The 72,089-nt window shown below is 38.1% G+C and overlaps 4 protein-coding genes and 1 pseudogene across 8 annotated transcripts in view; 3 read left to right on the plus strand and 2 right to left on the minus strand.

The window, feature by feature from the left end:
* On the plus strand, positions 1,975 to 2,386 carry LOC109226405 (annotated as a pseudogene).
* On the plus strand, positions 11,961 to 20,555 carry LOC109225583 (serine/threonine-protein kinase STY17-like). 2 transcript variants are annotated; one of them, XM_019390295.1, is made up of 12 exons: positions 11,961 to 12,661; positions 13,700 to 13,774; positions 13,850 to 13,954; positions 14,668 to 14,753; positions 16,666 to 16,786; positions 17,005 to 17,084; positions 17,235 to 17,297; positions 17,406 to 17,524; positions 17,717 to 17,802; positions 18,116 to 18,237; positions 19,511 to 19,642; positions 20,197 to 20,555. In XM_019390295.1, the coding sequence occupies exons 1-12, from the start codon at positions 12,233 to 12,235 to the stop codon at positions 20,201 to 20,203; spliced, it is 1,425 nt and encodes a 474-aa protein (XP_019245840.1). In that variant the 5' UTR covers positions 11,961 to 12,232; the 3' UTR covers positions 20,204 to 20,555. The 2 variants fall into 2 exon arrangements, with proteins under 2 accessions (XP_019245840.1, XP_019245841.1); XM_019390296.1 differs by lacking the exon at positions 20,197 to 20,555 and having other exon boundaries at positions 19,511 to 19,646.
* Positions 35,473 to 40,274, plus strand: LOC109225584 (BTB/POZ and TAZ domain-containing protein 3). 4 transcript variants are annotated; one of them, XM_019390299.1, is made up of 8 exons: positions 35,473 to 35,617; positions 35,721 to 35,808; positions 36,395 to 36,477; positions 36,957 to 37,310; positions 37,401 to 37,531; positions 38,048 to 38,354; positions 39,104 to 39,417; positions 39,826 to 40,129. In XM_019390299.1, exons 4-8 carry the CDS (start codon positions 36,963 to 36,965, stop codon positions 39,950 to 39,952), a joined length of 1,227 nt encoding a protein of 408 aa, XP_019245844.1. In that variant the 5' UTR covers positions 35,473 to 35,617; positions 35,721 to 35,808; positions 36,395 to 36,477; positions 36,957 to 36,962; the 3' UTR covers positions 39,953 to 40,129. The 4 variants fall into 4 exon arrangements, with proteins under 4 accessions (XP_019245844.1, XP_019245842.1, XP_019245843.1 ...); XM_019390297.1 differs by lacking the exon at positions 36,395 to 36,477 and having other exon boundaries at positions 39,826 to 40,274; XM_019390298.1 differs by lacking the exon at positions 36,395 to 36,477 and having other exon boundaries at positions 36,916 to 37,310.
* LOC109226091 lies at positions 47,343 to 48,972 on the minus strand. Its single transcript, XM_019390895.1, has 6 exons — positions 48,713 to 48,972; positions 48,362 to 48,610; positions 48,280 to 48,307; positions 47,852 to 48,214; positions 47,646 to 47,791; positions 47,343 to 47,529 (listed from the first exon to the last, which is right to left on the minus strand). Exons 1-6 carry the CDS (start codon positions 48,970 to 48,972, stop codon positions 47,343 to 47,345), a joined length of 1,233 nt encoding a protein of 410 aa, XP_019246440.1.
* LOC109226341 overlaps positions 71,976 to 72,089 on the minus strand; it is a 945-nt gene continuing 831 nt past the window's right edge. The window contains exon 1 of the mRNA XM_019391128.1: positions 71,976 to 72,089. This exon is cut by the window's right edge and continues 831 nt beyond it. The gene's annotated coding sequence lies outside the window, so the exon portion shown is untranslated.

Below are 72,089 nucleotides of genomic sequence, written 5' to 3' on the forward strand. Positions count from 1 at the left end.
AATAGATGATATACAGACAACACAGGATTATACACATATTATATATGGATTATACACATCATTCAATTTTTTAATTTAAGTGGTCGGGTGAGCACCTATTAGGCTGATTAGATAAAGCCAAAAGAAAAATATGGGATAATTTCAACCAAAGACTAAAAATATAATTAAAGTTCATATGTAGATAATTTTTATTAAAACTCATCCTTTTATAGTGAAATAAATTAATTTTTATAAAAATAAGATAAAAGAAAATAAATATTGAAAAAAATGTTAGAAAGATCTAAAAACGAGAAATAAAAGACGACAACAAATTTCTTCTTATGTTTCAACTTTGTTGAGTATAAAAAATTTGAAAGTTAATCTCATCGATTTCAAATATTTTTTTTCAACTCAAATACATAGATTATAAGATAAGGATATCTTAGATTTTGTTTTTTAAATTTGTATTATGTGTCGTTTTAAAAAATTCACTATTACTACAAACTGATATGATATTCGAATTTGAATTGGAATGCAATTTGAGTAGTTTGCATTGAGGTTAAGCCAAGTATGGTGTCGAAAAATAAACTACTTGACAATATTAAGACAATATATGCAATGTTTTATAATAATAATGAACTAATTTAACATTTAATGATTCAAAGAACAAAATTTTTGTATATATAGGGAAAAATTCAAATTTTGGGGCTAGAGATATCGATAAACTTAAAGTGGAGTCATAATGAAATAAATCCGGCCAAAGAATCATTTTAATTATTAGATAGCCGATTAAAGTGAATTTTAAATTAAGGATAATATCTTCACTTGCATCAATAAAGATAATCATTATTATAATATATATAAATTTTAGAAATTAAAATTTCAAAATAGAAATATTTTTTGAAAGATAAAATCATACCAAATAAGAGTTCAAGTCGTAGTATAAAAAGTCAATGTCGTAAATCNATTGTCAGGTATTGCCCTCGAGCTTCGAACAGCTCTCAGCAGCAGGGTCCTCGTCCCATGATTCAAGCACCAGGTGATCCACAGGCTGCCTAGCCAGCAAGAGGCGGGGGTAGAGGTCATAGAGGTGGAGGTAGAGATCATAGAGGTGGAGCTCGGACCGCCAGAGGTAGAGGCCAGCCAGCAGCCGATCGTCCCAGGGATATGATTCAGGGAGGTGGGGCCCAGCCCCGGTGTTATGCTCTTCCAGCCAGGCCAGAGGCTGAGTCTTCAGATGCAGTTATTACAGGTACTATTCTGGTCTGTGATAGGGATGCTTCAGTGCTATTTGACCCTGGGTCTACGTATTCGTGTGTGTCATCCTATTTTGCACCGTACTTGGTTATGCCTAGTGATGCCTTGGGTATTCCTGTATATGTATCTACACTGGTGGGTGATTCTATAGTGGTCGACCGAGTTCATCGTTCCTGTGTGGTAGTGTTTGAGGGTCTTGAGACCCGTGTTGATTTATTGCTCTTAGACATGGTGGATTTCGACGTCATATTAGGGATGGATTGGTTGTCCCCGTATCATGCCATCTTGGATTGCCACGCCAAGACCGTGACCTTGGCTTTACCAGATTTGCCCCGTTTGGAGTGGAGAGGGACCATAGGTCATGACATTCGCAGTGTTATCTCATATGTGAAGGCTCGACGCATGGTCGAGAAGGGGTGTTTAGCTTATCTGGCGTATGTTCGTGATTCCAGTGCAGAGGTCCCTTCTGTTGATTCTGTTCCTATTGTTCGGGAGTTCCCCGAGGTTTTCCCTTCAGACCTGCCGGGTATGCCGCCCGACAGGGATATCGATCTTTGTATTGATCTGGCTCCGGGCACGCAGCCCATTTCCATCCCGCCGTATCGCATGGCCCCGCCAGAGTTGAAAGAGTTAAAGGATCAGTTGCAGGATTTTCTTGAGAAGGGTTTCATTAGACCCAGCGTTTCGCCTTGGGGTGCGCCGGTGTTATTTGTGAAGAAAAAGGATGGTACGATGAGAATGTGCATTGATTACCGGCAATTGAACAAAGTGACGATAGTATCCACTGCCGAGGATTGATGATTTGTTCGACCAGCTTCAGGGTGCCAGGGTATTCTCAAAGATTGACTTGCGATCTGGCTACCATCAGTTGAGGATTAGGGCATCCGATGTCCCTAAGACAGCATTCTGCACTCGGTACGGGCATTATGAGTTCCTGGTCATGTCGTTTGGGTTGACCAATGCCCCAGCAGCATTCATGGAATTGATGAACCGAGTGTTCAAGCCATATTTGGACATGTTCGTGATAGTCTTTATTGATGATATTTTGGTGTACTCCCGCAGCCAGGAGGAGCACGAGCAGCACCTCAGAGTGGTTCTTCAGACTCTGAGGGATAGTCAGTTATATGCCAAGTTCTCCAAGTGTGAGTTCTGGCTGAGTTCAGTAGCATTCCTGGGTCACGTTGTATCAGCAGAGGGTATTCAGGTGGACCCGAAGAAGATAGAGGCAGTCAAGAACTGGCCTCGACCAGCATCAGCCATAGAGATTCGGAGTTTCTTGGGGTTAGCAGGCTACTATCGTCGGTTCGTGGAGGGGTTTTCATCTATTGCAGCCCCGATGACTAGATTGACCCAGAAGGGTGCCCAGTTCAGATGGTCAGATGAGTGTGAGGCGAGCTTTCAGAAGCTCAAGTCAGCTCTGACTACGGCACCGGTATTGGTTTTGCCCACAGGTTCAGGGCCTTATACAGTCTATTGTGATGCTTTCCGTATTGGGCTTGGTGAAGTATTGATGCAGGATGGCAGAGTCATAGCCTATGCTTCGAGGCAGCTGAAGATCCACGAGAATAATTATCTAGTTCATGATCTAGAATTGGCAGCCATTGTTCATGCTTTGAAGATTTGGAGGCATTATCTATATGGTGTGAAGTGTGAGGTGTACACTGATCATAAGAGTCTTCACTACTTGTTCAAGCAAAAGGAGTTGAATTTGAGGTAGAGGAGGTGGTTGGAGTTATTGAAAGATTATGATGTCACCATTTTATACCACCCCGGGAGGGCCAATGTGGTGGCCGATGCATTGAGTACGAAGTCTCCAGCATGGGTAGTCTTGCTTATATTCCGGCCAGCCAGAGGCCGCTTGCTTTGGATATTCATGCCTTGGCCAATCGATTTGTGAGGTTGGATATTTCTGAGCCCAGCAGAGTGTTAGCTTGCACGGTTGCTCGTTCTTCGTTATTGGAGCGTATCCGTGATCGCCAGTTTGATGATCCCCATTTGTGTGTCCTGAGAGACACAGTGCAGCGTGGAGGTGCCAAGAAGGTGACCTTAGATGTTGATGGTGTCTTGAGACCTTGGTTATTGGGCACAGATTTAGTTCAGGAGGCCTTGGATAAGGTCAAGATCATTCAGGATAGGCTTCGTTCGGCTCAGTCGCGGCAAAAGAGTTATGCAGATCGTAAGGCTCAAGATGTAGCTTTCATGGTTGGTGAGCGGGTATTGCTCCGAGTGTCGCCTATGAAGGGCGTGATGAGATTTGGGAAGAAGGGAAAGCTTAGCCCTAGGTTCATTGGTCCATTTGAGATTCTCGATCGTGTGGGAGAGGTGGCTTATAGACTTGCCTTACCGCCTAACTTGTCAGCCGTGCATCCAGTGTTTCATGTGTCCATGCTTCGGAGGTATCACGGCAATCCAGCCCACGTGTTAGATTTCAGCACTGTCCAGTTGGACAAGGATCTGTCTTATGAGGAGGAGCCGGTGGCAATTCTAGACCGGTAAGTTCGACAGTTGAGATCGAAGAGTTTTCCTTCAGTACGAGTTCAGAGGAGGGGTCAGCCCCCTGAGGCATCGACCTGGGAGTCCGAGTCCGATATGCGGAGCCGTTATCCTCATCTATTTCCCGACTCAGGTACTTCTTTCTTTTGTCCGTACGAGGACGAACGGTTGTTCTAGAGGTGGAGAATGTGACGACCCAAAGGGTCATCACCTATTTTCTCACTCATTCTGTATCCCCGAGGCCTTGAAAACCTCATTTAGGCTTGCCTCAATTTGCATGCGCAGTCCGAGCGCGTAGCCGGAAAGCTTAAATATGAATTCTATGTAAAAATTGATGAATTTTGCTATTAATATGATTAAAGTTGACTTTGGTCAACATTTTGGGTAAACGGACCCGGAACCGTGATTGGACGGTCCCGGAGGGTCCGTAGAAAAATATGAGACTCGGGCATATGCCCGGAGTCGAATTCCGAGGTCTAGAGCCTGAGAAATGAATTTTTCTGTGAAATTATTTTTTAGAAATTAATATGGAAACTTGAAAAGAAAATGGTTTGGAAAGTGTTGGTATCGGGCCCGTATTTTGGTTTCGGCGCCCGGTACATGTCTTATATGTAGTTTAAGCGCTTCCTGTGAAATTTGGTTGGAATCGGACGTCATTTGACGTGTTTCGGACCTAAATATCTAAAAATGAAAGTTTATGAAGTTTTGATGAAAAAGTGATGATTTTGAGGTTTGATTCCTCGTTTTTGATGTTATTTTGGCGATTTGATCGCACGGTTAAGTTCGTACGATGTGGTTGAGTTAGTGTGTGTGTTTGGTTAGGAGCCCCGAGGGCTCGGGAGTATTTTCGGAGGTGTTCGGGATGGTTTTGAAACTTAGAAAAATGCAGAAAAGTTGCAGCAGGTGAACAGTACTTTTCTCCTTCGCGTTCGCGGAACAGTCCCCGCGTTTGCATAGTCTTAGCCCATCCTTCATCGCGTTCGCGTATATACCCACGCGTTCGCGTAGAGTAAGTTCCTGGACCCCATCCCTCCTCTTCTACGCGTTCGCGATTAGACTCCCCGCGTTTGCGATGCCTTATCCTATTTACCCTTCGCGAACGCGATTCCTTTTTCGCGAACGCGAAGGGCAATTTTGCCCAGTGATTTTAAATACCCAAAACAGAACAGTGACGGGATTTTTTACCCAAAAACACACGAACTCATCTTCTCCACAGCCCATAGGCGATTTCTAGAGCTCTTCTTCACCAAAGCTTCTTGGGTAAGTATTATTTAACTTGTTTCCTTCATTTTCCTTCATCATTTATCAAATTCTTAAGCTCAATTCTCAAATCATGTAATCTAGGGTTGAAATTGGGGGGAAAATGGGTAGAGTTAGGTCTTTTCAATCTTATTTGATTTAGACCTCGTTTTGGGGTCGAATTTGAAAACAAATTGTATATTCGGGCTCGTGGGGAAATGGGGGATATGAATTTGTGTCCGAACCTCGGGTTTTGACCAAGCAGGCCCGGGGTCATTTTGGAATTTTTGGAAGAAAGGTTGGGAATCTATATTTAGGCATTGGGTTTGATTTGTTTAGCTATTATTGATATTATAAAGTCGTTATTTCATAGATTTGGTTGAGTTGGAGCCGAATTCGAGAGGGAAAGCGGTCGTTGTGGATTGATTTAGTCGTGGAAGTTGAGGTAAGTGTTTGTTCTAACTTTGGGTTGAGGGAATAGGAGTAGAGTCTTATTTGTTAATTGCTATTTGTCGAGTACGGTGTATAGGCATGGTGACGAGTATCTATACACTGGTGTCGAGCATGACCGTGAGTCCTAATTTGCTAAATTATCAAATTTGTAATTGTTATTTATGAGGAATTGGTTGAAAATCTTTAACACTGAGCCAGTAATTGTTGAGACTAAGTGTGGATTTAATTGTGTTAAGTAGAGATTGAATGAGTTTGGTTATAGCTGGATCTCCCTCGCCGGGATAGTTTATTATATTACATTGCTCCCTTGCAGGGATAGTTTATTATATTACATTGCTCCCTTGCCGGGATAGTTATTATAACATCTTTCTCCCTTGCCGGGATTATGTTGTGTATTGTGTTGAAAGGAATGGGATCGTGTGGCACGCCGACCACGAGATATTATGAAATGGGATCGTGTGGCACGCCGACCACGAGATATTATGAAATGGGATCGTGTGGCACGCCGACCACGAGTTATTATGAAATGGGAACGTGTTGCACGCCGACCTTGTGATATTATTGTAACGGGAGCGTGTGGTACGCCTACCACGTGATGTAAGGAAATGGGATCGTGTTGGACGCCTGCAATGAGAGGAAATTGGAATAAGTGAAAGTGGTTTGTTTTCCTTTATTCGGTGTTAGAAGAAATCAGATGTAGTTTCTCTTGTTGATCTCTCTGACTATTACCGTTTATTCTGCTTCCCCATAAGCATGTTTCCCCCCTCCCAGCTTTTAATTGCTTACTTTCCGCTTATTATTTTTGTGTACTTGTATATATATATCTGCACAGGTTTATCTGGTAGTCTGGTCTCAGCTCCGTCACTACTTCGCGAGGTTAGGCTAGGCACTTACCAGCACATGGGGTCGGTTGTGCTGATGCTACACTCTGTGCATCTTTTTGCACAGATCACAGCGCAGGGAGCCTATCGCCCTATGTCTTTTTTGGTATACTTAGCATTATGAGGATTCAGAGGAGTCTTGTACTTCTATGTCCACGCGGAGCTATGCAGAGAAGTATTTATGTTTCATTTCCGAACCTTTGTAAATTTTAAGTTTCTCACCGTCCTCTCTTGCACCTTGCTGATCGTAGTCACCAGGCCCGGAGTCCCTTTCTATGTTTAGTTTCAGTTATATAATTGTTTCATCATTTGTATTCTCTCTGGATTAGACATAAGACATTTTTATTGTTTTCATTCGAAGCACTTTGTAATTCCTAGTTTGCTTATAATTTCTTATTAGACGTTAAGTAGTTATTGTACTTGTTGTACAACCAGTATTCGTCTAAGAATGTGTTGACGTGTTTGTCTAAACTTTCCGCTTTTTAATACTATGATTGCTTAGTTTTTAGAATATATATTTGGTTGGAGGCACTTTTGCCTGCTTATGGTATTCTCATATAAATTGCTATTCAGACGTAGTTGCATATCCCTAAGAATCACTTCCGGAACGGGTTGTAGATTCTCGGGAATTCTGAAAAGGGTAGAAATCTGAAATATCTTGAGCTGTGCCTAGAATTCCGCTACCTCTGTTTAGAGGTATGCCATTTACTCTTAGTAAACTCAGCCCTCAGAAGGTTACGCTTTGGAACTACCGTGATCGTGACATATATGTAAAATCGTCCTTATACGTAGCTATATTACTTATGGAGCGTAGAATTACTGCAGTGGCAACACTCTTATAACTAGCCTTATCCTAAAATGGGCCTCCATTTCAAACTTTTCGACACGACTCTACTATCTGTATTTTGGCTGATTATTGATATCATATGTTTTTGTTATTCAAAAAATTACTACTAAGAGTTTATCATGCAATAGTTGATGTATTTAAACCACTTTTACCTCTTGCTCTAGGTCAAAAAATTATTTTGAAAAATCAAAGTTTTTTTCTCCAAGAATAGCTCTCAAAATGATAGAAATTATATTACAGAGTCTTTTTCCATTAAGGAAGGCACCTCGTTTGGTAAATATTTAGGGTTTCCTATGTTCACTACTCGACCTAAGAATGAGGACTTTCAATTTCTTTTAGATAACTTTAAGAATCGATTAGCGGGATGGAAAACAAGTTTTTTAACTATGACAGGTCGATCTACTCTTATTAATTCTACCCTGAATAACCTTCCCAATCATATTATGCAGTATATACTGATTCCTAAACAAATTATCAAAAAAATGGAACAGTACCAACGAAATTTTCTTTGGGGTACCACCTCAGTCAAAAAGAAAATGCATCTTCTTAATTGAAACTTGGTAACGGCCTCGAAAGCTATGGGTGGCCTGGGTATTCAAAAATTGGGAAAAAAATAATGCTTTATTAGCGGGCCTTGCTTGGAGAATTTTTCAATCCCCTCAAGCAATGTGGTCAAGAATTCTTATTAATAAATACATCCATAAAAGAACTGTTTTAAATAATTCAAAAACATGGGATAACATCCTCAGAGGGTGGAACTTTTGCCAAAGGCGTATCCAATGAAGAATAGGTGATGGCAAGCATATTAATATATGGCATGACCCCTGGCTAAGGCCAGGCACAACGATGCGTTCCATGATACAAGGCCCTTTAACTTTAGAACAAACTAAGTTAACAATCTCTCAAATTCTTAAACCCATGGGATGGATTAAAGAGAAGATTACTTTTGACCTAGGGGATAATATAAATCACTTAATCAATGCTACTTATGTATCCCTTTTTACCAATAAACCTGATCTCATTTACTGGGGTCTAACTCAAACTAGCAAATTTACAATTAGGTCTATATATGACAATTTGGAAGAAAATATTCCTTCACCTTTAAGTCAGTCCCATAACTTCACTTGGATTTGGGAACTCCCTATCCATCCAAAACTTAAAAGCTTTATTTGGCTTCTTTGCCATAATAGGTTGCCAACCAGGCTCTACTTAAAACACACTAATATTATTGAGGATGCAACTTGCCGTTTTTGTCAATCACAAGATGAATCCACTAAACACATTTTTCTGGAATGTGTGAATGCTGGGAAATATTGGCAACACTTAGGACTCACTTATTTAATTAGTTCTATTGCAAATCTGTCACATACACATACTTGGGTAAGAGAACTCATTTTTATTAAACACACCAACCTTCCTCTTCACATTAACCCTCAAACATACTTACCATATAGTTTATGAAATATTTGGCTTACACGAAATGACAACCCGTTCCACAACACTAAAAGTAATATTACCTATACCAATATTACCAAACAAGCTGCGGAATTCACTTACTTAGCTTCTTTCCATCAAATGAATAACCACAAAATTCAATTAGCCAAGAACATTAAATGGAATCCTCCAAATAATCACTGTTATAAGCTCAATACTGACGGTGCTTTTTCAGCTAACACGGCAGGCATATGAGGACTAATTAGGAACTCCAACGCGGAATGGATTCTAGGTTTTTCTGGTTCGGCGCCACATGAGTCATCCATTTTGGCTGAACTATATGCTTTAACTCAAGGCTTGAAACTTGCATATGATCATAATATTACACCTCTGGAGGTGGAGGAGGATGCAAAGGGACTTTTACTATTATTCGATCTGAAAATTTTGCTTTCTCTAACTTAATTGCTGATTGCAGGTACTATCTGGACCAACTAGGTAAACCTGTCGTCAAACATGCGTACAGAGAGCAAAATATGGTGGCAGATCGACTAGCTAAAGCGGGCCACAATTTTGGAAAGGAATACTTGCCAAGAATTTTTGAAAATGTTCCTACTTTTGCTGAGCTGACTTTTGCAAAGGATATGGCTGGGTTGCAAGGAACTCACTCAGACCAAGACACTACTTGGCAAAATCAATGTGGCAATATTACTAGTAGTTCCTCGTGTGTAATTAATTGTCGTGATGATAATTCCAATAGGATGACCATGACAACAGTAAATACTACTACTACTTTAGGACTTTGTAATACAACAATAGTTTGTGACAAGGTGCCAGTTAGGCACCACTCATCTGTACGCAGTTGCTAAATGCTAATATATATATATATATATATATATATATATATATATATATATATATATATACTTTTCTGACCAAAAAAAAAAAATCCACAAACTTATGGTGTTACATATATAATAGAAAAAGACTAAAAATGCCCTTAACCTATTAAATTTATCTTTAAAATATCCTCCTTTCACCTTTTGGACCATAAACGCCCTCAAAGTTATCGTTTGTCTTAAAATGCCCCTAACATTAACCGTTGACTAGTTGACTAAGTGGGCCTTCGTAAAGAGTCATATGGTAATCTTCTATTGGTCCACGTAGGATTTATGGTTTCAACTATCCAACATGTTTGTAATATGTTGACTTCCAGAATCTAAAATATCTTTTACAGATAATGAAGGTTTCCATGCAATCCTTGGTAGGGAGCGCTTCCCCTCGAAAGGGGTCCTACGTGGTGCGAATCCGAATATAATCGGGTTCCAATGCGAATACCGGACATCGGGTGAGAAACAAAAAAATAAAAAAAGGTTTCCATGCGTTTCTGCAACAATGAAGAAGGAGCTAAATCAGAGGAAAATTAAATCCAACTATTGATCAAACAAAAGAAAGAGAAAATAAAGGTCACCATCATTATATATAATTATTATATATATAGACAATGAAAACCTTCATTATTAGTCTGTAAAAGATATTTTAGATTCTGGAAGTCAACATCTTATAAAAATGTTGGACAGTTGCAACATACAAGTTGACTGCATCAACATCTTAGCTGTGGGATACATCTAGGCAGCTTTTATCATCTACAATTAAGTAGTTGTAGAGCAATTCAATGAGATTTATTGTTCTTATACTTTTATTTTTAAATAATAATAAAAATTAGTAACGAAAATGGCTACAACAACAACAACAACAACAACAACAACAATAACAATAATAATAATAATAATAATAATAATAATAGCAATAATAAAGTATAACATTATTTAAAAATTATACTTTTTATTTCTACTCCAAGAAAATAAATAAATAAAACATCGATCAATCTTATTCAAATAATATTAAAAGTTAATATGTAAGCTTGAAATTGTACCCTTATGAATTGGGAAAATGTAAAGAAAAAACTTTATTTTTGGAAGTGGAGGAGGAGGAGTGAATATTCTTTTCTTTTTTAAAGTTCGGAAGGTATGCGATGATAAATTCATATATCCGTTTATAACGATTATTTGAATTATTCTATTACGAAGCAACAAATTGTTATTCTTGAGTTATTCTATATATTTAAGAAATCAACTTTAATTTGCATTTGAGAACGTTATATAAGATGCACTGAGCACACTATCTTTTGCCTAGGAAAACTATCTAGCAATATATGATTGTGAGGGTGTTTGGCTAAGGTATAAGCTGGTCCAATTGCCTTATAAATATTTTCTTTTGGTTTATTTACATATTTGATAATCACCTAAAGTGCTTATAAGCTAAACTTCGTCAAAAGTCATAAGTTGGTTACCCTCAACTTATGATTTTTCAGCTTATACGCACTTTTAGTTTGATTAAGACTCCTACTATTTTATCCTTAGTTATATTTTTTAATTCATAAAATTTGCACCCAACTTATGATTTTTTCACTTTAGTCAGAACTCCTACTATTTTATTCTTAATAGTTATTTTTTAATTCATAAAATTCTATTTCTATAATAGAACTTCTAACTTCTCTTCATTCCGTATTCCTGATTCGTTCTTCTCTTCACGAAGATAATTTTAATTTAGAATCTTTTAATTTGAGTATATTTAATAAAAGATATTTATTAATATCTTTTTTACCAAACACATCAATTATTTTAGCACTTATATCTAAACACATAACTGCTTATTTTATAAAATCACTTTCAACACTTAAAAAATCTTTTTGCAATACTTCAAGCTCATCAACAATTTACAATCTGCGAAACTCAAATGGCCTCTATATATGATACACTTATAACTCGTGTGCAGGGGCGGAAGAGTGTTCACCCGAACACCCTTCACCGAAAAATTACACTGTATATATAAGGCGAAATCTATTTTTTTTACCTCTATGTATTACGTTTGAATCCCCTTGACACAGCCCAAAAGCATAATTTAGTGGTTAAAGGGGTTCAAAACCTCTGTAAGATCATTGGTTCTCGTGTGGAAAAAAAACATAGTTGCAGATTCAATAACATTTATTATGTAATGGTACCGGTAAATATCTCTCACACAATGAGACATTGATTATGGCTCTTTACGAATATTTTTATAATTATTTTCATACATAGAAAATTACTTTTTTCTGCATGTGAGTTCAAGTTTCATTGTTCATGTACTAGAAAAACTAATAATTTTTTTTTTGTCTGGCTAAAAAGTTACTGTTGACTCACATGATATCGACTTAATTTTTATAAATAAAAAACAAACAAAACAAAAAGAAATAAAAAAAAAAAGGAAAAAAAGTGGACCCTTGTCACAAATTCACATTAGAGGTGACATATCAACAGCAGTAACGCATTTTCCGGGAAGCTTTGTGATGTACCTGAAAATGTCCAACCCCTTCCCTCCTTCCTTCCATTGTAACACACCTCTCTTTCTCTTTCTCTCTCTCTCTCTCTCTCTCTAAATTTCATTCTCAATTCTGCACATTCAACTACCAAAATTTCAATTCTTTCAGAACAAATATTCGCCATCAAATGCTTTCCCGTTTCTCGTTAATGAAATGATCATTCACGAGCTCACTGATATAAAAAGAATAATTATAGGTTTTGCTTCTTTTATTTAGGTGAAATTATTGAAAATGGATGTAAAAGCGCAATTGAAACGAGGAATATCGAGGCAATTCTCAACAGGATCATTGAGAATGAGCGGAAAATTCAGTTTCAAGAGACAAAATTCATTGGATCCAAAGAGCAAGAACATAAGGTTCAGTTTCGGGAGGCAATCGTCACTCGATCCAATACGGAGGATTCCATCGTTAGAAAATGAGACGACTAATGCCGTGCCGGAGAATTTGGATTCGACGATGCAACTGTTGTTTTTGGCGTGTAAAGGAGACGTGAAGGGCGTGAAGGATTTGTTGGATGAAGATGATGCTGATGTGAATAGCATTGATTTAGATGGAAGGACTGCTCTGCATATTGCTGCGTGTGAAGGACATGTTGAGGTTGTTAAGCTTTTGTTGAGTCGGAAGGCTAATCTTGATGCTCGTGATCGTTGGGGAAGCACGGTAGACTTTTGTTTCTTAATTACTCTCCCTGTGGCAAATTATCTGTGGTATTTCTCTATTTATTTTGCAAGAACAATTACTGTCAAGGGTACAATTAAAAAAATATAATTAATTTTGTCTTGAATTTCTAAAATGACAAATAATTTGAGACAACTATTTTTAGAAATCACTACTAGTAATTTGAGATGGAGGGAGTACTATTTTTACCATTTTTTGGATCATAAACTTCTAAATGTTTGATTTATTGTCTTTGGTATTAATACGTCCTTTACTCCATTTTATGTGATAGTGTTTGACTGAATGCATAGTTTAAGAGAACAAAGAAAAAAAATTAGAACTTGTTGTCTAAGACAAGACATACATTTGTGTTGCTATAAGTACGGAAATGTACTATTCGTTTTAGGACAGACTAAAAAGGAAATACCATCGCATAAATTGGGATGGAGGGATATTGGATCTTACCTTAAATTATGTAAAATGTAACGTGAAATATCTTTCTCACTTAGGGGTGTAAGTCATTTTTACTGCTGTTACTCTTATCACTTGTTTCAATCAACATTTGCACGACAATGAACCCGAAATGTGATAATATTTTATTTATTTATTGTTGTTTGCTATTCTCCTTGATATATTGTCCCTGATAATTGATGAAATCTAGGTTCAAGTAAATATGGGAAATTGTAACTTTAGATTTATATTGAGGAAATATGAATAAGGGGTGTGGAATAAAGTTTCAATTCTTCAGAAACTTTAGCAACTGTGAATCTATGGGGAACAAAAGTTGGTTTGCCTGGAAAACTATTCTGTTGCTAGTTTCTTCCCTGATCTGTGAATAATCATGAGAAGGATTAGAGGAACAAGAAAATTATGTTGACATAAGATGAGAAAGGACTTACTAGGTCTTATAGAATAAAAAAGGGTTCAAGCGGCTTCAGCAAATCTTACTTGAGAGGGAAAATGCAAACCTGTGACATTTACAGACTATATATCTCTTTATTTTTCAAATACTATTTATAAGGATTCAAATGCATAATGCAGGCTGCAGCTGATGCGAAATACTATGGAAATGTTGAAGTTTACAATATCTTAAAGGCCCGGGGGGCCAAAATCCCGGTAAGTGGGAAGATAATTTTCTGGTTAGAGTGAGTTTTATTGTAATATGGCACTGAGTATAAGTCATGTTGCTAGAAAACCAGAAACACACCAATGACTGTAGCAAATCCTCGAGAAGTTCCAGAATATGAACTCAATCCACTGGAGCTTCAAATCCGGAAAAGGGATGGAATCTCGAAGGTAAGGTGTATCTAAGATTTCAAAATAAGCCGTGGGACGTTTTAATTTTGATAAATGATAAAAGCATTAAAATGCCATGTGTGCAGTATGCGTAGTATAAGAAAATTTCAGAAGTTGTAATGGTAAGCTGTTTGATTTTCACTAGAAGAACTGTATACTTTGTAGTAAGTAGTAACCTATGTTCGAAGATGCAGCCTTCTGGTCGTGAACTAAAACTGAAATGGATGGTGCTGCGATTTTTCTACAGAAGAGATTGACTATTGCTGCTATGCCTTGGTCCATACATAACCAGGAGATCATCTTACTACATGTTTATCTGAAATCAGAAATAGTTTATCCTCTTTAACTTCTGATGGTTGCAGTGAGCACTTTGTCGTAACTCTGAAATTTTAGGTCTACCTTTAAATATTCAGCTTGTGAATTGGTGAAACGTCTTAATCCAATTAGGTCATCAAACATACCTCATTTGCAGCGAGTTAAAATTCAAACTATCGTAGGAGGCCTCACCTCAAATTTCTAACTTTTTGCAAACTTTTGAACATTTATTTCCTGCTTTGCTTCCTGAAGAAAGCTATGAAATATATGTGGTCACTTGCCTCTCCTCTTGTGTTATGTGACATAGCCTCTTCACGGATTTCGTGCTTGATTTTGCACAGCTAATTTTCAGTCTTTTCTTAACAACTTCGCTGCAACTTTCTTTTGACTTTTGACAGGGTTCATATCAAGTTGCTAAATGGAATGGGACAAAAGTTTCTGTCAAGATACTTGACAAGGATAGCTATTCAGACCCCGAAACCATGTATGTTGTCAACGTATTTTCAGTTAATCTTCTATTTCATGCCCATAGGCCACTCTGTTCTCGGATTGGGAAATATTCTACTATTTTGGACTTCAGCTAGTAACCATGTTGCCTGATTCTCTGTAACTAGCAAGCTTTGACATGATACATTGATCTGGTTATTAAATTTTGCGGTGCAGATTTGGTAGATGTTTTATCCAGCTTAGGTTGGCTTGTCACATGTTGAAACCGTTGTTTTCTTCACTTTCACTCGGGGGACATTTCATGTATCCCGTTTGGACTTATTTTCTTGCGTCTATAGGCGAAGCCCAGACTGCTAATATTAACTTTGAGGCTTATCGTTTGAAGGAATCTGGCTAAGAAAACTAGGAAAAGTTTCCTAGTGTTAGCCAACAAGCAATTGTCCAACAAAAGAAATCAAGACATCTTGGAGTACTTTCATGTTTGATTAAGCAGGCTGTTCCTCTAAGTTGCATTCTGTTATAAAACAGTCTTGTGGGCGAGTTGATGACATCATTATGTGCTCTTAAATCTAACACTGACCTTTATTTACCTATATTGCTGGTACTCTCCAAAAATGCTGCCTACTTTTGGAGGATTCGACATGAACACCGAGTCATTTTTGAAGAGTCCGAGCAACATAGTTATTTACGGTTAATAGGTGGTTCTTTGCTCTTTTATGCTTGGTAGATTGTGAACACGGTATTGGATGGCTTGTAGGTGCCTTTATGAAATTTTCATAAGAAAACCAAAATCCCTGAAGAAGCTGGAAATACATCTGTCAAAAATATAGCGGTGCATTTCCTTCTGATCATCCGGTCATAGAGTTTCATTTAGGTGAATCCCAATGTATAGCATACTTCAAGGTCTTTATCCATGAATCTGATCTATTGAGCATCTAAAGTGATAGAAAGACGAAATTGTGCATCGCAAAAGGAAATCCAGCCTAGTAGATAAATACTCTTTATATTCATATGTTTCTGTAATGCTGGCAGATTGAGCTCATGGATGCATCTTGGATTTGCAGTAATATGTAATAAGTTGAGGAATGAGGATCACACCCGGTACTTTTGGTGGCCTTCTTGTTAGGCATTTCCCCAATTTCATCCTAACATTTCCCTAAAACCAGAAATCTGGAATGCATAATTCTATAAGCTTCTTTGCATTTTCTGCACCCTAGTTATGTAGGCTGGGGTTACTCGAACTTGGGTTGTAGCATAATAGTATAATACGTAATAAGTCGATGCTCACATATGTTGTTTGTGACAGCCTCCTTGTGTAGTTTACCTTATTCATCCTAACATTTCTCTGAATTCCAAATTTTGGATGCATACATACCAAGCTTCTTTGATTTTATTTTACTGCCACTAGCTATGATCGTCAGTTCGTCGAAAATGAAACTGCGTACACTATCCTTTTTCTGGTGCCTGTCTAATTTAAGAAAAACTTATTATTTTGATTCATGTGTGATTGCCACAAAGTTGCACCCAGACATTGAAGTGATTCAGGGGAGATGCATTATATCCAAGTGCCTTGATTCATGAGAGCGGACAGAACCGCTACTTTAGTTTTACTATATTATAAAAAGATCATTTAGACTATCTTCTGAAATATATCTTGGTCTAACGATTGATGAGAACTTTTTGTAATTGGGGAGAATTTTTTGGTGTTGAGATCGGACTTCTTAAAGCTGCAGTCTTGTACATAATTCACATTTTTCTCCTTGCAGAACCAATTTTTTAATTATTAGGCCGTGTAGCTTCTCAATTCTTTTTTGATGTGTTCTTTTGGCTTCACATTTGGACAAACCACTTTTTGAGTTGTTATTTAGGATTTGTCAATTCTTGTTGTTCAGTAAACTGCTTTTTCCCTTGCTGTTAATATGCCTTAATTCCTTGTCCTTCTTCTGCAGAAATGCTTTCAAACATGAATTAACTTTGTTGGAAAAAGTACGGCATCCTAATGTTGTTCAGTTTGTTGGAGCCGTTACACAAAATATTCCAATGATGATCGTATTAGAGTACCATCCAAGTGTAAGCTCTCTCTATCTCACTTGTTCCCCACAAAATCCCTTCTTCACTCTATCCGCCTACACACCAAATATTGTATATTATTATGCATGCATAATATTGAGAAAAATATTTTGATCTGCTCTTACATCAATAGTACATTCAATTTTATGCGCTTTATTTATTGTTGCTTCGCTGAACTTTCCAATGGTTGTAGCATTCATTTATTGTTGATTTTTCAGGGTGACTTGGGTAGCTATCTTCAGAAGAAGGGACGTCTATCTGCTTCTAAGGTTCTAAGATATGCACTTGATATTGCCAGGCAAGTCTGTTCTCTTTCATGTGAAAAAAGGCTCTATTAGTGCACTCGAGAATTCTTTTGTTATTTTTAATTTTTAATTTTTTATGCTGATAAGATGATCTACTTTCTTTGGTTGCAATCCTGGTTATGACATATGATCTTGATTTTCAGGGGCATGAATTATCTTCATGAATGTAAACCGGACCCAATTATCCATTGTCTTTTAATGCCAAAGTAAGAAAACTAAATGCTTTATGATTCTCAGATGTTAAATGATCTTTTTCAGTGCACTCATTGAGGTATCTACTTCTTTTAATGTTTGTAATTTTTGTAAGGTGCCAGAAATATTTTGCTGGACAATGGAGGTCTATTGAAAATTGCAGGATTTGGTTTAACTAGATTGTCAAACATTTCACCTGACAAAGCAAAGTTGGTGCAGCCTCAAGGCATTGACCGTGCAAGTAAATATTTAAACTTGAGCACACATAATTTAATCACAATAATAGGCAGAAAAAGAGGCTTCTAGTTTGATATTAGTGTCCACTGTAAAAACTTCAGGTGATGGACTTAAATGTATTCTTATTTCATGACAGGAGGAATTGTAATTGCAACGCAATTGTTGACTGTTACATTTTCTTTCTTGTTACTTGTAGGTCCCTATACAGCACCTGAGATTTATAAAGATGAAATATTTGATAGAAGTGTGGATGTATATGCTTTTGGAGTATTACTTTATGAGGTACCAATTCAATTTCAGATCATTTAACATAATTATTTTAGCTAATTGGAACATCACTGTTATGAAGTAGAATTCAAACATTCTTCTTTTGCTTAAATGTCTTTTCTATTTTATTTTCAGAAAACTCTAGTCAATTTTGCTGACCTAATACAAACTAGTTTAGATTCCTTGTTTTTGGCATACTTTGTGACATGAATGATCTTGTTGTGTTTAATGTTTTTTTTCAGTCTTCCTGGAATTTCTAGAGCTCTTATCTTGTGCTGCTATATGATTTAGTTTACTCTGAGTTTTAATTAAACTTTGTTGGGTATAGATGATGGAGGGAACACCGCCTTTTCATCCCAAATCACCTGAGGAGGCTGCTAGATTGATGTGCAAAGAGGGTAAAAGACCATCATTCAAGTCAAAATCTAAGTATCCGCCGGACCTTAAAGAGTAAGCCCAGCTGTTAATTTTTCTTTTAAATACTCGGATGCATCTGGTCTTTTGCAGTTTGTCCGCAGTTATAGAGTAGCAACATCATGTACTAATATAGCAGATGTTCCCTGCCATGCTCCTAGTACTTCTAATCCGTGGCATAGGCCACACTTTGCCAAGGGTGGTAGCAACCCCCTTCGCCGAATAAAAATACTGTGTATATATGTCAAATATTACTTTATAGGGTTGTATATTATATTTTGAGCCACCTTAACACAGTTGAGTGAGGTAATCCAGCGGTCCAGGATGTTCAAAGTAAGGTGTTGTTCACGGGTTTGAATCCCTGTCCAAACATTTTTGTCGGCTCATTTTGTTTGCCAAAACAAAATGGAGACCACAATGTGTGGTCCATTTGACTCTTTTTCAATCTAAAAGAATTCCTAATAAATAACTCTTAAAACTTAAAGTCTGTATAAATACAAACAACTAATCTTAAAAGTTGTTTCTTAAACAAATTTTATAATTTAGAAGTCAAGCTCTACAAAAGTTTCTTCTACAAAAGTCCTTAACATACTGCAGACTCTCTTTCCTCTGTTCTATGCTTACTTTTTCTTTTGTTGTCTTGTTTTATGTTAGGTTTGATTTATAATTATTGTTCTATTACAAGTGTTTTAATTGTTTAACTAAATGTTGCGTGGTTTGATTTAAAAATTTCGGTGCACCCATTCATCGAAAAAAAAGATTGTCGGACTTCCTTAAAGTTTGAACACCCTTGGTGAGATTCCTGGATACGCCGCTGCTTCTAAAGCATATGACTTTTGGCGAAAGAATTCAGAAAAGGATTGTTCTTTGCTGTTTTGTTTTACGGAAGAAATGTGTACGTTGTTTTTTGGCTTCTGGGGTGGGTGCTATCTGATTGCTTAGTCCAGTATTATGTGATGTCCGCTTGTCTTTAAACTCGCATTCTCCGGTTTGATGTACTTTTCCTACCAGAGCTTTTTGAAGTTCTTGGGCATTTCATTCTGGATGACGATTCATTTTCCCGTGTTCATCTATCTGATGATAAAATGTCCAGCTTTCTATTGTGCATTGCCTTATTTTATATTTCCTTATATTTTATCAATCATAAAGAGTATAACAACAAGATTTTGCACAATCTGGCCATCTTCTCCCACCATCATCTGACACTAACAAGGCTCTTGTATCTCATTGCTTTTGTTGATCTTATTACTTTAGCAAAAGTTCAGTGGTGATTTTTGTGTTTCTCTTACTCACCTTACTGGATGTCTAGGTTGATTGAAGAATGTTGGCATCTAGATTCTTTTGTTCGGCCAACATTTTCAGAGATAATTGTGCGCATGGATAAAATTGTTGCAAACTGCTCGAAACATGGATGGTTGAAAGATACTTTAAAGCTTCCCTGGTAATGCTTCCAATACACTACTTTGCATATTCTGGATCTTTATCTTTTCAGTTGTTTACGTTATGTAAAGGTCCTCTGATCTAGAAGAAAAATTCAGCACCATAGATAAACTTGTGCAAAAATTGAAATTGCTTTCTTTTATGGTGTTACAACCGTTAGATTTTTAACATTCACTCTCTCTCTCTCTTTCCCTCAGTCTGTTTTTAAATTAGTTGTAACAACGTAATGGGCAAACTTATCCATGCAAAACACATTACTGACTTGAGTGCCGATAGGGAATTATAAGTAGTTTGATGAAGCTGTATATTCGAGTAGTCTTTTACGTAACTTTTAAAAATATCATATGATATAAAGTCTGTTTTTCTAAATGGACTTGCATTATCAAGCGCGTCACCGTTCTAATGTCAAGTTCTCTGCAGAAGTTGTGTCAATGTTAAACTTGGCCTAAATATGCATGTTTATTTTTCTTTTTCCAATTCTGAGTGCAATATTTTGTGACAACACAATAGAGGTAGATAACAGGGAACATGTCATATATGAATTTCTTGGTGCAGGTTATAGAGTGCAAATAATTGAGAGGCAGTGATGAAGAATATTAACCAAGATTCTTGTGGTATAATGTGGATGTATGGCAAATTATGGTATCATACTAAGCCCTCTGCTCTCTTTGCAAGAATCCTTGCATTGCCAACTTCATCTTGGGTGAGTGATTGGAACAAGAATTAAAACTTCAGGCACAATGCTTCTCTAGTTTTGAGTAACTGGACTTGTGATTAAGTTGGAACTCTGATTGTATCACTTCTTCCACGAGCCACCGATAACACTGTGTTTTTCATTCTCAATTTTTTAAATCTATATAGTATGATGTATAATATTGTAATTATTATACTATAAACAATATATTTGCTCTGTATATCTTTGAATTATAATTCATGGAAAATAAATAAAAATGGTGACAAACGCTAATTCTAGAGGAATAAGGAACCAACATAAAAGAGAGGGTCATTTCAACAAGCACGTATTGGCTCAAATAAGAACAAGACTGAACGTAAATGAACAAATTACAAGCAAGATAAATCAAATCAACGCACGATGGCTTCTAAGATATACAATTTTGGGAAAATTAAAACCGTATAGAAAGGCTGACAGAGGCCTCAATCAAAATAACCAAAAATGTAAATAAATAAATAATCCAGATTCAACACCTTGTTCAACTATCTACCATTAAGTCATTTAAGAGAAATGCTCTTAAGTGGCAGGATTTAGCCAAACGATCAATATCTGAAGGTGGAAGTTCTCGTTAGAATATTAAAGAATTCAGTTCCAAAGGCACATCAAACATTCATTAGGCTTAGACATGGTCTGAATCAATTACTAATAATAAAAGTTTACCAGTTTAGTCATTGCCTCTAATAGTATTTGGTTTGTTTGTATAGTTCAAGTAACTTTGGCCAAACAATGTATATATTGCATTTGTTTGAGTTGTAGAATAAGCAATTTTAGCTTATCTCACTGCATAATGCTTAAATGATTCGTAAAATAAAAGGAAAATATAAAAATGACTGAGTTGGTATATTCTTGTAAATTTGTTTCTCGATTCACAAGATAATATTTACATAAAATTAAGAGAATAATTAATATATATACATTAAACTCTCAGTAAAGACTAGTATCATACCTAAAGTTATATCATGTTGACTAATATGAAAAGGGGATTTTCTAAAATCAAATTATCATACTATATTAGTGGTGGAAGTGGTATGATGAAGAAACACCCAAGTAAATGTTTCTGTAATCCCGCCCAAAATTATTTGATTAGTAAGTTTTATAGCTCTCATAATGTTTGTTTAAATTTTCTAAATATATCATTTTCGTCTTCCCATAGTAATTAAGGAGTAAGTGCAGCCACTCAACAAGTGATAAATTTATCCAAACCTATGGACAAAATAAAGATTTCACATATAAATATAATGTCATGACTGTTCACTGCATACACAATAAATTGTTTAACCTTGATTCATATATATACAAATTTCATCAATAAGAAAAATTACAACATAATGCACTTAATAATCTTGATAACTTGATGTAATATAGCTCATCAACATATCATATAGATAGCCTATAGCTTCGATAATCTTGATACTTTATAGATCCTCTTTAAGATAGCATAATGACTTTAATAATCTTATACTTCATGGCTCCTTCTTTAGAAAACCTCATAAGCTTTTATGAACTTAGCCACCTATCTAGTAGTTTCTATACCTTGATAAAGTTAGTCCTCTAGTAGGAAACCTATTGTCAATCAAGCATATTCATAATAATTCCTCATTTAGTTAGTTACAACAAAAAGAAAGCAATAGTACTCAAATGATCCATCAACTACACCCTCCAATATTGTATTAAATATTATATTTTGAATTCATAATTTAAATACAATGAATTTTATCTAATAAATATAAAGTTGAACCCATCAAATATTAATTCTGAATTCGGCTTTGGCATTTGATTCAACATTATAACTATATACTACTCCATACTCTAAGGCTTTCTAACGAGGGCGGTTATTGGTATCGGGTTATCGGATTAACGGTTGGTGAATGGATTGAAATTTTATAGTTAACGGCTTATGGATTGAAACTTTCAAAATCTATTTATTTCGAAAAATATATTTTGTTAGTAATATTTTTTTAGAGTAGCAGTTTGTTGTTTGGCTAAACAGATTGAAAAAATTTGTTACTAATATTAGAGCAAAATTTGTGCTTGGTCAATATTTTAAAAGTTCTTTTGTGATTTTTTTTTCACTTTTGAAAACAACTTCTACTACTACTTAAAGAGCTTTATTTTTTCTAAAAATTTGATCAGACAGTTCAATTCTCTAAAATAAGCCCTCTTTTAAATAAATAAAAAGTATTTTTGACTTCCAGAAGCTTCAAACACAAAAAAAAAAAGAAGAAAAAAATGTACCAAGGATAGTCAAGTGAACTTTAGGCCATGTTCTGTCCAAAGAATTTTACTTTTGGATATAATTAATTATTTGATTAACCAGAAGAATTTTGTTCCAAAAAGACAAAATATGTTTACTAGCCATTTCGTTGGTTGTCCACTTACAACTCTTAAACCTCCGAACTGTGTACTGTTCATCTTTATTTTCCAGACAAGTTCATCATCCGTTTTTTATTGTAGATCACATAATAAAAGTATTAATTTTATGGACCCTCTCACGTGAAAAGTTTACAATATATAACACTTTTATTCATTGATTAAAGCTTTACAATGGAGTATATTTCCTTACATTACATGTGAACTTGATTCATTTTATTAGACTAAACATATACAAATATTATTTTACTAACGGATGGTGGTTATATTTGAACCACTATCCCTATGTATTTTTAGTAAGTGATATTTTGAACTGCCTGAATTATTTCATGCATCTAGACGATTATTTTATTTAAAGCATAGTTTATTTATTTTAACTCTAGTTCGTCCTCTTAATCATGAAAGTCCTGCAAATGTAGATCAATTAAGTGAATACAAAATTTGAGATAAAATTAAAAGGATATATCCTTCGTTCTCTAGAGTCTCTTGTTTTAGATTTTCTGTCCACATGTTCTATCGACATATAACAACAAAAGTTGGGACTGCATCATCCCAAGATAAGGCATTGTCGTTTTACAATATAGCCACTTGATAGTCAACTGTATGACTTAAAATAGAGAGCACGTATTTTAAACGTACGGTAAAGACTTATGTGCATCGAATATCTAATAAATATATAATATATGTCTTCACAAATATGTTACTATTATTAATTTATAATTAATTTATTCTTATTCGCACCTTAATCATTACTCCCTTGATCCCAATTTATGTGATATTCTTCCTTTTTATTCAATCCAAAAAAGAATGACACCTTTTTATATTTAGTAATAACTTAACTTTAATTTTTTTTTTTTTTTTACCCTTAATGAGATAATTTCTAGCCACACAAATTTTTATGATTTATTTTAGATAACAAGTTTCAAATTTTTTTTATTTCTTAATTTCGCGCATAATTAATAAGTATCTTCATATAAATTGGGATGGAAGGAGTATTGATCACACCCAACTCTAGTCCTAGAAAGGATAAGCAGTCGCTGCAAATATAATCCGGTCTAAGAGTTCGGAGTTGAATCCCACAGAGAACTAAGGTTTAGCTAAAACTGTTCGCTATCACTAAGAAGACAAGCTCGAACAATTCCTAAGTTAGAAATATTAAGATTCTTATGTTTAATTATTTTACTAACAAATTAAAGTAATAAATTAATAACTAAAGATACTAAGGATTTGATAAGATTAAGGAGGTTTAGAGTTATGATTTCCCCAATTGTCGGAATCCTTCACGCTACGTAATTTATAATTTCGCCTAATTATTCTCTACTGATCGTGAGCACTCGACTTATCGTAATTCTCTCTTGAGCAACTACAATAATGTACTAGTCATATTCTCTCGAATTACGGTAGCTTGCACTTTTTCACCCCTCATTATGATCATGTCAAAGCTTCGTTATCTCTAATCCCACTTTTAAACCCGCCGTATTGATCTCTCATATACGTTAGGAGTGACATTGTTCAACAACTACCTAAATATGTACTTTTTTTCAAGCAATATATAATAAATAGGCACCGTTAATTGAGAGCTCTTCAATTAACTAAAATAAGCATGTCGTTGAACAAATAGAAAAATTCAAAGACTCAATTATATCAAAACGTATCAAGAATTCATCCTACAAAAGGCTCCATCAAACCCAAGATAGCAGAATTAGCTACTCATAGTCATCATAAAAGTATGTAAAATTACAATCCTAGAATTCATAACCAACAATAGAAATAGAAAGAAGAAAATAAAAAACTCGTAGAAGAATTCTCCGCCTTGCTCCTTGTGTGTTCTTGCCTCCTTAGGTCGAATCTCCCCTCCTTAGGTCAAAGCTCCCCTTTCAAAAGTGAGTTTAAGGACTATTTATATGAGATAGGGTTTGATTTGGGAGAAATAATACAAGCCAAATTCGGAATAGCCTTTTCAGGTTAGCTCGTTCACTCTCTCGTGCGCACGCGAGAGTGAACAAGCGAAGTTCTTCTCTTTTTCTTTTCCTTCTAAGTCTTTCGTGCACTTCCATGCCTTTTTTCCATAATACGCTGTTTTTTTTTCAAGCTCTCCTCAGCTAGCTCGTTCACTCTCTCGTGTGCACGCGAGAGTGAACGAGCGAAGTACTTCTCTTGTCTTTAGGTCCCAAATCAACTTCTTTTTCTCATTGATAAATGATGAAGAGTGCATATTTTTAAGTATATTTACATATTAATTCTTGTGTGAGTCGCGGGATTTTACGTGGTTTTCGAAGTGAAATATACTCATTATGTGTTTCTTATGTGTAGGAACGAGTTTGGATGATAAATGATCAAAAGATGACAATTCGACACCAAAAGAAGAGATGGAAAGAATTTGGAGCTCGTCCAATTTCGTGCGTGGCACGAAAACGGATGCGAAAAAAGAAAAAAATGAAGGCACAAAATAGCGAAGCGAAGCGAAGGCACGGATCGCTTTGCGAGCTGAAAAATTGCAAAAGCTCAGTCCGCGTCCGGGTTCGCATGCTGCACGAAAGTTGACGCGCCCTCCAGCTCTCCTATCCGATTTTGGATTGCCTTGGACGGCCCTCCACCCTATCTAGGTCATATAAATACATCCTAAAAGTTCTTTGGAAGGGGAGAAGACTTTAGGGAGGAAAGAACATGCTAGGAGCAAGAAGGAGAAGGATTCAACTTCATGTTTTTCCCTCTTTCTTCCTCTATTTCCATTATTGGTTACGAGTTCTAGTGTTGTAGTTATGCATACTATTATGAATAGCTAATTTGTTATCTAGGGTTTTGATGGAACCTCTTGAAGGATGATTTTCCTGCTATGTTAATATAGATTTGCCGTAGCTTTTCTCTATTTGTTCAACTACGTTTATATTGTGGTTGGTTGAAAAGCTCTCAATCGACTGTGCCTATTTAGTGTGTATTACTCGGGAGAGAGTGCATATTTAGGTAGTTGCTGAAAAACACTACTCCCGACGTATATGAGGGATTAATACGAAGGGTTTAAAGGTGGGATTAGGGATAACAAAATCTTGGTGCGATCCGAGTAAGCCGTACTTAATGCCAGCTAGGGTAATTCGAGAGAATATGTCTAGTAAATTGTGGTAGTTACTCGGGAGAGAATTATAACACTCAGAGCGCTCATGATCGGTAGAGAATACTTAGGCAAAATTATAGAAGACGTAGCGGGAAGGATTCCGACAATTGGGGAAATCATAACTCTAGACCTCCTTAATCTTTTCTCCAACCCGTAGTATCTTTAGTTGTTAATCCACTACTTTAATTATTTAGTTAATTAGATATAAGAATATTAATATTTATAACTTAGGAATTGTTCGAGCTTATATTCTTAGTGATAGTCAACAACTGTAGCTAAGCCTTAGTTCTCTGTGGGATTCGACTCCGGACTTGTAAACCGGATTATATTTGTAACAACCGCTTAGTTCTTTTTATGAGGCATAGTTGGGCGTGATCACTCATCTTTCGTCCAACTTGCTCCTACACATAAGAATGCATGTAATGAGCATAATTCACTACTAAAACTCATATAACCTCCCGTAACCACAAGAGATGAAAGTACACAAAAAAATATGCATTTTTAGCCGTTTATCAAGTATTTAACTATAATAAATTAGTAGAAATTGTATTAGTATTAATCAAATCTTGTTGAAACTTTACCTCCGGAAGCACTTAAGTAGCTAGAAGAGAAAATAAAGAGATTGAAGAGCTTTTGAGTGGAACCATAGGAAGGCCAAAAAGGTGCACTTATGTATAAACAAAAAAAAACTACTAGCCAGAAAATACCAAATAAAGGAGAGTGAAAGAAAAAAAAAGAAGAAAGAAAATGAATAAACCTCCATATCTTTGTCTGGACTAGTAAATATCTATATGTCGATGTGCTAAATGAAGAAGGGCGTATATATGCATGGTTTCATGGCAAGACATCGAATTGGTCATGACAAGAAGGTATGCTTAAAAAGTGAAGTGTAGTGTATTAAAGTGCTTAGGATGGTTAGTCACTATTTTCTCAAATATATCCTGCCCGTCCCTTAGCCTACATTACAACCTATAACGTCCTACTTGATCCTAAACTTTACGAGCTTAAATTAGTAGAGACTTACACTACGGGCAAGCCTATGGTACTAACTTGCATGGCATAAGAGTTTCATTGTGAGAGCGAGCGGATTCTTTCTATATTTGTGTCCTTAAACTATACTTAAACTTATATTGGTGAGGGCACATGATTTGCAAAGGATTGGTAGAGACCTTGATTTTTGAGTAGGCACAAGGAGCGAGTCATAGTGTGGAATGCATTAGAGTCAAGTTTTGAGGCTAGGATATTAGAAGAGTGCTATTCTATGCGCTGTTAGTGTGCTATTCTAGTTGTTGAACAACATCACTCCTAACGTATATGAGAGATCAATACGGAGGGTTTAGATGTGGGATTAGGATAACAAAACCATGGTGCGATCCGAGTAAGCCGTACTTAATGCCAGCTAGTGTAATTCGGGAGAATATGTCTAGTAAATTGTGGTAGTTACTTTGGAGAGAATTATAACACTCAGAGCGCTTGTGATCGGTAGAGAATACTTAGGCGAAATTATAGAAGACGTAGCGGGAAGGATTCCGACAATTAGGAAAATCATAACTCTAGACCTCCTTAATCTTTTCTCCAACCCGTAGTATATTTAGTTGTTAATCTACTACTTTAATTATTTAGTTAATTAGATATAAAAATCTTAATATTTATAACTTAGGAATTATTCGAGCTTATCTTCTTAGTGATAGTCAACAACTGTAGCTATACATTAGTCTCTGTGGGATTCGACTCCGGACTTGCAAACCGGATTATATTTGCAACGACCGCTTAGTCCTTTTTATAATGCATAGTTGGGCGTGATCACTCATCTTTCGTCCAACTTGCTCCTACACATAAGAATGCATGTAATGAGCATAATTCACTACAAAAACTCATATAACCGCCCGTAACCACAAGAGATGGAAGTACACAAAAAAAATATGCATTTTTGGCCGTTTATTAAGTATTTAACTATAATAAATTAGTAGAAGTTGTATTAGTATTATGCTCACAAAATTTTAAACATGTTATGGATGTAGGGACCATATGCAGATTCTGAATCAAGGTTTCTACAATCTACCACATGTTATACTAGATTGTGTCCACTTCCTTCACCACTCGAATCACCGCCAAATCAGAGAGCAGTTGGCTTATTTCAGTGAATTAAAAAGAGAAAAATGGCTAGTTGGTATTTTATTAATGTTTATTTATTCCTATATTATGGGACCATTTGAATTACAGCAGAAATAGAGAAATAGCTTTTGTTAATGTATAATAACTGGCAGTTATGGGTCTTTCTTACTAATTCTTTCTCATCTAGCCTTTGAATTATCAAATCTTTTATATATATATATATATTTCTCAGTGGGGTAAACTTTGCTCAATCCGTTCGGAACATTTTCTAGGGTTGATGTCACTGAAAGTTCGATTTATTGAAGACAAATTCATTAAATTTACCTCTAGCTACTTTTGAACTTACATTTTTAATTACAACAAAAAGATACTCCTCACTTTTCCTTCGCAGGTATACTAAAAATAGATTTTCATTTTTACTTGTCACTTTACGCATATCAAGAGAAGGCAATTTTTTTTTTCCTGTTATAACCACAATATTTATTATTCATTTCAAATCATTTTCTCAAATCCAATAAGATATGCATCAATTAATATGGGCATCATGGTAAATTATGCACTTTATTTATTTTTTCCTAAGGGGCGTAAAAAGTCAAAACGTGCCAAGTAAAAATAAACGGAGGGAGTATATAAAAGTGATAGAAGAAATTATACCTATCCTTTTCTCGCTTTTTCATCGTTAAATATCACGTGGAAAAAAAAAAAAAAACTAAGTGGAAGAGAGTCATTAATTGGCAAGTGGATTGATGAAGCATAAAGTGCACTTCTGTGGACGGCCAATAGCTATGATAGGCTGATCAATGACTCTCACTCATATTTTTTTCACCATTACCTTTGCCTAACCATTGTTCAATATTAGATGCCTGAAATTCAACAAGTGTGAAAGAAAATGCTCTTTTCCTACATAGGTGTGTTTTAAAATTATATGAAATTCATAACATTCCGACTACTTAATATTCCGTTAATTGTCTTACTATTTTAGGTTGAATTATCAAATTTCTTTATATAGTATCAGAGGTAGGCTTGTTTTGGAAAATTTTTAGGGAAATTTGCAGCCGCTATCTTTCGTGTGCGTATTGGGTAACTTATTCACTGTGCAATAGCTCGCAAACCACACAGTAGGGGCGTATATAGGACTGATTCCATGGGGCACGTGAACCCATGCTCCCCTCCCTAAATGATGTATGGTAATGTTATATTTTTTAAAAATATTTAAATATATGTGTGCGCACCCTTGATCAAAGTATTATATAATGTGATGATTATTGGGTGTACCTCTCTAAGTGAGGTTGTGAGTTCAAATCTTATATCAATATTGTTATTTTTCTCTCTTTTTCTAGAATTAGACGCCCACCTGAGATGAGCGTGGCTGGTGTCACTTTTTGCTTCTTTTTATATCTTTTTTTGTTTTGTTTATTCTTTCAAATCTTTCAAATATGGAGTTTTCTATTCTTCTTTTGTCACTATAAAATCTTATATGATTAAACAAAATGTGTATATTATAACTAGTACTTAGCAGTGTATGATGTAGCATATAGTCAGTGGGTGCAACTCATCCTAATATTTTCAACATTGAAAATAGATATAGATGTAAGAAAATTAATATTTAAAAAAAAATATTTTTGAACTTATAATTCCAAAAGTGTAATGGATGCGCAATAGTAAGAACTAAAGGTTGAACACGTAAAATTTATATCCTGGATTCACCTCTTCTTAATAGTGCACCCATCTTGTCAAAATCCTGGATCCGTCTCTGTCACACAGGAGATGTAAATCGCACTAAACAAGCCTGGTACGACAAACTCTGACTGAGGAAGCAGCAGTTAAGGAGAATCAATTCTAGTTTTTTCATGTGAAAAACCACTCACCCAACCCTTGCGGCATCAGAGAGATATGCTTTTCTAAAGCCGTTCCGAACATTTTCTAGCTTTGATGACGTTGGAAGTCCAAATTTATTTAAGATAAATTCATTTTCTTAGCTACTTTTAAAATTACATTTAATTACAACAAAAAAGATATATAAAAGTGAAAGATGAAATTAAATTTATCCTTTCTTTACTATTTAATTGTTAAATATCACGTGAAAGTGAAAAGACAAGGGAAAGAGAGTCCGCAAGTGGATTCTTATGTCAAATCAAATATGACATGATTCATGAGTGAATGAAGCATAGAAATGTACATTAGTGGACAACAACAACTATGATAGGTTGATCAATGGCTCTCTCATATTTTTTTCACTACGTTTGTGTTTACCCAAAAAATCGAGTAACAAGTAAACTTGTAATGTGATTTTAAGAATACCTGATTTCACCTAATACCAATTGATTAACTCAAAGATAAGTGATGTGAATTGACAAGAATGTGAAACAAACCAAAGCTTGGACAATGCCCTCGAGCTGATGAACCCTCGAGAGTAGTGAAGTAAGAATAGTTAAAAAGCAGTAAGTTGATGAGCAGAAGAAAGAAATATTATATTGCCTTGATATTCGTGAATGTGAGGGCCTTACAAAATGATTATGGCCCTCTTTATATAGTAGAAGAATCCTATTTATGGTATAATTCTACTTACGGAAGTAAATCCCATGATAGGCTAAATAACCGGTCCTGACTTGATATGCGCCGAGATTTCCGCTACGATCTTTGCCCGATCGCGGATATCTTGGCTTTCTGTTATCCGACCTGGCAGGCTTCCTTCAATCTCGTTCGATCTCTTTCCTGTTTCGGTTTGGATCTTGATTGCCCATTGACCCACGAGATTACCAATCCATATCTGTACCATGGTCCGATATAATCGAGGCCGACCCTTGATCTACCACACCGATTTCGGTCAGTCATACAAAATTAGGCAAGCCCGATTTTGACCGTATACAGATAGTCCACTCATTTTTTAAAGTGTAATGACAAGAAACAAATTGAGTCTTTGAGCTTCTTTGCTTGTTCTTCCCGAAATACCAAATATTCCAATCTCCATTCTTCCTTTCTTATGAAAACAAAATGGCCAAAACATCTAAAACTGTTCCGCAAAAAGAAACCGCTTAGGTTCGGGCTAAGGAGCGCACCAAGTGTCGGTCTCGGAGGGAGACCTTTGAAGAAATCCATACTTGGGGCTTTGTTCTTTCGACCGAGATCGATGGACCTCGAATGACCATTTGAACTAGAGTTTGAGTAGCTCTTAGGCTTAACAATCGAGTGAGGATTTGCTTGAACTCGAAGTAAAGTTAGCCCTTAGGCTTTATAGATAGTCCCCTAGTGAGAGTTTGCTCGAACTCGGGTTAAGACAGCCCTTGGGCTTTTATGATCAAGTGAGGACTTGCTCGAACTCGAAGTGAAGTTAGCCCTTAGGCTTTATAGTCGAGTGAGTATTTGCTCGAACTCGAAGTAAAGTTAGACCTTAGGCTATATAGATAGTCCCCGAGTGAGAGTTTGCTCGAACTCGGGTTAAGATAGCCCTTGGGCTTTTAAGATCGAGTGAGGACTTGCTCGAACTCGAAGTGAAGTTAGCCCTTAGGCTTTATAATCGAGTGAGGATTTGCTCGAACTCGAAATAAAGTTAGCCCTTAGGCTTTATAGATAGTCCCCGGGTGAGAGTTTGCTCGAACTCGGGCTAAGATAGCCCTTGGGCTTTTAAGATCGAGTGAGGACTTGCTCGAACTCGAAGTGAAGTTAGCCTTTAGGCTTTATAGTCGAGTGGGGATTTGCTCGAACTCGAAGTAAAGTTAGCCCTTAGGCTTTATAGATAGTCCCCGAGTGAGAGTTTGTCCGAACTGAGGTTAAGATAGCCCTTGGGCTTTTGTATTTGTTACGAATTTCGAACGTCTCCGATCCGCGTTAATTTGGTCGTAGCCCCTTTAGTTCGGAACTTGACCTTTGGGCTTATTTTCCGTTTCACTTGAAGCTTGTCCGAAGTGTTAGTCCCCGAGTGGGGTGGCCGTGGCCTATAAAATCGATTGTGCCTTTAAGGTCTTATGGTCTCAAAATTTTAGTAGTTCGATTTCGTTTGTTTTTCGGATGGCAGTCCTCAAGCGTGGGGTTAGTTGTTCGAACTTCCGTCATGGTCGGCCCTTAAGCCTGTTTACACAATAGATCAAGAGTATAAAATAGGAAAGTTTTCTAAAGGCAGGAGATATCGGCAAGGAAAAATACTTCTCTCAGTAGATGATTATACATGTGCGCATGTTTGATGTTAGGGCTCGAGTAATCTATATGGGCACGATGCATCTGACCATTTGACCCTTACAACATTTTCCTAGCAAGACCCCGCAATCACGAAGTGATTTCATTGCAACAAAGTAGACATTCGAGGGTAATGCCCCCAGTACTCGAGGCTTATTGTAGGGAACCTCGGCAACTGTTGAATTGCTCTAAGTTAGCACGAACAATGGTTGCCTCGTTAAAAACCTCACCGGAAAAATCCATTTGGGACAAAAACCGGTCTAAGGAAAAAGAGTGCAACACGTGCTTTAAGATCCAAAGCTTCGTGCCGATCCTTGTCGATAGCCTGCAAGTGTTAGTCGAAAAAATAGAAAGGATTGGAATGGGGTCGTACCTTTATTTGGATTTTGGATATTTAACGTGATCTTCCTCGGCATCAAGCCCCCGTGAATTTTGAACTTGATCATTTCTCCTCTCATTTCGTGTGAAGCTTTGCCTAGACCCGCTGCCTCTATGGTCTCCGTTGTACGGTTGATATCGATCTCTATTCGACCTTGTCTCTCGATCGATGTCCCTTTTGATCCTATCCATGGTCCTGCTAGGATAAACGGACCCCGAAAGAGTCCCCAGTTGATCATCCTCGACCCTAATCTTTGACTGATACCGAGTATTTACGTTAGCCCAAGTGACAACCGGGTACTCGATTAAACTTTGCTTCAACTGCTGTGAAGCTATAGAACTCCGAATGTTGGGACCTTGAGTGAAAGCTTGAACAACCCAGTCATCGGTGACCAGAGGCAAATCCATTCTCTCCGCTTGGAACCGAGATACGAATTCCCTGAGCATCTCGTTATCTTTCTGCCTTACCTTGAAAAGGTCCGACTTTCTCGTTGCAATTTTAATGGATCCGGCGCGTGCCTTTACAAAAGAATCTGCAAGCATAGCAAACGAATCAATAGAATTAGGGGTAAGTTATGATACCATATTAAGGTACCCTTCGATAGAGTCTCCTCGAATTTCTTCAGTAGTACGGATTCAATTTCGTCATCTTCCAAGTTGTTTCCTTTGATGGCGCACGTATACGAGGTGACGTATTCATTCGGATCGGTCGTCCCGTTATACTTGGGAATCTCGGGCATACAAAACTTCTTAGGAACGGAGCCGCACCATGGGGGAAGGGTCTTTGCACGAACTTTTTAGAATCTAGTCCTTCCAATATCGGTGGTGCCCCTGGTATTTGGTCAACCCGAGAGTTGTATGTTTCTACCTTTTCATCATTTGCCTCGATTTTCTTTTCTCTTGATTCAATCCGTTTAGTGAGCTCCTCGAGCATTTTATAATAGCAGGTCAGTCCCCGAATCATTAGCGTTCGATCTCTCCGGTATAGGTTCGACCCTGCGAATAGTTTCCGGTTCAGGCTCCGGTTCGATCCCACTTGGTGCTCGATGTTGATTCTGTAGTTGCGCTATAACGGCTTGCTAAGCCTGTAGCATTTCAAATATAAATTGGAGGCTAACTCCACCGTCTTCTCCGCCCTGCGTACCTCGACCACCTGATCGAACTTCCTTGCGTACGCTACCTTCAGGATCAACGCCTAAATTTGCATTTAGGGCGACATGCGAACTGACATCGACGGGGTCTGCGATTGGTACTCCGTCGTGGCCCGCCTGAGGCACTTCGATCCCTGGGGCGGCTACATTATCGTTTTCTCCATGAAGATCAGGGGCGGTGTCTGTGTGATTGGGCGCTGCTTGAGAGTTTGCCATATTGATTCCTGAAATCAAAGACACTTACCAGAACAAGTGTAAAAGCAGTGTATGTTATGAGGATTAATACTAGGCAATCACTATTATCCTTAGCCCCACGGTGAGCGCCAAACTGTTTATCCAAAAAATCGAGTAACAATTAAACTTGTAATGTGGTTTTAAGGATACGTGATTTCACCTAATACAAATTGATTAACTCAAAGATAAGTGATGGGAATTGACAAGAATTTGAAACAAACCAATGCTTGGACAATGCCCTCGAGCTGATGAACCCTCGAGAATAGTGAAGTAAGAATAGTTAAAGAGCAGTAAGTTGATGAGTAGGAGAAAGAAATATTATATTGCCTTGATATTCGTGAATGTGAGGGCCTTACAAGATGATTATGACCCTGTTTATATAGTAAATGAATCCTATTTATGGTATAATTCTAATTACGAAAGTAAATCCCATGATAGGCTAAATAATCGGTCCTGACTTTATACGCGCCGAGATTTCCGGCATGATCATTGCCCGATCGCGGATATCTCGGCTTTCTGTTATCCTACCTGGCAGGCTTCTTTCAATCTCGTTCGATCTCTTTCCTGTTTCGGTTTCGATCTTGATCGGCCATTGATCCACGAGATTACGAATTCATATATGTACCATGGTCCGATATAACCGAGGTCGAGCCTTGATCTACCACCCAGATTTCGGTTAGTCATAAAAAATTAGGTAAGCCCGATTTTGACCTTATACAGGTTGCCTTATCCATTATTCGACAAACTATAACATTCATTTTAACTGAAATAAATGACTAATTGTATAAGCATTTCTCCACCGTTATTAAATTTATTATATTCGTTTTATATCAAAGTGATTAAGTGTTGGCCTTTTAAGAATTGAAGAAAGTGATACTTAATATATCTTTTATATATCTTAATAAATATTTGAATTTTAATCCAAAGATTTAGGATGGATTTAACTCTATCAATTGATATATTAATCATCCACGTAAAATACAATTTTGAGGACAATAAGGATTGTTCGTTTGGAACGGGCGGGATTATTGCCAATTTTCCTATAATCCCAAAATAAATAAACTACTACGAGTTTAAGGACAATATAAAGAAGCTATTACATCATCACATAGTATTTATATGTAAATCTTTATAATAATTTATTACTCCTCCGTTTTAATTTATGTGACTATATTTGATTGATCACAGAGTTTAAGAGAAAAAAAAAACTATTGAAACTTAAGTCTAAAATTAGTCATAAGTATTTTACTAACTATATATCATCTTATTCAAGAGTAAAATAAAAAAAATTAAAATTAAATTATTTTTTTAAAAAAATATATAATATTTTTTAAATAGACTAAAAAGAAATATGACAAGAAAATTAGGATAGAAAAATAATTTGATAAAAATAAAACTAACCTGCAATAATTAATTAAATTAATATAATAAATCTTTACACTATCACAATATATATATATAACTTACTTAAAATGAGATTACTACGAAACTAAAAAGTAAACACAATTAATGTACTAGTACTAGTATAAGATTCTGTATTTATTAAACTCTTGTCTCCTTTCCTTTTCTGTCCTATATCTCTTCACCTCATATCATAATACTTCCCTAACTTCTCTTCTTCTTGCTCACCCACACGTCTTCCTCTGTCTCACTCTCTCTTTTCTCCAAAAATAAATTTATCATACCCATATTTCAGATTTATTCATTCATGTAAGTTTAACAGTTCGTCTATTCATTTGATCAATGGAACAGAATTTTTCTGATATGAGATAAATTTATGCAAAATTTTTTGATTAATATTTTAACTATACAGGTTTTAATGCACAGCTACACTGGATATCAACTGAAAGCCTGAACAATTTATAGAGATTTGCAGATTTTAGTTTTCTGTTTGCTGTAAGGTATGCTATTTGAATTGTTTAGACTATTAATCATTAAGTTAAATGGAGTTTTCAGTATTTAATTCTACTATATCATTTGTTGATAATAAATCTATTTGGTAGTAATAGTTATGTAACAGGTAATTTATGTTATTCTACTTGGTAATATCAGGCATTAGATATGTTATTTAATCAAGAAAATTTACTTTAAAGGATTGTTTTTTAATCAAGAATATTTTACTTGAAAAAAGTTAATTTTTGATCAATAACTTAATAGAATTCTGGAAATGATGAAGTGGAAACCTCGGATCTAGATTTAATTTTTTAGCAATTTCTAGTTGTTTTCTTGTTTTTTGGCGGTGGCGAAGTGGTTGCTTAATTGTTACAATAGTTTAATGAGAAAGCCTGCCATATTGAATGTTGAAAAGGATGGTTAGTCAAAGATAGCATGAATTGGTTCTTAATAAATAAATAAATGCTGTATATCTTCAGAACAAGATTTATGTATTTGAAAAGAAAGACTAGTTTATAAACTTGTTTGACAATCTCTTTCTTCTGTTTGCTTCTTGGTCTAATGAATGTTGCCCAATTTTGGATTCTGAAAAAGGCATGGAATAGGCTTCTGACTTCAAAGGCAAGAAAAGTCGATTAAAGCAGAAAGGAAACTTAGATTACCCAATATGTTCAAAGGTTCTTAGTGTTAGTGATTTTGAGCTTTTATTCTTTTATTTGTTTCCATTCCCCTTTATTTGATTAAAATGCCAGTTAGATGAATGTCGATTTCTTTTTTACTATGGCATGGTCGAAGGGGAGCCTTGGCGTAACTGGTAAAGTTGCTATTAGGTCATGGGTTCAAGCCGTGGAAACAGCCTCTTGCAGAAATGTAGCGCAAGGTTGCGTACTATAGACCCCTGTGGTCCGGCCCTTCCTGAACCCCGCGCATAGCTGTAGCTTACTGGACCGGGCTGCCCTTTATTTTGGCATGGTGGGTACTAATCAGCTGCATAGAATTGTTGGTTTGGGTTGTATTGTTTGAACTACATTTGCTACAATATAATGGATATCTAGTTTGTTAGATATTCCTATGTTCTTGAAAGTTTTGTAACTTGCATTTTTTCCATTAAATAGGTGATGCTTACATTTCTTTGTTGACTTATTATTTGGAGTAGTAATTGATGGCATCGCCAGACATGCGTACCCCTTGGCTATCATCAGCTGTTGAATCTTTCGGTGGATCCTTCAAGATACACATAAAAGAAGAAGAAGAAGAGACAGTGGAGACAGTAGAATTCTTTGAAGATCCAAGTTCTCCAGCTTATAATCCACATAATATTCCGAATCCCCCTCCGGCTCCTGGTAAAATCCGTTCCAAAGCCACTAATCCTCGACAGCTTTCAAATTCTGATTGTGTCCCGAATGAAGCAAAAGATACATGGGACAAGCTCTTCAAAGAAGGATATGGAGCAGACGTACATATAATTACAGACGATGGATCATTTATTCCGGCTCATTATGCCCTTCTGGTCAGTATGTTTAGTTGAATTTGTCTAGCAGGTTTTGTTTGTTAACGATGCCCATTATTTATTATACTTTCTTCCTTATGATTTTTATAGAGTGTTGCATCTCCAGTGTTGGGGAATTTTCTGCAGCAATCCAAAGTAAAGAATGGTATTAGATGCATAAAAATCCCCGGGGTACCTCGTGATGCGGTCTCTGCATTCATCCGTTTCCTCTACTCAGCCTGGTACGCAGGACATTTCACCTCCTAGCTATTTGAATCTTTAGTGAGTTTAATATTAATAAAAATGCTTATCCAACGTTAGCATATGTTCATGATAAGAATGGTACAAATGATTTTAACCTTCTTTAACCAAATAATCGAGTCAAAGGACAATGTTTACATATCATCACAAATCTATGAAGATCCTCAACATCAAACTTATATCCCTGGAACTTCTGTCTATACATAAATTTATCCTTGACGATTCCGCTGACAGAAATTATTATTGGCAGCTTCTTGTGGCCTTTGCAGTCATGTATAGTTATGTGGGATAGATATCAAATTTTACTCGTAACTGAGATAGAATCTGTTACGATGAATCCTCCTGGTCATACGTCACTGAAGTTGTACTTCCTTTGGGGGGGGGGGGGGATCTTTTACCTTTCTGGCTTTGCAATTTTTGTTTTAAGTTTTCACTCAAATTTCTCTTGGAAGCTATTGATCAATTGAAATTTATGTCACCTTTTTAATCTCATGCAGTTACGACGAAGGAGATATGAAGAAGTTTGTTCTGCATCTGTTGGTCTTATCACATGCCTACTCTGTACCATTACTTAAAAGAGTTTGCATAAGCCATTTGGAACAAGGTTGGTTGAACTTGGAAAACGTGATAGATGTGCTTCAGTTAGCGAGAAACTGTGATGCACCACGGCTTACCCTCTTTTGCATTCGTATGATTGTGAGGAACTTCAAGAACATATCATCAACTGAGGGTTGGAAAGTAATGAGACAAGCTAATCCCGTACTTGAACAGGAGCTTTTAGAATTTGTTGTTGAAGCAGATTCGGTAAGATGGTCACTGCTCTTTGTCTAGAGAATATTGCATTCTTCTTTATAATTTGAACACCCAGTGACTTGTCGCAGATCCACTGAGATGCCTTGTCATTTGGAGTAGATTGATCATTGATTGGATCAAGACCAAAAAGTATGTGGAAAACAATGTGTGCTTGACTTTGTTTCATCTTTTCAATGGGAACTTTCTCCTGCTATAAAGCATGCCATTGATCTTGTCATTGCTTCACTAGATATGACAACAATTATGCATCTCTAAATGTAGTACTTACACAAGCCAGCCAAAATAGCTGTCCTATTTATGTCGCACCCCTTTGTCTGAAAGATATTGTCGCACCCTTGTTTGTGCATCCAGTTTTATATTGAAATTTACAGCTAAAATGAGGCACTGTGTTTGTCAACTCGTGGATTCAATCTTTTTCTTATACAGATTTTGGTACAGCCAAAAGATTCCACATGGCCATTAATCCTGAAAACACACGCGTTGAAGATACATATAGTACTAATAAACATGAACTACATGTTTGATTTATCTTGATCATTTCCTCTTGTTCCACCATTATTTTTACGATTGGGTGGGCAAACAAATTCTGTTTCTTAATTCATATGCCTGGTTTTTAAGTGGTATGCATGCGAAAGTTTATTTGAGCCATGTATGCAGTTGCTAAGCAATTAGTGCTTGAGAAATAATCTAGTAAACATTGAATATCTTTTGGTATGATAATCTTATTGTTTTTTTTCCAGAGAAAACAAGATAGACTGAAGAAAATCGAAGAGAAAAAGGTGTATTTACAACTGCATGAAGCTATGGAAGCTCTGGTTCACATTTGCAGAGATGGGTGTCGAACAATTGGGCCTCGTGACAAGGTGCTTAAAGCAAGCCAGGCGGCATGTAGTTTCCCAGCATGCAAGGGGCTGGAGACTCTGGTCCGTCATTTCTCAAGTTGCAAAATTAGAGTTCCTGGTGGATGTGTCCATTGCAAGCGAATGTGGCAGCTTCTTGAGCTTCATTCACGCATTTGCGACGAACCTGACTATTGCAAAGTTCCTCTTTGTAGGTAAGTAAAATAATTCTTCTGGTGATATTCTGTTAGCAGAACAGCACTTATGCGGATTTTTATTCAAGAAAGAATTAAAATACATATAAAGAGGCTTGCGAAACAGTAGATTATGACATATCAGCTGTTGACAGAAACTGCTAGAACTGTTTTTTTAAGGTTCGATGCCTTAGTTTGACTTAAGCAGACCGACATTTCAAACTATTGTTATACAACTAGAACTCTACCTCTAAAGCATCTAGATGAAGTCGGGTAATGAAAGTTGAAAAGACATCCGTGACGTGCAGTAGTAGTGATTCTCAGTTTGAGAACAAAAACAAGGGGTGATCCCTACTTCCTATCGTTTGTATCGTTCACTTCAATATTTGGACAGATGACAGCATAACAAATGTCATTTTATTGCTTTAGGCACTTCAAGGTGAAAATGCTGCAACAGACGAAGAAAGATGCGGCAAAGTGGAAGGTGTTAGTAAGCAAAGTGAACGCAGCAAAGAATGCAGTGAGCCTATTCTCATCTCGGCGGGCAGATTTGTAATGACCTTTAGAATAGTAAATATGATCATGCTTATAACAACATATGGCCAATATTTTAGCTGGCCATACAAGCTGTGTAAATTACAGCTACTCACATAAGAAATGCCATGTAAAAGTTGCTGACTTCTGATTAATTTATGGCCAAAATTTTATGGTCAGGTATCCTCTTCTTTGGTAAGCCAGTTGGTACAAAGAGTTCAAATTCATAACACCTCTTTTTCCTTCTTTTTTTTTTTTTTTTTGGTTTTTTTTTATGGGCAGAGTTGAGCTGTCTATCATATTTTGAATGAACAAGAAAGAGTATTATACAAACCTTTTGAGTATGGTACAACTTTCCATTTGTGTCTTTTTGGTATTAGTTAGTCAGCTAGGCTGGTGAAAGCGGCATTGGATGATTGAACTTTTATTTGATCCATTCTATGGGATAGGATAGTATTTTTAAACTTTATTTTGTCATATGGTGCAACTGAGATAGGATTAGCTCACGCTCACTTAGAGCAGATGGAGGTTCTCGGACGGGGAAAAGTGGCATTCGACATCTATTAAAAAAGACCAAGAATAAAGCCATACCATGCCCTCGGAGAAAATAGTGATGATTGCCGCCCTCGAGGACGTGTGCAAGAAGGTCTTTGCCGATTACAAATTTAAGTAGTCAAGATAAAATCATCCTATTCCACCCTTGTTATCTTTGATAGATAAATAAAAGATGAATCACATAAAGAAGAAATTTGAGAGATTGCACTAGGGCCACATGTAGAAGTCCTTGTGACAATGAATGCCTTGCTCAATCATACTATATTATAAGTATAAAGACTGAAATCATCAATATTGAATTAGAAGAATATCCTTCAAATATTAATTGACCATTTTGCCCTTCATTTTGTTCCTTTTTTTTCCCGTTAATTTTCTTCCTTTAAGAAAGAATGACTAACGAATTCTTTCAATTAATTTGGAAATAGAAGTGATTCCATAACTTTATTAAGGAATTTGAGGAGCTTCCTCGTTACATGATTATGGAATTTAAAGAGATTCTGTGCCATTAAATATTGAACATACCTAGATTTATCTATCAACTTGCTTTTGTTACTTGTATATGCAAGTTGATTTCACGCCTTATTCTTCACAACTTTGTCACTTGAAATACCGAGGTTATCCCCAAGAAAAGAATCTGGGATTTGGATATGCAAAGTTGATGTTTTGTGTTCTGAAAACAAAATTTTGTATTTTAGTTATGACAAACATTTGAACATGAGGACAGTAGGGGTGTACAGAGGAAACCGACAAACAACACCAACCCGATAATCCAAGTTAAGCCGAGAAAAAAACCGATTATGGTTTGGTTTGATTTGGTTTGGTGTTGGAAAGAAAAACACCACCATAATTGGTTTGGTTTGGTTTTAACTAAAGAAAGTCAAACCGAAACCAAACCAACCCGACATTACATAAACTAAATTTTTAGATATATTTAATATATAAATATACTTATTGTGATGTAATTTATAAATATTTCTTAAACTTTTTCATAAATTTATTTTTTTAAAGGTATTATTATTCCAAGGTTGGACTTAGAACTTTGAATGTTCCAATAAGTTTTATAGCCATTAGTAACTTAAATAATGCTAACAAAAGCCCAAATCAAAATCAAATCAATACTAATGCTAACAAAAGACATTCAATTCAACACTGGGAACGACAATATATTGAATATCTATTTTTTGTTTTGCAATAATTTAATAAAAATCCATACCTATTTTATTATTTCTTTAGCGTTTAGTCATGTAATAGTACTCCCTTATTAGTCCATTTATTTTAGCATGACTTAGTGCTTTTAGATTATGTTTATTTTTATTATGGCTTTTTAATTAGCAATATTTATATTACATAATTTTATTGTCTTTATTGTTGAATTTTAGGATAATGCCATGACACATCTCATATTTTGTATTATTTTCTTGAAAAATATATTATATAGTTGAATCTTACTAGGATTAAAGAAATATTTTGAGCACAAGTTATATGTTTTGTGCTACGAAGATTTTACCGGAAAAAAAAATCAGAAAAAACCCGGATAACCCGAAACCCGAAAAAAACCGAGATTGAAAAACCCGAGTTTTATTGGTTTGGTTTGGTCTTTAGATTTAATAACCCGACACAATTGATTTGGTTTTGTAATTGTAAAATACGAACCAACCCGACCTATGTACACCCCTAGATGTAAGACATTACTCTCTTCATCCCAATTTATGTAGTATTTTTTGCTTCTCGAAAAGTAAGTTGCAATTCATTCACGTTAATATAATAAAGATATATATTTTAATACGTTGGTTAAATTCATATGGTTTGAATCCTGAATAACGAAAATTGTCCTATAAATTAAGATAGAGAAAGTATAATATATAGTTGTAACTATATCAATTTGTTTTGTTTAGATACCAGAGAAGTTACATCGGAAGATCCTAAATGATTTATATGAATCTAGTACTAATCATGCCGAACTATGCCTTAGAAAAAGGACTAAGCGGTCGTTGCAAATTTAATTCGGTTTACTAGTCCGGAATCGAATCCCACAAAAAATTAACCTACTAATTATGACAACTAATTTTGCAAGAATTCAAGTAATCAACCTTCAGAAGCTTTAGTTAATAACTTTAGCGGTTATTAACTAAGAGCAAAGTGATTAAATGGTGTAAATTTATAACTAACAGAGTAAATGTTATTAAACAAGATTGGAAAAGTCTAGGGTAATGATTTCCCCAATTATTGAAGTCTTCCTCGCTACGTTTCCTATAAATTTGCCTAAGTATTCTCTACCAATCGTGAGTACTTTGGGTTTCGTAATTCTCTTCCGAGCAATTACAACAATTTACTAGACGTATTCTTCTGAACTACGCTAGCTGGCACTATTTCACCTCTCACTACAATCGCACCAAGTAGGTTTCATTATTCCTAATCCCACCTTTAAACCCTCAGTGTATTGATTCTTCAAATACGTTAGGAGTGATGTTATTCAACAACAACCTGAATGCATACCCTTTTCCAAGCAGTACACACTAAATAAGTACAGTTAATTGAGAGCTCTTCAAATAACAACTATGAACATATGCAGTTGAACAACCAGAGACAAATCAATGGCAAATTTATATTAAACACAGTGAAAAATCATCCTCCAATAGGTTCCATCAAACCCTAGATGAGAAAGCTTAGCTACTCATAATTATATAAACAGTGTTCATAATATTCAAAAGCATTAAACTACAAATTAAAGAGGAATGGAGGGAAAACCCGTTTGACTCCTTGCTCCAACACGTATTTACGGAGCCGCAAATTATTAAGCATCAAGCACAAAATGAACACAAGCCAAGAAAATGAGACATATGCGTTAATAAACATGCTATCTAACTCAACAAGGCATCATAACCAACTTCAAATATATGGAAGGTAATACACATGCTAGAGCCTAAATATGCTTCTATCAAACAAGGCAAAAGGGCGCCTAGAAATCTTTTTTTTTTTTCATCCTTTTATTCTTCCATCCTAACCTACTCTAAAAATAAAAAAGAAATTATTACCCGATTCAACTACATCACATGGAAGAGATTCGAGGTACAAAGAAAAATCACAGGGGATTATTGCTACCTAAAAAAAGACATATTTTTGGAATATTCCATTTTTTTTGTGTGTGCGCTTTTGGTTAGACTTTAATCTCTATAAAACTGTCTAGAAGATCCATCGTCGAGAAAAGTCTAATCATGTCTATTATTATTATTATTATTATTTTTGATTTTATGTATTTTACCTTTTTTTTCCAAATAAAACTACTGAAATCAATCCTAAAAGCTGAAGACTAAAGCTAGAATACTATACTAAAATAATTTTGTATTTTTTTTTCAAATTCTATGCTAAAATAGAAAAGAAGAAGTTAATAACTATTATGCTAAAATGAAAATAAGAAACTATCAATTTATCTATTATTTACATACCATAGAGAATCCCCCACCCTACACTTAATTCATGCAGTATACTCAGTAGATGTATAAAGAAATAAAACACAAGTAAGGTGGTAGGAAAAACTCCCTGATCCGTCGTCATCATCGCCCTCATCATAGAAGGCCCCATCCCCAGCTGACAAATCCTCATCATCATCATATCCCCCCTCAACATCCTCACCAGCCTCCTCCTCAAACTGCTCTGGCTCGGCCTCTAAACATTCAGGCGTGTTGACATCCTCATCCCCAGGTAGTATCTGGCCCTCACCAAGCCCAGCCAGACATTGGCCCTTGTTTAAGTTGTCCCTCTCCTCCGGAGTAGCCGACCTCCCTCCAATCTGTAGTTGCAAGTCCATCATCCCATAGAAATGGTCCATGAAGCTATCGTCACTATCATTGCGCTCGGCACCAGTAGGGAAAGACAATATCATTCTCCTCCTTCGCCCGGACGTTGGTGATGTCAGTCCCTCGGAGGAGTGATGGAATGACTATATCAAACTCTCTCTCCTGCTCTACCTCCTCCTTTCTCATATACTATGTCATCATGTTGCCAAAGAATAACTTATCTATCCTCTTGCTCTTTCGTACTTGCGCCATCTAGTGGCATATGAACCTGCCCATATTCACCTTTTGGCCAGTCATTAAGAAGTAAAGAAAACATACCCTCTCATGGCCGATCATCATCTTATGGTTGCACGGTAGCACCGCGTGTTGATCAATTTTAACCAAACTTGAGCTTCCAACATCATTTTCTTCTTTGGAAATTTCTTATGACGTTGAGTCTTTTTGTCACTGACCCAGGAAACTGTAGAATTGACACCACATAAAGTGTGTCTAAGCTCTTGATATGTTGGGCGGGCAATAATGTTACCCAACTGCTCATGTAGAACATCCGGAGTTCCCAAGTAATTGCATATAGCCGATGTAGAAAAATCAATCAATCGTCCCCGAATGGGCACATACTGCTCTGGATCATCCAGATCATATCCGGCATAGAACTCACGAACAAGGTTGACATTGATATCCCAGGGTTCCGAACACATATATCCCCGGGGTTCCGAACACATAGCTCAACCCAAGATCATGAATAGCCTTCCATATTTCCGGATACTTAGATCGTAAATGGCGCTCATGAACAGCCAAATCAGGGTATATATGATTAGGCCGATAAATCTTGTACAATGCCTAGGTGCATGGGGGTATACTCTTAATCCCGTATGCACGTTGTCCCTAAGGCCTTGGGCGTGAGGCTTCCATAGCTGCTACTTCTTGCAACCCCTCAGTATGACTCGAAGTGGCCTCTCATCCTTTTCTCTTTTTCAGTGGAGGCATGGATGATGTCTTGCCTCTAGTGGGGCTAGTCGCTTTGCCCTTTCCTTTGTTTGTCAGTTGTGCATTTAGTTTTGGATGTACCATTTTTTCACCTGCACAAGTGGACATTAGTCAACCTTATAAGGAATTGATCAATTCAAAACATGTTCGTACGACCACACAATTAAGAGTTAAGCACATGGTCTTCAACAAAATTGGGCCTACTCAGACTTCACCTCTTTATATCTTATATCATCCATTCAATCAATGTCACAAAGACACCTAATACAATTCCCATACATATAACCACCAAGCATAGCTCCTGTGAACCACCATACACTTAATATTTCAAGGGATGCATGGATACATAGCACTAGTATAAAAATCCTGTAGACTCGGGATCCAATGGGGATAAAGAATTCCTTTAAGGCATTTTGAAAAACACTTAGCGTACACTAATTCCACGGGAGTGCTTGTGTGGATGAGAGATTTCCTTACCCTCCCAAATCGGCTTGGGAATTGAGTGTGAATACTCATTTAAGCAACAACAATGCCACTCCTATGGGGTTCATGGGGTTGGGACAAACATGCATATTGTTACTATGAAGCACATACCCAAAAGTTGCAAGAGGTCATCACCGCAACCAAGTAGAAATTAAAAAAGAAAGAGTTAGAAATTACACCTTAGATATTTGAGAGAAAGAGATGAGTGGTCATCAATTAGCGTTGTGCGTGGCTGTATGAGTGTGTGAGAGATGCTTCGATGGATTTTTTGTGAGTGAGGTGTGGAGAGGACGAATGGCTATGGGGAGTTGGAGTGGGGATAGAGTTTTAGCAGAGAGAGAGAAAGAGAGAACAGGGCAGAGGGGTTTCGGGGGACGGCTGGGCGTTTTATTTTTTTAAATGTGTGTGTGTTTTGTATTTTAAATGAAATAGAAGAAGAAAAGAAAACTCTCTCTCTCTCTCTCTCTCTCTCTATATATATATATATATATATATATATATATATATATATATATATATATATATATATATATATATATATATATATATATATGCACATACGAGTGCCGCGAGGCAGAACTTGCGCTAGACCAAGCGGCATGAGACCTAACGTGCACTGTGGGTTGGGTGACGCGAAGGATAACGCGCGAGGGAGGGGGCGCTCGAGTTCGTGATGCCTAGATGGTTGCGCGAAGAAGCAGGCATTTGAGCTCGTGAAGCCTAGGCTACATAGCGAGCCAAGAACTTCGCCTTGCACTTTTCGGGGCGTGATTTTGTGCTTTTTCACTTCATTGTTGACTCCTGATCACTTACTTTCAATTTTACGGCGCCCGTACATAATCATCCAACCTAAAATCACTCAAACCAAATTATTAGTCCCCCCAAATTAAAAACAAAAAGGAAAACTGAGCTAAACTACTCTAATAGTTGGGTTGCCTCCCCAAAAAGTGCCATAGTTACCGTCACGGCATGACGAATACAACATCATAATGGGTTGCTTCCCATAAAGTGACTGATTTAACGTTGCAGCACGACGCAGTCAATTATGATCGATGTTTACTCAACACTTAGGGTTCCTTCAAATATATTACCGACACGGCTTTTTCCTCATTGCCCATGCCAAGGTAGTGTTTAATCTTTGCCCATTGACTGTGAACTTTTGAACTCCATCCTCCGATTCAATTGCAACTGCTCACTTAGGATGTACCCCTTGCATACGAAATGGTCTTGACCATCGTGACTTCAACTTACCTGGAAAAAAAATTCAGTCTTTAGTTGTACAATAGAACCATGTCTCCTGGCTAAAAAATTTTCTCCACAATATTTTTGTCATGGATCATCTTCATCCTTTCTTTGTACAAACTGGTGCTCTCAAAAGCATGATAACGGACTCATCAAGTTCATGCAGGTTTGTGACTCTACTCAGGCTAGCAGCCTCTATGTCAAGATTTAATTGCCTCAATGCTCAGAATGCTCCAACTTCACTGGTAGGTTACACGCCTGTTCAAACACCAATTTGTATGGTAACATACCAATCGGAGTTTTGAATACAGTGCGGTAAGCCCATAACGCATCATCCAATTTTCTTGCCTAATCAGTTCGAGTAGCATTTACCGTCTTGGTGAACAAACTCTTAATTTCTCTGGTTGACACCTTTACTTTCCCACTTGTTTGTGGGAGATACAGAGTGGCAACCTTATGGAGAAATCCATATTTCTCTAACAATTTTGCAAAGGCACGGTTACAAAAGTGGGTGCCTCCATCACTAATGATCGCCCTTGGAGTGCCAAATCAGGTGAAGATATTTTTTCTCAGAAAACTAATGACCCCCTTTGCATCATTCGTCGGGAGTGCTACAACTTCCACCCATTTCGAGACATAATCCACAACTACCAATATGTACTTGTTTCCATATGAGCTAACAAATGGTCCCATAAATCGATTTCCTCTACATCGAATACTTCCACCTCTTGAATTGGGTTCCTGGGCATCTCATGTCGACAGGAAATATTCTCCGTCTGTTGGCACTCATCACAGATCTTCACCAAAAAGTGTGCATTCTTAGAAAACGTTGGTCAATAAAAGCCCGATCCCAACACCTTAGCAACTTTCCTCACTCCTCCAAAATGGCTTCCATATGGTGAAGAATGAAATTCCTGCAAAACAGAAGCCTGGTCCATCACGGGGATACACATCCGAATCATGTTATCAATACAAATATTGAACAAATATGGTTTGTCCCAGAAGTACATACGAGAATCACGTAAGAACTTTTTCTTTTGCATAGAGGAAAATTCATAGGGAACAATACCGCTCGCCAGGTAGTTTGCAATGTCTGTATACCATACCGCTACATCTAGGCAAGTGGATAACAATTGTTCATCCGAGAAGGTCTCCACAATCTCTTCCACCTCAACCTTCTTTTCAGCTCCTTCAAGCCCGGATAAGTGATCATCTCCGTTCTCTTTAGGTCACAGATTTCCAAGTCAAATTCTTGCAACAATAGCACCCATCAAATCAGGTGCACCTTTGATTCCTTCTTCTCAATTAGGTACCTGAGAGCAGCATGGTCGGTATAAACGATTACCTTTGAGCTTATCAGGTATCACCTGAACTTGTCAAATGCAAACACCACTACTAGCATCTCCGTCTTAGTCACAATGTAGTTTAGCTGGGCACCACTCAAGGTTCTACTTGCATAGTATATTGGGCGCATGACCTTCTCTTTGCGCTGCCCAAGAACTGCTTCCACTGCATAGTCACTTGCATCGCACATCAGCTTGAATGGTTGCTCCAAGTCAGGTGCAACTATCATGGGTGCTGTCACCAACCACTTTTTCAACTCCTCAAAAGCTACTCTGAAATCATCAGAGAACACAAAGGGGTGTTCCATCTATTTACATAAATGGTTATAGATTTTGGAAAAATATATTATAAATCGCCTGTAGAAGCCAACATGCCCGAGGAAACTTCTTATAGCTTTGACAGAAGTGGCCGGTGGCAACTTCTCTATCACATCAACTTTAGCGTGGTCCATTTCAATTCCCTTACTTGACATCATGTGTACCAAGACTATACCTTCCTGTAGCATGAAACGACACTTTTCCCAATTTAGCATTAGATTAGTCTCCATACACCTCTTTAGCACTCTTCTCAGATTTACAAGGCAATCATCAAACGAGTTCCCTTCCGCTAGGAGATCATCAATGAAAACCTCCATTATATCCTCTACCATGTGAGTAAATATGGACATCATGCACCTTTGGAATGTGGCAGGCGCATTGCATATGCCAAACAGAAATCTCAAAAAAGCATAAATTCCATATAGAAAGGTGAATGATGTTTTCTCCCCATCCTCTAGGGAAATGGAGATCTGGATATACCCTGAGTATCCATCCAAGAAGCAAAAATGCGACCTCCCTACCAATCTATCTATCATCTGATCAATGAATTGCAAGGGAAAATGGTCTTTTCGGGTGGCCTTGTTCAATCTTTAGTATTTCATACAAATTCGTCATCCTGTGACTGTTTTTGTTGAGATCAATTCATTGTTCTCGTTTTGCACCATGATCATTTATCTTTTCTTTGGAACACACTGAACTAGGCTTACTCAGTTGCTGTCTGAGATGGGAAAAATGATTCTCGTATCTAACCACTTGATTACTTCCTTCTTCACGAATTCTTTCATGTTGGGTTCAACCTTCTTTCATGTTCTCTGGAAGGTTTTGTGCCTAACTTCCTGTAGAATCTTATGCATATAAAAGGCCGGACTGATACCTTTAATGTCTGCAATGGTCCAACTAATTGCAATCTAGCACTTTTTCAGAACCTGCAAAAGATGTTCTACCTGCACATCTAACAAACTAGATGAGATAATAACAAGTAAAGTAGAGTTAGGTCCCAATAAAGAATACCTAAGGTGAGATGGTAGCGATTTCAACTCCAACTGTGGTGGCTTTTCAATCGATGGCTTAGTTGGAGGAGTCTTTCTTTCTTCTAAGTGTAAAGGCTCGAATTCGAGCTCTCTTTTCTAGTACTCTTGGCCTTCAAGAGCCACCACCCACTCTACCAAGTCCTCCACATCTACCTCTTCTATGGTGGGATTGGGTTGCGCGCCACAACATATTTATGTATATTATCTCTGTTGTTGATGCTATCACGGTGAAATAAGGGAGGATTTTGTGTTGTCTGGTGGGATCAGGCTGCACGCCACAACAACCTATATGTTTTTATTTCTTGAGTTGTGTTGGTTCTCCGGTATTTTTATTTGAACAGTTAAAGATTGGTAATTCTGGATGACGCTGGTCTATTCTTGAGGCTATGGTTATTATTTGCAGTTGACTGTTTAATTCTGTTCAGTATTTTTATTATTCTGCCAGTATTATATATACCGCGTACAGGTTATAGTGTAGGTGACCCGCCTTAGCCTCGTCACTACTTCGTCGAGGTTAGGCTTGGCACTTACTAGTACATGGGGTCGGTTGTACTGATACTACACTTTGCACACTGTGCAGATTTTGGAGTCGGGCCCAGCGACGTTTATTAGTGTGCTCGGATTGGACATTTGCGGAGCCTTGAGGTACGGCTGTTCAGCGCCCCCAGCTCCTGGAGTCCCCATCCTCTTTCTATTTTAGCTATGTATTTTCATTCAAACAACTTTGTATTTATTTCAGACCCTTATATGTATCACTCTAGAAGCTCGTGCACTTATGACACCGGGTTCAGGGATTTGTAGCAGATGTTTTACGATTTTAGCTTCCGCATCTACATTTAGATTATTGCAGTTAAATCAGTTCTCCTTCATTGATTAATTTTAGACTGATAAAAATGGATAATATGTTCTAACGTTGGTTTGCCTAGCAAAAGAATTGCTAGGCACCATCACGATCCCGGCGATGGGAATTTCGGATCGTGGCAGTGCCATCACAAAATCCTAAAGTGAGAATTTGGGGTCGTGACAATACTAGAATCTGAATGCAACTGACACGAGTTGCAGCTCGATAATAGAGTCATAACAAGAAATAAAAGGATAGAATCTAAAGTTGCGTCCACGAGGTAGTGGTGGCTTACCTTAACATGAAAAATCTGACAATTGGCTCGAGTCATTGATCAATAGCTGGATCTCCCTCTACTGGACATACTGTATGGGTCCAAATTTGACCAACTACGACCTATGAAGGGTACGACAAACGATCGGGTACCTTCGAGTCGATGTCCCGAAAGAGGCGACCTTAGGACAAAAGAAGAGGCCGTACAGCCCTTGTGATATTGTAAGCCCATTAGGGGACATTGGGAATATTCCATCGAATATTCTTGGTAGTTTGCTTCTGACAATTTAGAAGAGTCTCTCTCTAGTATATAAGGGGACCAAAGAACTTTGTAAAGGGGACCGAAAAACTCTTGTAACGAAAACATTATTTGAGAACAAAAGTAAATCTATTGGCATTCATATCTTCATCACTTACTCTTTCTAGTTTTTATTATATTTTGCTAAGATTTACCCCTTGATCCTTCGATTGATTTGTTCAAAGAGGTTTTTATATCTTTTGAGTCAAACAATTTGGCGCCGTCTGTGGGGATTTCTATAGCTGAAACCATAATTTTCATCTAGATTCTTGAAAGTGATAACCATTTTTCCTCATACTTCATAAGAACCAACAATGGCGGGAAAAAGGGAAGCGAGGCTAAAGGCAGTAGCAGGCATCTCGAGTAATCTCCTGAGTTCCCTCAAAGAGGCCGGTAGAGAAAACAATGAGAATACAACGCCAAGAGACACACCGAAGGGAGAGATCTCACCTCTTCCGCACGGGGATCTAACGATCTTGCGTGTAAGGGGAGCCTCAACATCCGCGGCAGGGGAAGCACCGCCAGCAGTCAAGAAGCTGCTAGAAGAGTGGTTAACGAGTGCCTTGAGCAACATGCTCGAGAAACCCACTCAAAGAGATGTCAAAAACTCGCTACCTGCGGAAATCGCAGCTGCCGACGATGAGCCAAGCACTACCCAAACAGGTAACACCCGAACTGTTGCTAATACAGGTGACGATGCACTCATGGCCATCTTAAGGAAAATGGAAGAGATGGAAAACGAGAACAAAACACTCCGCGACCAAATGAAGGAACATCAGGAGAGGGTTGACAAAATACCAGGCACTCCGAAGCTATTACCGAAACCCGATGTGGGTTGATTCATCGAACAACCATACAGCGAAAGGGCAACGCCCCATTCTATTCCAAAGACCTTCAAAATGCCACCATACTTGAAAATATACGACGCAACCACAGTCCCAAAGGATCAATTAATCCATTACGTCACTGCAGTGAAGGGCAATGATCTATCAAAAGAACCGGTATCGTCAGTGTTGCTAAAAAAGTTCGGTGAGACTTTGACAGGTGGAGCATTGACGTGGTATTCCCAGGTACCGGCATAGTCGATATCGACATTTGAAGAAATGGCAGATAAATTCTCCACTGCTCACACGGGGGCAAAGAAGGCCGAAGCTAGGGTCAACGATATCTTCGCCGTCAGGCAAACAACGGGCGAGGGACTGCGAGATTTCCTGGCCCGATTCAATAGAGTAAGGATGAGTCTACCGAACGTGTCGGAAGGGATGGCAGTAGTAGCCTTTCAAAATGGGTTAAATAGGAACGGATCTAAGGCAACCAAAAAACTGCTCAGCAGACTCATGAAGTACCCCCCTACCACATGGGAAGAAATCCATAACGCCTATTGCGCCGAGGTAAGGGTAGACAAGGACCGACATAAACGGCCCACTTCAGTGATTAACATCAGTCCAGACCGATACAAGGAGAGATCGACGTAATGATGGGCGAAGGGACCAACCACTACGTTTCAATCGAGAAAGGCATCAGCCATATGTCCGAACATCCAACCCCCCCCCCCCCCCCCACGACACATGGATATCATGCCCCGACATGCTACACCCCTCCGAAACGAAAGAGGTATGCCTCCACTATTATCTGCTCATAATTTTTGTGTATCCCCTTCAGAGATAGTGTACGCACTGGAAAAACTGGGCACGAAGATGTAGTGGCAGTAGAATATGAAATCGGATCCAAGCACCAGGAGGTCAAACGTCCTATGTGAACTCCACCAAGAAAGAGGACACAAGACCGAAGACTGCATAGGTCTGCGGCAAGAAGTAGTGACGATGTTAAACCAAGGGCACCTAAAAGAACGGCTAAGCGATAAAGGACGGGCCAACTTCGTTCGAGGGCGCGATCCACCTCAAGGACCCCCAAAGCCATCATCACCGGCCCGTACCATACAAATGATCATTGGCAGCAGCGATGATACGGTCATCAACCGCGTGAATTTCACCACCACGCACAAACTCAAACGGACAGTCGCCCACGAACGGTATAACGACCTCGAAGACACTATCATCTTCGAAAAGTCAGATACCGACAGTTTGTCTTTCCCTCACTATGAAGCATTAGTTATAACTTTACGCATCGCTGATACCGATGTAAAAAGAATCATGATGGATGACGGAAGCGGCACGTTCACCCACGAGTCCTCGTACAAATGAGGCTCAAGGATAAGATAATATCGCGTTGCATAACACTAACGGGTTTTAATAATGCATAGAGCGGACATCTGGAGAAATAGTGCTACCTGTCCTAGCAGGAGGGGTCACCTTGGAAACAACTTTCCACGTCATGAACCAGGAAACGGCTTATAATGCCATCATAGGACGACCATGAATACACGCCATGCGAGCCGTCCCCTCGAGCTTCTATCAAGTAATCAAATTTCCCACCCCATGGGGTATATTCAGCATCCGAGGCAAGCCACTACCTCCCAAGAATGCTACCGGATCACCCAAGATTGCACGCACACCAAACAACTAAAAGGGGCGAGTGTGGAAGCATAGCAATCAACCGTGTCGGGCACCAAACCCGACTGGCACGTAGAAGCCATCAAAGACCCGGACATTGTAGAAGCTTGCAAGGTAACCGTACAAGACCTCGATCCCATCTAATTGGATAACACCGATAGCATAGAAAGATCTTACATTGGACACAACCTCTCGGAGCCAGGTAAGTATCGTGAGTTTTTAACTAACAACTCTGATTTGTTTGCTTTCTCCAACTCAGATATGCCAGGAATCCCAAGGGATATCACCATACATAGGCTGAACGTCGACCCACTTTACCCGCCGGTGCGGCAGACAAGGAGAAAATTCAATGTCGCAATAGACGAGGCGGTTAGCGAGGAGGTTGATAAACTACTCGCCAACGGTTCCATCAGGGAATCGAAATAGCCCTAATGGGTCGCAAACGTGATCATGGTCAAAAAGAAGAAGGGAAATGGTGAATGTGTGTTGATTTCACCGATCTAAACAAAGCATGCCCGAAGGACTCCTTCCCGTTACCTTACATTGACCAACTTATCGATGTAACAGCAGGGCACGAACTGCTAAGCTTCTTCGATGCCTACTCCGGCTATAATCAAATTCTAATGGCCGAGGAAGATCAAGAAAAGACCACTTTCATCACCCACCAAGGAACGTACTGCTATAAGGTGATGCCATTCGGGCTCAAGAATGTAGGGGCCACGTATCAAAGGTTAGTCACCAAGATGTTCAAGGAACAACTCGGTAAGACCATGGAGGTTTACATCGACGATATGCTGGTGAAGACGGCAAAGAAAGAAGACCACATTGGTCATCTGAAGGAAGCCTTTGATATACTAAGGCAGTACGGGATGAAACTGAATCCTGAAAAATGCGCCTTCGGTGTAACTTCTGGAAAGTTCCTTGGTTTCTTAGAGGGGAATGGAGGTGAACTCGGATCAAATCAGGGAAATCGATGCAATACCAGAGACACTGACCAGCAAAAGGCAGGTGCAGAAACTGACAGGACGAATAGGCGCCCTATCAAGGTTCATTTCACGATCCTCAGATAGATGCCATAAATTCTTCAACGTGCTAAGGAAAGACCACGGGCTGCAATGGAACGATGAATGCGTCGACGCCCTGAGAAAGCTGAAAACGTATCTATCCTCACCACCACTGCTCGTCAAAGCGGATCAAGGTGGATGCCTATTGGTGTATCTAGCAGTCTCCGAAGTTGCAGTAAGCGCAGTCTTGGTCTGTGAAAATAAAGGTAGGCAATCTACGATTTACTATATCAGCAAAACTTTAATCGATGCCGAGACGAGATACCCTCACCTGGAAAACTAGCTTTGGCATTGGTCGTAGCTTCACGAAAGCTTAGGCCGTACTTCCAATGTCACCCCATAAAGGTGGTGACAACTTTCCCCCTAAGGGGTATCCTACACAAACCCGAATTGTCGGGTAGACTAGCCAAATGGGCCATAGAACTAAGCGAGCACGACATAACATATCAACCGCGAACCGCCATCAAGTCGCAGGTGCTCGCAGACTTTGTCGCTGATTTCAGCATAGAGATATTGCCCGAAGTAGAAAAGGAAGCACTCCGCGCTTCTACACGTACCGACCTCTGGGTCCTCTACACCGACGGTGCCTCTAATGCCTCGGGATCGTGACTGGGACTCATCCTCGAGGTCCCTACAGGCAAAGTAATTCGCCAGTCCATACGATGCCCCGAGATGACTAACAACGAGGCCGAGTACGAAGCTGTTATTGCAGGTTTGAAGTTAGCCCTCAAATATGGCGCTCGACAACTCATCCTCCACTGCGATTCTCAACTCGTGGGGAATCAGGTCACCGGGACTTTCCAAATCAGAGAGCAGAGGCTACAAAGGTACCGGTCAGAAATCCACAAATTACTGCCAGAATTCGACGAATGCCGCCTCGACCAAATACCCAGGGCATAGAATGTCGAAGCAGACGGCCTCGCTAAACTAGCTGCAGCCACCAAAAATATCAACAAGGAAAACGTGGTCACCCTCCTTCATTACACAATAGACCACGTCGAGGTACATTCTATAAACTTAACTTGGGAATGGCGTAACCGCTTCGTAGCCTATTTACAGGATGGAACGCTCCCGCAAGACAAAAAAGAAGCCAAAAAACTCCGGGTATAGGCAGCCTGGTACAGCCTAGTAAACGGTGATCTCTACAAAAGAACGTTCGGCGGCCCCCTAGCCAAATTCCTTGGGCCACACCAAACAAGGCAAGTACTGGAAGAAGTACACGAAGGGCACTGTGGAGCCCATACGGGAAACCGCGCCCTCGTCTGATGCCTCATCCGCGCCGGATACTACTGGCCCACCATGAAAAAAGAAGCCGCCGACTACGTCAGGAAATGTGAGCAATGGCAAAAGTACGCCCCTATGATACATCAAGCAGGGGAACTCCTGCATTCCGTCACTTCGCCATGGCCGTTCATAAAGTGGGGAATGGACATTGTTGGCCCCCTCCCGGCAGGACGAGGTAAAGTACGCTTCCTTTTGGTTTTAGCTTACTACTTCTCTAAATGGGTGGAAGCAGGTGCATACACTCAGATACGCGAGCAGGAGTTCATTGCCTTCATATGGAAAAACATCATATGCCGTTTCAGCATCCCCAAAGAGATCAGCTGCGACAATGGCCCTCAGTTCGTAGGAAAAGAACGACTGAGTTTTTCGAAAAGTGGCGCATCAAACGAATACTCTCCACGCCATACCACCCTGTCGCCAATGGTCAAGCCGAATCCTCCAATAAAGTAATACTGAATATATTGAAAAAGAAGCTCGATGAAGCTAAAGGGCTATGGTTTGAACTGCTACTGGAAGTATTATGGGCATACCGCACTACGCCGAAGACCAGCACAGGAGAAACGCCATATTCATTAGTTTACGGAACCGACGCGGTTATACCCGTCGAAGTTGGGGAACCCAGTTTGAGATACTCCAACGAGAGCGGAACAGGTAACGACGAAAGTAGACTGCAGGATCTGGATGAAGTTGAAGAACGACGAGACATGGAATACGTAAGAATGGTAGCCTAGAAGCAGCAAGTAGAAAGGTACTACAACAAGAGAGCTAAGGTACGACCGCTCAAAGTCAGAGACTACGTCCTCAAGGCTAAGACACAAGCATCAAAAGATCCTAATGAGGGAAAATTGGGAACAAACTGGGACGGACCATACAAAATCATAGCTACAGCAAACAAAGGAGCGTTCCAGTTAGAAACAATGGAGGGAAAGATACTCCAAAACAACTGGAACATCGCCCATCTCAAGTACTTCCACCTCTGAAAGAAGGCGTCACCTAAGTCGTACTCTTTTTTCCCTCACCCGGGTTTCGTCCCAATTGGGTTTTCCCGGGGAGGTTTTTAACGAGGCGGCGAGGGAGACACTTCAAGGATCGGAGTGCTGTTCATTACCTCGACCCGTCGATAGGATCTCCGGAGCAAAGTAATGAAGGGACTGGATATAGATAATCGAATCTCCATTACACGTGCGGAATCAACAAGTGATTCTCAAAAAAACTAAATCGGATCTCCATTGTACGTGCGGAATCGACATGTGATTCTCACAAGAACTTAATCAAACCTCCATTGTATGTGCAGAGCCCACATGTGATCCTTACAAATATATAATTAAACCTCCATTGCATAAGCATGTCTTCCTACGGGAATACGACCGAATATCCAACCAAAAATGGCCAAGGCCATCGACGACGACATAAGTTCGACCTCGTTCGAACTACAACGGGACTCTGCTTCGACGACAGTTCGAAGCGACATCCCAATGGTCAAGGCCATCAACGACAACATAAGTTCGACCTCGTTCGAACTACAATGGGATTCTACTTTGACGACAGTTCGAAGCAACATCCCAATGGCCGAAGCCATCGACAGGTACGCCAAATATTGTAAACATTGACAAAAGAGCAAATCAACAAAATATATTTTACATTATATCGAAATGTTAGTTACAGTATCCACAAACGGGGTCAAGTACGCCCTCTGCAAAAATCCTCAACAAAGACAAGTACAAACATAAGCTACGCACCACCCCTGGAAGGGTAAACATCCTCGTACCATGAGTCCGAGGCAAGATGACCCGCATCGTCAGAATTGACGTCGCCCTCGTCAGGGGTAAGGGGGTCATACCCACAAGCCTTACGAGCTGCACGAGCTGTGGTATGAACGACCTGAAGCTCTGCTTCAGCCACCCTTCCCTCGGCAAGAAAAGCCCTATACACATCTAGCCGGGCCTCAGCATGAACCCACAATTCTTATAAATGACGTCGACTCGCATCCTCCAGCCTCAGCGAGGCCATTTGACCATTTAGTGCAGCTATCTCCGCCTCTAGCTCTCTAATACGCCCCTCGAGCCTTGCGACCCGCCGACCAGTGGCTTCTATCTCCTCAGTCAATTGCGACCTAGAAATGTGAAGGGCATCTTCTAAAGATGCCAATTCAGAAATAGCCACTGCCAACTTGTCGGCACTAACGCCTAGTTCGCCCTGGAGCCCCTCAATCTCCGCCACCTTTGCAATCAACCCAGCGGTCAAGTCGGCCACCTTCGCCTGTAAGTCGGCATTCTCAGCCATCAATCCCTTGCTCAACTCGGGCTCTTCCTCCCTCGCCTTAAAGGAAGCCTCTAGCTCACTATTGCGGGCAACAACCCTTACGAGCTCCTCGTCCCTCTCCCTCAACTCCTCAATCTTGCGCTCCAACGGATCCTCCCGCTGCTTAAGCCCCTCACGGAACACCTGAAACTCTGGGTCTTGATGATAAATGTCGGCCCTGGCCCGGTGCTTAGCCCGATGCTGGTGATATTTGGACGACATCTTCTCATAAAGACCTGTCCGTCTCCTATTTCGACGATCTCGTTCAAACACCATGACGAGGGTCTGACAAAAAAGAAGGGGAGAAGTTAGAAACAAAAATACGAAACAACGATTACCGCACAAACAAAACAACAAAATGAAAAGACAAGGCATCTACCTGCAACGCCATACCGGCGACCTTCTGAGACAACTCCACGTCGCTCATAGCCCTAAGCATCTCGCTTTCAGGAGCGGCACACAAAGGAGCTAAGGCAGACACCACTTGCTCGCTGTTCAGCAGCAAGTTGTAATCCGCAGGGACAACTACATGACTGTCAGAACCGTCCATTCTAACCTCCACGTGGGTATGGCGACCCACGAACTCATTAAAATCCTCTGGGTCGACATCCGAACCAGAGCCGCCACCCTCAACACGATGCCCTCCGATGTTGGATGACGCACCGCCCTCAATAGAGCGCACCGAGCCAACCCCTGGACAAATTCCTTCCACTTGAGGAGACCTCCCCAACAAAATAGCATCGGCCATAAATACGGGCACACGGGCTGTCAGGGATGCCCCGCTCCTATCAACATCCGTGGCCACGCCCTTCCCAAGCTCCAGCCTCCTTCTTTTCCTCAATTTCTGTGGCCACGCCCTTCCCTTATGTGAGGCCGGCACCGAGGAAGCCTCCTCCCTCGTGACCACGACTCGAGACGGATCTCCCAATTGAATGGGTTAAGGACGATCCCCCCGAACAGACTCATTCAAAACAAACTGCGTGTCCGCAGTAGCAACGACTTGTCGAAAGGCGGGAACTAGCGCCCTTCGCCTGGAGGCTCCTCGACCTGTCATCACAAAGGGTCGTATCACTAAATACTGTCGCGCAACTAACGAAATAGTAAGTACGACATTTACCAGAAGAAACTTTAGGGCCGTATCGCTTCACGAAGGCGGACCAAGTTCGAGTTTCTACTGCATGGGGCAACAGACGGGCTACCCAATCCCTGATACCCACAATAGGGTGAGGCGGACGACCCATCGCTGCAAAATGGCAAGAGAATAAAATCCACAGCAAATATGGAAAAGGAGAACAAAATGATTAACGACACTTACGAGTCTCGTTCCACCGCTCTGGGAATCCGGCGGAATCAGAAATGACGTGCTCAGTCTTGACAAAGAAGTACTTATGCCAAAACATACGACTTGCCCGGTCGTCCATCCCGACCACTAGCCATTTCGTGCCACGAAGCCTCAAGTGCACCATGGTACCCTTGAGGAAGCCAGGCGTGAACAGGTGCAGAAGGTGGTGGATAGAAACGTTGCACCCCACTAACTCTGCATACTTGGTCAGTAGCAGAAGCACCTTGAGCGTATATGGCGTAAGTTGTGCTGGGCAAACTTGGTAGAATCTACAAAATCCCTCCGCTAAGGGGAAGAGAGGAAGAGTATAGCCAATCATAAAAGGGTACTCGTAGAAAGCGCAGTACCCCGGTCTGTGGACGTCCACGTAATCTCTCCCCGCTGGAACCATTTCTATATGGGCAAGAATGCCGTACTTTACATGAAGGACGTCGAGATGGACCCGTTCAGTCTCTGAAAACACAGGGTCCGGTGTGGGAGGAGGATCCTTGAGGAAGTCACTCCGAGATAAAGGGTGTCTCGGTAGTAAATCCGCTCATCGAGGACGCGTCCGTTCGCAACCCCGACAATCGGAGGGACTAACAGTATGGGTCCAAATTTGAGCACTTACAACCTATGACGGGTACGACAAATGATCGGGTACCTTCGAGTCGATGTCCCGAAAGAGGCGACCTTAGGACAAAAGAAGAGGCCGTACGGCCCTTGTGATATTGTAAGCCCATTAGGGGACATTGGGAATATCCCATCGAATATTCTTGGTAGTTTGCTTCTGACAATTTAGAAGAGTCTCTCTCTAGTATATAAAGGGGTACAAAGAACATTGTAAAGGGGACCGAAAAACTCTTGTAACGAAAACATTATCTGAGAACAAAAGTAAATCTATTGGCATTCATATCTTCATCACTTACTCTTTCCAGTGTTTATTATATTCTGCTAAGATTTACCCCTTTATCCTTCGATTGATTTGTTCAAAGAGATTTTTATATCTTTTGAGTCAAACACATACGCATACGTAGTAACTGTGAGTCTGAAAGACCCAAAAAGATCATCGTCTTTCTCTACCAGCTTACCTCTAGGGCAAGTCTTTAGAAATTCTTGTTAACGCTTACATTCATCATAAGTAATACAATACAAGTATAAAAGCAATATACAAGTAAAGCAACTGAACTGAGATCAAAATACATGTGAAGTTTATATGATATACTGCATACCGAAAGATTGTTAAAGTTATTGTGGAGCCACGAGCCAATGTCAAAGATCAATCCGCTCTTTGGGGCCATGAGTATAGTAGCCCAACCTCAACTTGTTGCTAGATATATGATGATACATGATATATAGCTAAACAAAGATCACAAAAACATGTAGTTTGCTGAAAATATCATAAAAGCATATATAATTTTACTAATATTAATTCTATTTTTGGAGGAAAAGATTTTGGACTCCTATAATTAAGATTTTCTCCTTCTCGCCTAGTAGCATCCATAATGTAGACCTTAGACGTTTGAGTCTTGGTTAGGGGAAGAATTTGTGACAGAAGTGTTGTTATTCTATCGATATTTTGTACTATTGTTTATATAGTATGTTGTTCATCTCTATTAGTACACTGTATTTGTAAAAGAATTCTGAAAATATAAATGAACAAAAACAGAAATGAACAACGAAATAACAGTAAACCAATTCGAGCCCACTGAATTCACAGTGTTTTCTTAAGGAATTTAATCCCCTCCTAGTACCCAAGGTTATGGATTATTTCCTCCTAGGATAGAACGAATTACACACTGGTGTAGTGGTACTTCAAACCCCAGTGTTTCAGCGAACACAAAGTTCGGTAGCAAATCACATTTACTGTTGCTTTGTTTGATGCTAAAAGTATGCAGAAGAAGGAGGAGAAACTCAGAAAATCGTATGGAAATTCCTAGCAGAATAGCCTTGTATTTATACCCAAATTTGGACTGGAATCTGAAGAGGTGCAACTCTTCAGAATGGCTGTTTATGCAAAACGGCCACAGTATAAATGCCATTACATAAATGGCTATTTACTCAACAATAAAGAGAGAAAATAAAGAGGAAAAATTGAAGAGGGTAGTTAATTTTCTGTTACCAAAATAGAAAAAACGGATTGGAGGATTTAATATTATTATTTATTTTAATATTAATATTCTGTTATTAAAACAAATATTTAATAATATTTTTGTTAATATTTTACTATTAACAAATAAATTTGGTCCAAAAAGTTAATCAATCAATCGATCATTTGACCAAATCCAAATCCGAATCCGAAGCCGAAGCCGTAGCCAAAGCCGAAGCCGAGGCGAGCGAGCAACGACGACGACGGCGCGAGGCTTGACTTCTTCTCAACTCTTTAAGAGCTAGAAGAAGAGCAATTGCTTATATACCCATAATAAACCTCTTCCTCTTCTAATATGGGACAATGTCCATTTGCCGGGGGGGGGGGGGGGGTAACTTATAATTTCACTAAAAAATTTTATTTCCCTCCATTTCCCATTTACTCTCTTTTATGTATTTAATATATATTAAATACAAGAAACCCAACAATACCCCATATGAATGGGTAATGGTTATATCACGGAAGTATGCATGAAAAACTGTGTGATTCGCAAGCAAGGATTAATTGCATCTGGATAAGTAGGTTTCCCTTTGAACTTTCCGTAGTGAACTTATGTCGGATATACTCGATCAATCGGTAGATTTGATATCTTTGAACCGTCGAACTTTGGTGTATACCTAGACAACCACAAGTCACACAACCAACCCTTAACTGTCTTTGGTTCTCATTGTTGTGTTCGTTTCAGCCATGAACACCGCATGCTTTCATAAATGCATAGAGAACAGGCCTTACAAAGTTCTCCTTGAAGCGGCTAGCACTTCACACTTACATAGGTGATTCCTAAACGTGTCATCCCGTAGATACACTATTTGATATACCCCGTATCAAATTTAGAAATTATTAAAAAGCCTTAATGCTTTATCCTTGGTACTGAACATTGTCTCATCACGAGAACGGACCAAAAGTTTTGTTGACAATGTTGAACCGTCATTAATGACTTTGTTTGATCTCCTTGAACCTACATCTTGGGATCTCCAGTCTTCTAGGTAGAGTTACCGCCACCATAACTTGTTCTCGGCCATAGTCCCATTCCCCTTGATGATTTCTCAACTACCTCTCTAGTTAGGCCTTTTGTAAGTGGATCCGACACATTATCACTTGACTTTACATAGTCAATCATGATAATTCCTCTAGAAAGTAATTGTCTAATGGTTTTATGTCTTCATCGTATATGACGAGATTTACCGTTATACATAACGCTCCCAGCCCTTCCAATTGCCGCTTTACTATCGCAATGTATGCATATTGGTGCCAACGGTTTGGGCCAAAATGGAATATCTTCCAAGAAATTTCGGAGCCATTCAGCTTCTTCACCGGCTTTATCTAAGGCTATGAATTCAGCCTCTATTGTAGAGCGGGCAATACAAGTTTGTTTGGACGACTTCCAAGATACCGCTCCTCCACCAATAGTGAATACATATCCACTTGTGGACTTAGAATCAGTTGATCTGGTGATCCAATTTGCATCACAGTATCCCTCAACGACCGCATGATATTTACTGTAGTGCAAAGAAAAGTCCTGGGTATGTACTAAATACCCCAAAACTCATTTCACGGCCATCCAATGAGATTCACCTGGATTGCTCGTATATCGACTCAATTTACTTATTGCACAAGCTATATCTGGTCGTGTACAATTCAGGATGTACATTAAGCAACCCAACACACGAGCATAATCCAATTGTGATATGCTTTGGCCTTTGTTCTTTGCTAATGCAAGATTCACGTCAATTGGAGTCTTTGCAACTTTAAAGCCCAAGTGCTTGAATTTTTCAAGTACTGTCTTAGTATAATGAGATTGTGACAATGCCAGACCTTGAGAAGTCTTATGGATCTTAATTCCCAGAATTATCAGCAACTCCCAAGTCTTTCATATCAAACTTGCTAGTTAGCATACGCTTAGTAGCATTTATGTTGGCAATGTCATTACTCATTATGAGCATATCATCCACATATAAGCAAACAATGACTATGTGATTTGGAACATTTTTAATGTACACACATTTATCTCATTCATTAATCTTAAACCCATTTGACAATTGCTTGGTCAAATTTCGCATGCCATTGTTTGGGTGCTTGTTTTAGTCCGTAAAGGGACTTAACAAGTCTACATACCTTCTTTTCTTTAGCTGGAACCACAAATCCTTCAGGTTGTTCCATGTAAATTTCTTACTCCAACTCTCCATTTAAGAAGGTTGTCTTAACATCCATTTGATGAATTTCAAGACCATAAACTACAGCTAATGCTACTAACGTTCGTATGGACGTAATTCTTGTAACTGGAGAGTATGTATCGAAATAGTCAAGACCTTCTCGTTGTCTATACCCTTTGACCACAAGTCTTGCCTTAAATTTATCAATAATGCCATCATCTTTCATCTTCCTCTTAAAGATCCATCTAGAACCCAACGGTTTATTTCCAGGAGGAAGATCAACCAATTTCCATGTATGGTTGTTCAATATGGATTCTATTTCACTATTGACTGCCTCTTTCCAAAACAAGAATTCCAAAGAAGACATAGCTTCTTTAAATGTTTGAGGCACATTTTTCAATAAGAAAGTCACAAAATCTGGTCCAAATGAAGTAGACGTTCTTTGATGTTTACTACGTCTTAGATCCTCCTGGTTAAGTGTACTTTCTTTTGTTTCTTCCCGAGGTCGCTTAGATCCTTCACCAATCGACTCACATTACTTTTTATACGGATATATATTTTCAAAGAACTCAGCATTATCTAATTCTATAACCGTATTACTATGAATGTCGGGATTTTTTGATTTATGAACCAGAAATCGATATGCTTTACTATTAGTCGCATATCCTATGAAAACACAATCAACGGTTTTCGGTCCTATTTTTACCCTTTTGAGTTTAGGAACTTGCACTTTTGCCAAACACCCCCACACTTTAAAATAATTCAAGTTGGGCTTCCTTCCTTTCCATTTTTTATATGGAATGGATTGTTTTGCTATGGGATACTCGATTTAGTATTCGGCTAGCCGTAAGAACGGCTTCACGCTACAAGTTCTGTGGCAAACCAGAACTTATCAATAATGCGTTCATCATTTCCTTTAATGAACGATTCTTTCTTTCTGCAATCCCATTGGATTGGGGCGTGTAAGGGGCCGTTGTTTGATGAATAATTCCATATTCTAAACATATTTGTTCAAAAGGAGATTCATATTCACCACCCCTATCACTTCTTATCATTTTGATTTTCTTGTTATGTTGCGTTTCAACTTCATTTTTGTATTGCTTGAATGCGTCTATTGATTCAGCTTTTCTATTAAGTAAGTAAACATAGCAATATCGAGTACTATCGTCAATAAAAGTTATGAAATACTTCTTTCCACCGCGAGATAGTATTGACTTCATGTCACAAATATATGCGTGAATTAAGTCTAAAGGATTTGAATTCCTTTCAACTGACCTATAAGGATGTTTAAAATACTTAAATTTATGGCTGTCCAACGGGACAGGACGATATTTAAGCGGGACAGTGGCGGGACAGGACAAAACGGGACGGGACAAACGGGACGAAACGGTCGTCCCATCCCGTCCCGCTAACAAACGGGATAGGACGGGACGGAACGGGACAGGACGGGACGGGTTCGTGGGCCTTAAGTGTATTTTTTTTATAAGAAAAACGTCTAGTTTTTTGAAAATTACTATGTTTTTAATGTTTGCAACGGCTAGATTTTTGACTTATTTAATAAACTTAAATGTTACTGTGTTAAAACGAAAATTAGAAAACTAAGTAAAACATTATAAAATATTAAATTAAAAGACTTGTAATGAAATATTCTAGTAAATATAAATTTATAATAGACTTATAATTTATTTAATATAATTTTAAAGTATTAACTATTAAGTAACTAAGACAATTCATAAAATAATTCATCGCTTAGAGCCTTTTATTTTATTAATAGAACTTTCAAATCTCAAATACAAATATAATTCTTTTGAAGAGCACCTAATATACGCAACCACCTTCTAGGAAGGGTTCTGTTTGAACTAGGCCTCTTAGTAGCCAATTACAAATTATCATACTAATATTTGTAAGCTCCTATATAGCTTCTTTGTAACTTATCAATAATATCTCTTGGACATTCTACTGGAATTGGCAATATTGATTGATGTTCCATGAGCTCCATACGTTTTTGCAAGTTCCAGTGATGATCAACCCAATGACATGTAACAGTTAAATAATCACAACCATTAGGACTACGACCTATATCAGATGTGATAGACACTTTACAATCTAAGTGAAAAAAATACACAACGAATATACTAAAGATATTCAGTTTGAAATTTAAAAACATCATTTCTAACCGTGGTCTTAGGAAAACCTTGAAAAGCAGGGTTATAAGTTTCTTGTATATAATGCACAAAAGCAGAGTGAGAAGGAAAAGTAAAAGGTAAGCCACAGACAGCCACCATTTTTGCTAAGTTCTCACGATCTCTATCTTTGTTATATTTGCGTAAAACATGACCAGAAGCAGGGTCAAATTGTTGTTGAATTTGATTAGAACCAGATCCACTAGGAGTGCCAGAACTGATGGTAGGATCTATAATTTTTCCGGCTTCTACGTTAGCTTGTATCCATAAATCTTTGTGAGCACTTCTTAAGTGTCTAGTTAAACCCCCCGTCCCACCACTTACTGAGTGTGCAAATTGTTGCTTACATTTTTCACAGATAGCACGATGATTGACTTTATCATGTTTAAAAAATTTCCATACAAGTGATGTTTTGGGACGTTCAACCTTAGGCTTACCCCTTACAGGGGGTACAGGGGGTAAAGCTCCAGACTGAGATTGACTCTGAGTTGGAGCTTGTGTTGCGGGACTAGTGGGTGTTTCATCTAATTCTTCTTCCTCATTTTCTTCATCCTCATTTTCTTCATCCTCAAAAAAAATATCATTGCCAAATTGTCTTTGTAAAGTTTCATGATCTAATTGTTCTCCGACATGAACATCATAAAATGTGGGGGGTTGGGAAAATGAAGTTTCATCAACATGAGTCATTCCATCAATATGCTTTCTAACTCTAGGAGGTCTAGGAGAAGGGTTAGGATTAGGATTACTACTACTTTCACCTTTACTACTTTTTAAAAAAATACAAATACATTTTTAGGTGCCATAATTTAAATACGAAACTAAATTAAAAAAGCTAACACAAATATTAAACACAAATGAAATACGAAAATATAACACGTAAAGTAAACACAAAAATGATACGCAAAAATTATATATTAAAATTAGGAGATGGAACGAGTGCACCGTGATTAAATATTGAAACTTGAAGAAATTCCCCGAAATATTGCTCCAAATACTTGACGAATTAATTTGAAGCTTGAAAGTTGCTCCAAAAAATTTGCCCAAATACTTGAAAGTTGAAACTTGAAAGATATCACTTGATACTTGATAGTTGATAGTTGATACTTAATAGTAACAAAATTGAGAGAATAATATAGAAAATAGATAGAATATTAGAATGTTAGAGATTTGAGAGAGAAGATTGATTTTTTGTGGGAAAAAATGAAGAAGAATAGGGGGTATTTACAGTAGAAAATAGGGCCAAAGTGTAATTTAATAAACTTAGGGGTTATGTTAAAAGTTCGGGGGGGAGGGGGGGGTAGGGGTGNTTAAATACTGGCGGGACGCGGGACGGGACGGGACGGGACGAAACGGGACGGGACAAACGGGACGAAATGGCTGTCCCGTCCCATCCCGTGTCCCGTTTAACATTGGCCCATCCCATATAACTTGAAGCGGGACGGGACGGGACGGGACCGGGACGGGATGCGGGACGGGACGGGCCGGCCCGTCCCGTTGGACAACCATACTTAGATTCCACATACTTGACATTTTGATTTGTCACATTCAAACTTGGGCAATACTTCCAAATTAATCATTTTCCGTAAGGTGTTATAATTGACATGACCCAAACGTATATGCCATAATTCATTTGACTCAAGTAAGTAAGACCAAGCTGAAATTTTATTATTATTTTCAACAACCATTACATTCAGCTTGAAAAGGCCCTCAGTGAGGTAACCTTTTCCTACAAACATTTCATTCTTACTTATTACAACCTTATTGGAAACAAAAATACATTTTAAACCATTCTTAACAAGAAGTCCAGTAGAGACTAAGTTCTTCCTAATCTCGGGAACATGAAGGACGTTGTTCAAAATCACCACTTCGCCGGAAGTCATTTTGAGAAATATCTTCCCACATCCTTCAATCTTGGCCTTTGAAGCATTTCCAATAGAAATCGTCTCATTGGGTCCAACAGGAGCATAAGTAGCAAAAGCTTCTCTAACAGCACGAATATGGCGAGTGGCTCCAGAATCAATCCACCGCTCTTTAGGATTGCCCACCAAGTTGCATTCGGAAAGCATGGCACATAAGTCATCAACATCATCATGCTTTTCTACCATGTTTGCTTGACCCTTCTTCTTATCTTTCTTCGGAGCACGACACTCCGTAGATTTGTGTCCGGTTTTTCCACAGTTGTAGCAGTTTCCACTGAACCGCTTCTTGCTTGGGTTGTATTTCTGTCCAGAAGCCTTCTTTCTCTTTTTGTTTTCTTCAACAATATTTGCTCCCATTATTGTTGAGTTCCCACGATCTCTCTTTTCAGCAGCTTTGTTATCCTCTTCGATTCTCAACCGAACAATGAGATCTTCAAGGGACATCTCCTTGCGTTTGTGTTTCAAGTAGTTTTTGAAGTCCTTCGACAAAGGAGGCAACTTCTCAATCATCGCTGCTACTTAGAATGCTTCATTGATGACAAGACCTTCAATGAAATTTTTGTTAGTAAAAATACTAAGATTACTACTTACAACATCAATATTAATTTGATTTATACCTTCAGCAAGGAGATCGTGAATAATCACTTGTAATTCGTGGACTTGGGTAATAACATACTTGCGATCTACCATTTTGTAGTAAAGCAACTGAACTGAGATCAAAATACATGTGAATTTTACATGATATACTGCATACCGAAAGATTGTTAAAGTTATTGTGGAGCCACGAGCCAATGTCAAAGATCAATCCGCTCTTTGGGGCCATGAGTATAGTAGCCCAACCTCAACTTGTTGCTAGATATATGATGATACATGATATATAGCTAAACAAAGATCACAAAAACATGTAGTTTGCTGAAAATACCATAAAAGCATATATAATTTTACTAATATTAATTCTATTTTTGGAGGAAAAGATTTTGGACTCCTATAATTAAGATTTTCTCCTTCTCATCTAGTAGCATCCATAATGTAGACCTTAGACGTTTGCGTCTTGTTTAGGGGAAGAATTTGTGACAGAAGTGTTGTTATTCTATCGATATTTTGTACTATTTTTTATATAGTATGTTGTTCATCTCTATTAGTATACTATATTTGTAAAAGAATTCCGGAAATATAAATGAACATAAACAAATATGAACAACGAAATAACAGAAAACCAATTCGAGCCCACTGAATTCACAGTGTTTCCTTAAGGAATTTAATCCCCTCCTAGTACCCAAGGTTATGGATTATTTCCTCCCAGGATAGAACGAATTACACACTGGTGTAGTGGTACTTCGCACCCCAGTGTTTCAGCGAACACAAAGTTCGGTAGCAAATCACACTTACTGTTGCTTTGTTTGATGCTAAAAGTATACAGAAGGAGGAGGAGAAACTCAAAAAATCGTATGAAAATTCTGAGCAGAGTAGCCTTGTATTTATAGCCAAAGTTGGGCTGGAATCTGAAGAGGTGCAACTCTTCAAAATGGCTGTTTATGCAAAACGGCCACAGCATAAATGCCATTACATAAATGGCTATTTACTCAACAATAAAGAGGGAAAATAAAGAGGAAAAATTGAGGAGGGTAGTTAATTTTCTGTTTCCAAGACAGAAAAAACGGATTGGAGGATTTAATATCAATATTTATTTTAATATTAATATTCTGTTATTAAAACAAATATTTAATAAAATTTCTGTTAATATTTTACTATTAACAAATAAATTTGGTCCAAAAAGTCCGAATCCGAAGCCGAGCGACGACGGCGCGAGACTTGCCTTCTTCTCAACTCTTTAAGAGATAGAAGAAGAGCAATTGCTTATATACTCATAAAAAACCTCTTCCTCTTCCAATATGGGACAATGTCCATTTGCCAAGGGGAGAAACTTAAAATTTCACTAAAAAATTTCATTTCCCTCCATTTCCCATTCACCCTCTTTTATGTATTTAATATATATTAAATACAAAAAACCCAACAATCTCTTCATTTCGGTTTAGTCAATTGACCGAACTATGTAAAATGTTTATGTCTTTTTTAGTATATTTTTTTTGTATGATTTATCGTCGTTGAAGTTATGCAAGTTTGATTATTTCTATCCTAACAGATATAACCAAAACTAAAGTAAACTACTTCCTAGATTTTGTGCCGTTATAAAGGAGTTACTACTTCCTAAATATGATTATAAATCAGTAAATCATCTAGTTAGTTGGCCAAATATCAGCATTTTAATCACTAGTTGCAGCCTTTATCTTAATCATCTTGGATTTTTATATCAAACTAAAAGATGCCTGATATGTGTTTACACATAGATTTCTTTTAGTACTTAATCATGATTAATTATTGTATATTCTCACCTTATTAATCAATTATAATATATTAACATAGTTTGATCTAAAAATTCGGTGCGAATAAGTTTTTACGTTACCACTATTAGATAAGCGTACTTACATTGCAGATAGGCTAATCGAATTGTGGCCAATTATCAGCGTCGTATCTTAACTCGCGAGCTTTGACTCATCACTAGTTGTTTTTCACCAAGCAATCTTGGTCTTCAAGTTTAATGCTTCTCTGATACTGAAACTATCAAGTGAATTCCGGTTGTGGTTGATCGAAATCCTTAATAGACCAGCAATATCCATTAATGTAACAAAATTAAACGAAATAATTACAATTGTAGAGGATAAAATATAAATATGAAAACTGGATTATTAGCTGCTCAATTTAGCACAATGATTAACCTAAAGTTTCGTCGGGTTCACGGCAGCATTCAGACAATTTTATCTACTTAACTTGGTTGTACTTTTATGAATTCTGATGGCTGTAATCGGAGTGTAGTTATTTCACGGCTGTTTCAACAAAATGAACAATAAAAATTCATGTTCGCTCTAAGAAATTGAATTATTTGATTATCTTATCTTAATATTTAAACTGTCATTAATTTACTTTTATCACTTAGTTATGTCTTTAACATTGCCTCCTCACATGGTCAAGAAATACGTGAAAATTCTTTTTGATCATTAGTGAACTCACTTTTATTCGCTTAATTATGTCTTCAATATTGCCTCCTCACATGGCCAAAAAAGCATGTGAAAATTCTCTTTAATCATTAGTGGCGATGAAACTCGAATCACAGGACCACCCTTCAAATCTCTCCTTTGTCGGTAAAGGTGGATAAGGAAATTGCCAGCTAGAAAGCAGAAATCGATTTTGCCAAGCCCGAAAATTACTAAGGACAGTCGTGCCCAGCATGCCCTCCCCACCCTACCGTCAAAGCTTCACGTTACTAAACAAGCAACAAAGGCTCTTCCTATGTTACTAGTCAAGCGGTAACGAGCAAGAAAACGGATATGTCCGAAGAATGTTTTGTCTCAATCAATTAAAAATGCCTCAATTGGATAAATTCACTTATTTCACATTGGATCTAGCACAGATCATCTCAGGTCCACTTGAACAATTTGAAATAATTCCATTGATTTCTATGACAATAGGAAACTTATATTTCTAATTCACAAATTCATCTTTATTTATGCTACTAACTCTCAGCTTGGTCCTAATTTTTGTTTATTTGCTTTGATAATCTCATTTATAAGTTTAAGCTATAAGAACGAACATATTTTTTGACTAAATTAATTGTAGACGGAAAAAGTTATAAAAGAGAAAGAAGTAACCGCAGCAACCAAACTATCCTGGCCAGAATTGTACTCAGTGGTCAGTGCAGCATAGTAAATGAGTGGAATTGCTGAGTCTTTCTTCTGAAGGTTAGTTGTGAATTTGTGATCATACGTGGATTTGATAGTTCTTATATTTATGTTTAAGGTCGTCATAATCAAAGAGGAAAAGAAATTAATGGACAAAGAGAAGTAGAACAGTGGAGCAGAAAGAACGAGAGGTGGGCAGAATTCAGGATATATAATGTGGATAAGAGTAAATACTCTGAGACTTTCAGAAAAGAATGAATATAAGTACCCATTTGGATTCTCCATTAATCGCGAAATTAGCCTTGTAACAATGAGCTTATCACATTCTTACTACGATGCCATTACAGATTATATTGGAGAGGAACTG

The sequence above is a fragment of the Nicotiana attenuata genome, chromosome 5 (assembly GCF_001879085.1).
Source record: "Nicotiana attenuata strain UT chromosome 5, NIATTr2, whole genome shotgun sequence".
Classification (NCBI taxonomy): Eukaryota; Viridiplantae; Streptophyta; class Magnoliopsida; order Solanales; family Solanaceae; genus Nicotiana; species Nicotiana attenuata.

What these genes read in the sequence shown, in the direction of transcription:
- LOC109226091 (XM_019390895.1), bottom strand. Translation starts at nt 48,972, where the DNA reads ATGGAGGTTTTCATTGATGATCTCCTAGCGGAAGGGAACTCGTTTGAT. An exon ending in TTGAGAAGAAGGAATCAAAG is followed by an intron (nt 48,215 to 48,279) that starts GTGCACCTGATT and finishes TGACCTAAAGAG; the next exon opens with AACGGAGATGATCACTTATC. An exon ending in GAGTGAGGAAAGTTGCTAAG is followed by an intron (nt 47,792 to 47,851) that starts GTGTTGGGATCG and finishes TTTTTGGTGAAG; the next exon opens with ATCTGTGATGAGTGCCAACA.
- LOC109225584 (XM_019390297.1), top strand. Translation starts at nt 36,963, where the DNA reads ATGGCATCGCCAGACATGCGTACCCCTTGGCTATCATCAGCTGTTGAA. An exon ending in CGGCTCATTATGCCCTTCTG is followed by an intron (nt 37,311 to 37,400) that starts GTCAGTATGTTT and finishes TGATTTTTATAG; the next exon opens with AGTGTTGCATCTCCAGTGTT. An exon ending in TTGTTGTTGAAGCAGATTCG is followed by an intron (nt 38,355 to 39,103) that starts GTAAGATGGTCA and finishes TTTTTTTTCCAG; the next exon opens with AGAAAACAAGATAGACTGAA.
- LOC109225583 (XM_019390295.1), top strand. Translation starts at nt 12,233, where the DNA reads ATGGATGTAAAAGCGCAATTGAAACGAGGAATATCGAGGCAATTCTCA. An exon ending in GTGATCGTTGGGGAAGCACG is followed by an intron (nt 12,662 to 13,699) that starts GTAGACTTTTGT and finishes TGCATAATGCAG; the next exon opens with GCTGCAGCTGATGCGAAATA. An exon ending in TATCCGCCGGACCTTAAAGA is followed by an intron (nt 18,238 to 19,510) that starts GTAAGCCCAGCT and finishes CTGGATGTCTAG; the next exon opens with GTTGATTGAAGAATGTTGGC.